The sequence below is a fragment of the Carlito syrichta genome, unplaced genomic scaffold (assembly GCF_000164805.1).
Source record: "Carlito syrichta isolate Samal-C Ts95f unplaced genomic scaffold, Tarsius_syrichta-2.0.1 Scaffold313052, whole genome shotgun sequence".
Lineage (NCBI taxonomy): Eukaryota > Metazoa > Chordata > Mammalia > Primates > Tarsiidae > Carlito > Carlito syrichta.
In genome coordinates, this window is record NW_007257148.1 from 221,469 (window position 1) to 283,230 (window position 61,762).

A 61,762-nucleotide genomic window follows, 5' to 3' on the forward strand; every position below is an offset into this window, starting at 1 on the left:
GCCCCTGAGCCTCCAGGGTCCCTGCCCTAAACCACATATTACTGTCCCTTGTGTCCATGTTTGTTTTCTTCACTTACATTGTTTGAATGTAATAATTAAAAATATATTCACCATCTTGTGATTTTACTTTAAATGACATTAAATAATTGGTCAGGCCAGGTGCAGTGGCTCACACCTATAATCCCAGCACTTTGGGAGGCCATGGTGGGAGGATTGCTTGAGCCCAGGAGTTGGAGACCAGCCTGGGCAACATAGCAAGACCTCATCTCTACAAACAAATAAAAATAAAAAAACCGGGCGTAGTAGTGTATGCCTATAGTCCCAGCTACAAGGGAAACTGAGGTGGAAAGATCAGGTGAGCCCAGGAAGTTGAGGTTGTAGTGAGCTGTGATTGTGCCACTGCACTGTAGCCCGGGCACAGAGTGAGACCCCGACTCAAACAAACAAGCAAACAAACAAACAAATAAATAGTCAAAGACATTTTATTTAGGACAGCTCTTAAATTAGTCATGTGAAGGCTGCGTGCAGTGGCTCATGCTTGCTTATAGTACCAACACTTTGGGAGGCTGAAGAGAGAGGATCATCTGAGGCCAGAAGTTCAAGTCCAGCCTGGGCAACATAGAGAGATCCCTTCTCTACCAAAAAAAAAAGAAAAGAAAAGAAAAGAAAAATTAGCCAGACATAGTGGCATATGCCTGTAGTCCCAGCTATCGGGAGGCTGAGATGGGAAGATAACTTGAGCTCAGAACTTCAAGACTGCAATGAGCCATGATCACACCACTGCACTTCAGCCTGGTTGACAGAGCAAGGCTTGATCTTGAAATAAAAGACTCATGATGTAATGTAATATAATATGCCAAGGAGCATATTAAGAGTTGATGCAGAATGCAGGGACTTATAGATCATGTTAAGAAGATGCAACTTCAGTGAAAAGCATTCAGTTTCCATCTTAGGAGTCAAGTTGTCACATTTGTGCCCTGGAAAGATCCCTCTCTTTGCAATGAGGGCTTGTATGAGAGGGGATGGGATATGAAGAGCCATCAGTACTTGCCCTGATCATCAGGGCAAGAAATGAAGGTCTGAATTCAGACCAGGGCAATGGAAATGGATAGAGGGGCAGATGCAAATCAAAGATTAAGGGTCACTGGCTAGTTTCAGGGAACGGAGGCAAGGCGGGAACCATGTACGTCTCCCAGGACTCTGCGTGGATCACGGGTCAGCTGGAGACATAGTTCATCAGGATGGATCTTGAGAAAATGGAATTTTACAATAATGGATACAGTTTCCTAAGAAGAAAAACATTTGAATCTTTTTCACTTTTCCATTTTAGTTTTTCTTTAGTCCTCACTGTTTTCTTTTGGTCTAAGCCATTTTCATCTGATCAGATATGGCATGCTTTTTTGGAGAAGCAATTCCAGCAGTTTTAATACTTCCAGCTTTAATTTATGGAAAGTCTGACATTCATGCCTCTCTGGATCATTTAAGTAGGCAGCATCTTTGTGCAATTTCCTGGACCTGTGGGGTTTGCCCAAGTACTTGCAAATGCACATTGTTCAAGGTGATAAATGACTTTACCAGAAAATTGATGGTCAAATTGTTGAAACCCTCTTGTGATTCCAGGCTGCGCTGGCCGGAGGTACCACCATGATCATTGACTTTGCCATTCCTCAGAAAGGGAACTCCCTCATCGAGGCCTTCCAGACCTGGCGAGACTGGGCCGATCCCAAAGTCTGCTGTGACTACAGCCTTCACGTGGCAGTGACGTGGTGGAGTGACCAGGTAAAGTACCTGGGTTCCAATTTTTTCCACTTGTCCCTTTATCCTCATTCTGAATAAGAGCAAGAGACTAGTGACATCGGTGGCTTCCTGGATGACTGTAGGACAGAATTGATGGGAAGATTTCACTGCATATTCTTGTACCTTTTGAGTTTTGAATCCTGTGAAGTATTACTAATTCAAAAAACTAATACAAAGACGATAGGATAAATATTTTATACTCATTCACAACCACTTCTAGTATTTAATCCATGAATCATAAATTCTTTAAATGTAATGTTAAAGGGAGTATCTTTTTTACCTCAGTGTCAACATCCCCAGAATCTTTTAAACAGTATCTTCCCATATGAGAACTTTAATTAGAAATATTTAATTTCTGGGGGAAAAAAATCAAGAAAATTCTAAATTCAGAATGCTCCACAACAAAATACTTCTATTTCCACTCCTCTTGAGAGAGGAAGGGCCTGTTTCCAGAGTCTTCTCCCAGCTGTATCCTAACAGGGTGGTCTTCCCACACAGCTCTGCTCATGTTACCACCTGGTCAGACTGTTGCATAATAGAGCTTAAAGCAACCTTGCACATCCACGACTTACCCAGACCTTGGCAGAAATGAATTAATTTAGATAGAAGAGACAGTTTAGAGAAATGTTTTAAAATATTGATTTCTCCTCATATAAATTTGTGTGTGAACTTTAGAAGAAACTTTTGCTTGGGATGGGACTTAATTCAGAAATCTTTTTACAAAGTATTCGCCAGGAAGACATTATTTGAGTAACTTATACTCTCACCTCCCCACCCAAACTTGGACTTTAGATACCAAGTTAATATAAAACAAGGAATCAGTCTTTAACAGATCGTTCAGCAAACATAATAGTAGGGTTTATAGTCCACAGCTCAAGCTAATTTTTCTCCAAAAATGTCCTTCTAAGTAATGCATCTGAACGCTTATGTGTTTTAGAACTATCCCTTTCTTCCCTCCCCTCTCCCTCCTTTTCTCCTGCTCTTCCTCCTCCCTTCTTTTCTTTCTTCCTCCTTTCTCTTATAAGATGGAGCAAAGGTGATGGTATTGGTCCTTACTGGTGCTTCTCACACCTTTAATATACAAATGGTCACCTGATAAATATTGCTAAAGTACAAATTCTCTTCAGTAGGTTTATTAGTTTGCTAGGGCTGCTGTAACCCTAGCAAACAGAATATACCCCAAACAGAATGACTTAAACAACAGACATTGATTTTCTCCCAGTTCTGGAGGCCAAAAATCTTAGATCACAATGTCAGCAGGGTTAGTGTCTTCTAAGGGCTCTGAGGGAGAACCTGTTCCATGTCTTTCTCTTAACTTCTGCTAGTTTGCTAACAATCATTGGTGTCCCTTATCTTGTAGATGATCACCTCAGTCTTTGCCTTCCTCGTCATATGATGTTCTCCCTGTGTGCCTGCCTGTGTTCCAATTTCCCCTTTTTATAAGGACGCCAATTATAGTGGACTACAGCCTGCACAAATTAGCTCATCTTAACTCATTACATCTGCAACGATGCTATTTCCAAATAAAGGTGTTAGGACTTCAACATATGGATTTGGGGGACACAAAAGCCTAGCCATAACAATAGATCGGGGGCAGTAGGGCCTGGGACTCTGCATTTCAAGCAACCAGGTGATGTTGTGGCTGCTGGTTGAAGTACCACACCTTTGGAGGAGCAGGGCTTAAGCTATTTTGCTTGCAAGTGGCATAATGAGACTTCTCCTTGGCTGTGGGTGACAGGGATGATGAATGAGGTCACCTTCAGAAAGGGCTCTTCCACTCAGGGACTAAAAGGTATTTCACATAAGCAATGCAGATCGTACTCCCCTTGGGAAGCCCAGTTTGAGAATATGCTAACAACATTTTTTTCCTGTCTATAAACAGAATATACTGATTGTAGAAAAATTGAAACTATAGAGAAAAAAATGAGGCAGACTGTCCCACGTTCTGCTCCTTGCTATTGTCACTTAACTATCTTGGAGCTCCTTTTGTCGCTTGTCTGTTCTCAGCATTTTGATGCTTTTTCCATTGCTACTTCTGTATTAATTAATGAGTGGTTCATTTATTCATTTACTAAATGAATAGCTATTGAGTGGCCACTACATCCCAGGTGCTGTTCTTGGATACAGCAATGGACAAACCTTACCAAGCTCGTCCTCTCATGGGGTTGAAATGGACAATTGACCGAAAAGTAAATATGTAGCTTGTTTGCAACGGAGCACCTCCAAAATAGGGCAGGAAAATTCGCAGGGGAATGAACCATGATAGAAGTGGATAACTTCACAAGTAATATCAGTTTTGAACTTCACTGATTCAACAGAAAACAGTCACAATGCTTTATTTTACACGTTTTAATTAGTACGAAGGTTAACGTTTTTTGCACACATATATTAGTCATTTTTTACTCCATGAATTGTTGGCAGCATTTTTCACCTGGGTTTTTCTTATCAGGTTGACAGAGTTAATATTAACTAAGAGTAATAATCCTATGCTTGTTATACTTTTCATTACTTGTGTGTGTGTTTTAACATCTAAAAGTTAAACAGTTTTATTTTGTCACATCTACTGTTTTTTTCTCTGAAATGTTTAATCCTTAGTAAGACTCTAACTGAACCTGAAGGGACAGTTACTGAGTGAGCTTTGACCTTGACTTGCCCCTTACACTTGGCAACCCTTGAAGGCCCCTGAGCTTCCCACTGGTCGAGTCTCCTGAGATGCCAGCTCCTACCTCCTGGGAGTTGCCAGCGGGTCATGTGCTGGCCACAGTTCCAAAGGGGACCATTGAGCAAGGACCTTCTTAGACGCGCCTGGGTCAACCCATATCTTCTACTTCCTTCCTCTCAGAACTCTTGTGACTTTTCCTTTTGAGCCCACATTCTTACCCCACATTAACTTTCATTCTTGCTGGATCCCTGAATCTAGGCTTCCATTTGCTGTCACATGGCTTTGTCTTCATTTTCTATTATACTTTCCTCAAGTTGGGGGGATACATGCAGAAAATTTTATATCCAAGTACAGAAATGAAATACTTTGGAAAAAGCTATGGACTTTTTCATGATTTAAAAGTACTGTAGGCTGGGCACAGTGGCTTATGCCTGTAATCCCAGCACTTTGGGAGGTTGAGGCAGGAGGATCACTGGAGCACAGGAGTTCGAGACCAGCTTGGGCAACACAATGAGAAGCCCCCCAATCTCTACAAAAAATAAAAAATAAAACAATGGGGCGTGGTGGCATTCGCCTGTAGTCCTAGCCACTCTGGAGACTGACACAAGAGAATGGCTTGAGTCTAGGAGTTCATGGCTGCAGTGAGTGATGATTATGCAACCTGGGTAACGGAGCAAGATCCTGTCTCAAAATAGACAACAAACACATGCATCATGGCAGGAGCAGTTTATCAGATGAAATGAAGTACAACCTGGGAGAGAGATCAAGTTCTTAATTGCATTTCCTGGAGCTAAACTGTTGTCCTTATTTCATTCAGTTCTCTTCTGAAGGCAATATTTTGGAGACTGTTGAGTGTATCACTTAGAGTAATATGTTGTTGTCGCTCCCTTTTAGGTTAAGGAAGAAATGAAAATCCTTGCCCAAGACAAAGGTGTGAACTCTTTCAAGATGTTCATGGCCTATAAAGATGTGTACATGGTGAGAGACCCAGAGCTGTACGCCGCCTTCTCTCAGTGCAAGGAAATTGGAGCAATTGCGCAAGTCCACGCAGAAAATGGAGACTTAATCGCAGAGGTGAGCATTTGCACTCCAAACCTTCTCCAGAAGTGAAAGCAGTTGTAGTTTGAGATGAAGACGATTGGCCCTACATAGATAAAATCATTTGATGCACTGGAAAAACAGAAACCCAGAAATGAATTTTCCATGGCCCAGAAACTCTTGACTCAGTTTGCCTGAGTCCTTGCTCTGGGTTTTATTCATGCTATATGTGCATTTGAGTGAGGATTTCCCCTTTTCCAAACCAGCTCTTAGATCTCAGACGTGTGTTATTATAAACACACCAGTACTCTTCTTTGTGTCCCCAGCACGGCTTTGGTTTGGGTGCTGTGGTGGCGGCTCAGGCTGCTGACTTCGAATGCCCAAATGCAGACAACATCAGCGTAACCTGATGACTTAAAGCAGTGTGTTAGGTAGCTGTTGAAAGATCTGCTCTTTGCAGAAACTGGGTATTAAAATGTGTTCTGGAGGAATCTAGAGGATATTTATTTCTCACGTTAGTCCCATTATTAATGCCTGAAGGGTACACCATCTGCAAGATTTAAAGAACTGTCTCTTACCCTTTATATTAGCTGATTTTTCACTCCCTAGGCTCAGATCCCATTAAAGTGAGGAAGATTGAGACTCAGCGGCCAGAAGGCAGAGGCAAATAATGAAAGAGGGCATGAGTTGTAAAAAAACAAAAAACCAGGCCAGGGTTAAAATGAACTCCACTTCCTAGCTGCGTGACACCGGGCAAGTCATTTTGCCACTCTGAGTCTTAACTTTTTTACCTTTTTTGGCAAGAAGAAATAAAGTGTTGAAGAGGGGAAATAACTGATCCAACACAATTTAGTGGGTTGGGTTGGGAAGCAAGTAAAAATGTAAGACAAATGTAAGAGAATGGGTCACTTCAACAAGAATCTATAGGATTTTATTTTGATGGTCTGAACCAATATTAAGTCTTAAATATGAACATTGCCTTTCAAATAATGTGATTCGAATTAACCTCATGATTTTTTCACCTTTCCAATCAAAATGATTTGGCCAGGTGTGATGGTTCATGCCTATAATACCAGCACTTTGGGAGACCGAGGTGGGAGAATCACTTGAGGCCTAGAGTTCAAGACCAGCCTGAGGAACATAGAACCCCAGCACTAACAAAAAATAAAAATAAAAAAATTAGCTTGGTGTGGTGGCCTGTGACTGTAGTACCAGCTACTTAGGAAGGTGGGGCAAGAGGATCACTTGAGCCATGAGTTCAAGGCTACTGTAAGCTATGATCATGCCACTGCACTCCATCTTGGATGACAAAAGCAGACACCATCTCCAAAAAAAAAAAAATTTGATGGTGATATATGCATACGGAAAAGTAACATATATAATCAGAACAGTAAAACTATTTTTATAAAATACATTCACTGTATACGTATACACCCACAAACACATCCACATACACACATGTATACACACACACACACACACACACACACACACACACACCCCTATACAGAGCTAGAATCTTGGCAATGTTTTTAATTTACAATAAAATAATGGTGTGTTCATCAGTAAATTTTCCTTGCACGTGTGCACATTCCTGCTGTCTTTTTATGTTCCTGCTGTCTTTTTAGGGAGCAAAGAAGATGTTGGCTCTGGGGATAACAGGCCCTGAGGGCCACGAGCTGTGCCGCCCAGAGGCAGTGGAGGCAGAGGCCACGCAGAGAGCCATCACCATAGCCAGCGCTGTCAACTGCCCGCTTTACATCGTGCACGTGATGAGCAGGTCGGCAGCTAAGGTGATAGCGGATGCCAGGAGAGACGGTAATTCCCCAGTGCAACCCCGCCCCTAACCCAGGGTTAGCGAAAGGGGAAGGAGAAATACCTGTATTTTGCTTGTGGAAAAGTTGCACATGAATTTCCACAACTTTTCTCCCTCCTGTCTTCTATTTTTATTTTTTTTATTTTTTTGAGTTGGAGTCTCACTCCATCGCCCAGGCTGGAGGGCAGTGGCACGCTCACAGCCACCCCAGCCTCGACTTGCTGGGCTCCGGTGATCCTTCCACCTCGGCCTTCCAAGTAGCCGGAAATACAGGCGCGCGCTACCGCGCCCGGCTAATTTTTGATTTCTTGTAGAGATGAGGTCTCGCCAACTTGCCCAGGCAGGTCTCGACTTACGGGCTCAGGCCTCAGCCTCCCTAAGTGCTGGAATTACAGGCTGAGCCATTGATCCCAGCCCCTCCCATCTTTTAAGCATCCAGTTTTCTTTCAGCCTTATGTTTGTCTTTTTTTTTTTTGGTTCATCTTCATGCCTGCCTCTCTTCCTTCAAGTTATTTCTTCTCTGACCTTGGGACCTCAAGCCATTTTCTCTAGCCACATGCCCCCACCCTCAATGCTACTGATGGCCAAATGCAAAACTCTGCGGTTAATTTTAAAGAAGCTTCCTCATCTTGTAGGCAGCTCCATGACCCCTCCCACTCCCAGAATCAGGATAGGGCAGGGCTCACAGTTCATGCTTAACACATTTCTTTCTAATTGAATCTGACAGCCGTTTGGGTGTGGAAGCAATTATCCAAATAGTATTGTTTATGATGATTATTTCAAGATTATTTAAAAACAAAGTTATTTTTACCCTAGGCTACCTAACTGCCACAGTTCTCTAGTTCAATCTCATATTTAGTCATTTTACAACTGAAACTCAATCCCCACCACTATACAACATGTCCATATGCTAAAGATGCACTTGTACCCCTAATCTATCTTATTTGTATAGATAAATAAATAGAGAGTATCTCCTATTTTTGATAAGAATTAGGCAGATAAATATTTTCATTCATTTGCCAGTACTGGTAAAGAAAGGATGAAAAACAAATAAAGTGCTTTTTTCCCCCAATGACTTTAAGCTCATAGGTGCTTCTATGATCTCATTTTTAGGAACCCAGATAATCAGAGACAATATTATAATTCATTATTGCTGGGTTTTTGTTTTGTTTTGTTTCGTACTTAAACTGGCTGTATTCTTATAATATTCATTATAAAAACTAAAAAAATGGATTTGGCATGTCTATAATGTATACTAAAATAAATTGCATCAAAATTGCTTCTTGTTGCATGCAGTTTCATTGAGAGTATTGTGCATGTCACATGCACTTTAAAATGTATTCCATCAGAATCTTGTGTTGAGAGTGAGCTTAATTTCACAGAGGAGTTAATAAGGTCTTACTAATCAACCATTTCTGACTGCTCCCCCTCCCACATAACAGAATTTCAGCATAAAAGAAATTTCCCCTTAAAAAAGAAAATACATGTACCGCAGTTTTAAAGTTTTAGGTTTTCCCACCAGATGGTGCTGTTGCCAACTCTATGGAATTGGTTGGTCTGTAATTATTTGCTTTGTAAGTCAGAATATTATTTAAGGAACAGTGAAATCAGCAGACATGGTCTCTTCCAACCCACCATCAAACTGCAAGTTTGATAGCTCTGTCAGGAAGCCGTTTCTTGGTCTTGGGTATTTATTTTGCATTGGGATAGACTTCTATTAGGAGAAGAGTGGACAGTCCAAGAAGGTTTTAGAATACAGATCATAGGCAGAAAACTATTAAACTTGAACACAAACATTTTAATTTTATTTTAAAATTATTTTAAAATTCAATATTATTTCTTGAATATTTCTTGAATTATTTCTTGAATATTTACATGGTCCAAGAGTCAAAATTATATATCAAAAATGTTCCCTGAAGTCTTTCTTCCTTCTCTAGCCCCTTCTTTCCACACAGTATAAGTAATTATTTTAATTAATTTATAGTGTGCCTCGTTACCAAATAAGAATATATTTTTATTGCCCCCTCTTTCCTACACAAAAGGTGGTAAGCCATACACTTTACTTTTTTTTCCACTTGAAAAAAAGTTCCCTCTAGGGCAGCCCACGTTGGGTATAGGAATGTTCCCCATTCTTTGTTAAAGATGCAGAGGATGCCACTGTATTTAAAAACTCAACTAGTTCCCTTGGATGGACATCTGGGTTGTTTCCAACCTTCAGCTGTTACAAATAAACCACAATGCTGGCCTTATGCATATGCCACTGCAGTCTGTGGAAGGTGTATTTGTTTTCTGTTGCTGATGCAACAAATTACCACAAACGGAGTGGCTTCAAGCAACACAAATGTATTATTTTACAGTTCTAGAGGTCAGAAGTATGAAAGGTCCTGCTGGGCTAACATGAAGTGTGACCCTTTCTGAAGGACCTAGGGAAGAATCCCTTTCCTGCCCTTTCCAGCCTCTAGAGGCCGCCCACCCTCCTTGACGCATGACCCCTTCCTCCATCTTCAGGGCCAGTAACCGTGGGTTAAGCCCTTCTCATATCAAATCAGTTTGACCTTTTTTGCCCCTCTCTCACCCTGTAATGAACTTGGATTGCATTGAGCCCACCTGATTAAGTCAAGATCGTCTTTCCATCGCAAGGTCGTTAATTTAATTGTATCTATAAAGTTCCCTGTTCACAGGTTATACGGATCAGGGTGTGGACATCTTTTGGCTCCATCGTTCTACCTACAACAAAGGGCTATCTTCAGGGTAGATTTCTAGACGTGGGACTGTTGGTTCAAAGGGTAAATACCTATGTAATTTTTTAGATATTGCTAAATTCCTTTCCAAAGGGCTTGTAAATAGGCAGTATTTAAAATGTCACCCCAATTTGAGTCAAACATTATAGTAGTACTGGTGAAAATACCCTAGTGCACAATTGCCACACAGGAGACAGAGCTTCAGAATAGTGTGAGAGATTTCCACCCCCTGTATGTGACCAATGAGTGTGACCCAGCAGAGTCCAAAGAGAGCAGGGAGAGGATTAGACATAAACTGTGCCCAACTGTTCATGTGGAAACTCCATCAGCACATCCAAGTGTTGCCGATAGCAAGTTCTGCGACTCGTCACTTGCTAAAGTACACAAGCACGAGATTTAGTACAAGGAAGGTGACTTTGTTACAAAAGCCAGCAAATGACCAGGCCCATGCCTCAAATAAACCATTTAAAAAATTTTAGATCAGGGATAGGGGATTTTTTTCTTTCTTTCTTTCTTTCCTTTTTTTTGCATTGGAGTCTCACTATGTCGCCCAGGTTGGAGTACAGTAGCACACTCATGGCCACCCCAGCGTTGACCTGTTGGGCTCCGGAAATCCTTCCTCCTCAGCTTTCCAAGTAGGCTGAATTACAGCTGTGCGCTACTGTGCCCAGCTAATTTTTTTGATTTATTGTAGAGATGAGGTCCCGTCAAGTTGCCTGGGCTGGTCTCAAACCCAGGGGCTCAGGCAATCCATTGGTCTCGGCCTCCAAAAGCGCTGGGATTACAGGCTGAGCCACCAAGCCCAGATGAGATAGGGGATTTTATTTTATTTTATTTATTTATTTCATAAAGATGTGGGGTACTATTCAGGGATAGGTATACAAACGTTGATTATGCAGGTACCCTTGTTGATGAGGTATGCCCCTCCCTCTCCTAGCAGTTTCCCTCAACTGCCAATCCCACCCCTCCTCCCCTTACAGTTTCCCACTACTGCCAAAACATGGAACCAACCATGTTGCCCATCGAAGCTGAACGGGATAGGGGATTTTAAAGGGAAAGAATGGAATGAGGAGTCTCAGGGAGCAGGAGCAGATCTTGCTTCCATGGTGATCCTGAATTGTCTACCTAGAGAGCTGGCTGATGCCATCCCAGTTGCAGCTAGGTTGTAAACCAATCATCTTCAGGCCATCTCTAAACAATGGAGAATTCTGTCTTGGGGTCTCCACACTCTGTTGTTCCAAAGGCAGCCTCTGGAATAGCCTCTGGAATTTCTCAAGGAAGCACACAATTAGACTAGAAAGAAAAAGAAATCTTTAAAGTGTAGGCTAAGAGAGAATAAGGCTTAAAACCATTTCGCAAAAACTGAAATGGAAATTCTTGGTTTCACAAGGACAGATCCCTGGGGAGGACAGAGGGACAAGAGCTTGTGGACTACACTGACCTTTTACAGAAGATTCATCGACCCTGTCTGTGCTCATTTTTTGTCTAGCATCATTTCTGAACATAAAAGAGCAAGATAGATCGATTCATTGTTATCTTAAATAAGAAATAATTTGGACTTACAGATGTACAATATGAAAGTTTTTCATCTGCAAATACCGTTGCCAGCCTATTCTGACCTCCAGGGCCTTGCTTCTCGCAGTGTGGTCCCTAGAATGTGGCATCCATGTTGCCTGGGAGGGAGCGCCTTAGAAACTCAGGGCCTGGACCCCTTCCAGACCCACTGAATCAGTGTGCACTGATAACTAGAACCCCAGGTGACTCATATGCATATGAAAGTCTAAGAATCACTGCACCAGGAGGCACAAAGGATATGCAGTTATTGATTGGCTCTATTGTGGCAGCCTAGGAATACAGTGCTATTAAACTTGATTTGATTGCTCAGTTGCCAGCCGTGTACCCAGAAGAGTAAGACAATGACGATAACAACTAACATCATTTGTTGGGTGTTTAATGTGTGCCTGGCACGTAGCAGTATTTTAATACATTCCATATCATTTCAGGTTTTATTGCATATTATTTTATCAATGTGTTTTCGTATACATTGTATTTTTTAAATTGTCATAATAATGCTTCACACTCAATTTGATCACTGTTTTGTGACTGATGAAATTGAGGCTTGGGAAAGATTTGTGAATTAAGCCCAAGATCACTTTATTAGTATGAGCTAAACCTGGAATTCCAGTCCAAATCAGTTTGACCCCAAAGTCCAGGGTTTTTTTCTGTTATTCTTCTTTGTTCAAGGACAAATTAATCCAGAGTTAGGGAAAGCTGCATATCAAGTTTACATTTAATTGGTCTTTCAAATTTTAATTGGTTTTGGTTTTCTGGCATTATCTTTTAAAATGTTATTTAAGACCTTGTCATCATTTTGCTATTTTTATTATTATTAAATGAACTAACACATGCCAGGAATGGAAATGATAAAGTATTAAATGGAAAGTAAACATCTACTATCTTTCTCAGCTTATCCTCAGGAGTCAGCGATTTTTAACCATATCTATCTTTAGTTTATGGTGGTTACCTCCAAAATTCTAAATCATATGTTTGTAAGTAGTGATTTATAATTTTTGTCAGTATCATTCAACTCCCAACTATGAAAAATATATAGTTTAGGTCATGTAAACTTAACTTCCCATCCTGAGTCTCGTCAGTAATAATTGTCACTGCAAATGATATATTTGATGTTATGTGTCTAGGTTGTTACTTTTAGTGGTTTCTCTTCTCTACTAAGTTGAAGGAACTTGGAGGTCCTAAATGCCCCTCCCTGCCTCCTCCCGCCAACTGTCAGCTGTGTGGTTATCTTCATGTGGACGGAGTTTACAGCATTTCTGGTTGGCGCTGTAACTATGACTAGGTCTTCTCATGCTTTGTCTATAGGATAAGTCTCAAATTTAAAACTGTCGCAATGTAGGACTATGGAAATACTCTTCTCTGCAGAAACAATTAGTGAAAAGAGAACTTCAGAGAAATTTGTAGCACTAACTTGGAGTGCAAATTATACTATTCAAATTAACTCTTGGAGAAGCAATTTCCAGGTGTCAAGGTCAAATGAGTTTTCTTTTCTTCACTCCAATGAGGCTCAAAAGCATGCCTTATTTTAGTTTGCTACATATTTAGATCTTTATTGTCTTATAAAGTTTCTTGTTTTTCCTGGAATTTTTTCAATTAGCTCTTTTAAAAATAGGTTAAAAAAGAAATGTATGCCTTGTTTTTTAATTTTTATTTTTACAATTAAAAAAAATTTATTTTAGAGTTATGGGGTACAAGTGAGGATTTACTACATAAGTTGCATGCAGATGAAGTTTGGGTTTCTAGCTGGCCCTCTCTCCTCCTGACAATGGACCAGGTACCCAGTGTGTTGCCATGTGCCTCCCCCCCGTCCCCTAGCAGTGTCCAGCATCTGTTGATCCCACCCTTGTGTTAATGTGACCAGTGATCAGGGTCCACTTATGAGTGAAAACATGCAGCATTCAGTTCTTTGTTTCTTTGGTAGTTCACTTAGTATGATGGTCTCCGGCCTCATCCACAGGGCTGCAAAGGCCATGATTTTGTTCTTCTTTATGACTGCATAATATTCCATCGTGTATATGTACCACATTTTAAAAATTCAGTCCCCTTTGGATAGGCATCTGGGTTGGTTCCATGTTTTTGCTATTATGAATAGTGCTGCAGTGAACATATGTGTATAAGTGTCTATTTGGTAGAGCAATTTATGGTCCTCTGGGTATATTCCCAGAAGAGGGATTACTGGATCACATGGAAGCTCAATTTTTAGTTACTTGAGAGATCACCACACTACTTTCCACAAGGGTTGAGTTCTTTACCATATCATGAAGAGCTTCTCGCTTCTTCATCATACTTTTTTTTGAATAGAATCGGCTCTTCTTGCAGGTGCTTTTTGGGAGGAGAATCTCTGACTCTCTGTTTCATTTTTGGTAGTAGCTTGCTTGACTTATTGTAGAGATGTCATTCTAAATTATCCTGAGTTGGATATACTGATTCTTAATTCCTATATCTCCCTTTATCTTGAATTACCTTGAAGATTTAAAGGTAATTCTTTTAGGGAAAAGTATGTAAAAGGGTAAATTTTCTGATTCCTCGTTCTCAGGCTTGTTTGGTAATTTAAGTGGGCATGGAATTCCAGCTCCAGAATTATTTTCTTCTTGATTTATGAAGGTACAGTTTCCATTTCTCCTGGCATCCAGTGTTACTGGTAAATAGGCAAATGCCAAGGTAATTATTGTCACTTCATTACAAACTTTTCATCATCTGTAAGGTTTTTATATTTCCTCTTTATTTTAGAAGTCCAGAAATTTCATTAAGATTGTATTTAGCTGTAGGTCTTTTAAAAACTCATCTACATTTTCAGAGGCCTGTTTCAATCTGAGAACTGAGCTAGATTCTAACATTTGTCTTTGGTTTTTTTACTCCATATTTACTTTCTCTATTTTCTTTCCCTGAAACTCCTTCATTATAATCTTCCATGTCCTTTAAGCTATTTTAATCTTTAAACAAATTTTTTTTGAATTTTTGCTCTACATTTTAGGAAATGCTTTTGTTTCCTTTTTCTGTCTTTTAATACACTTTTGTTTTGGTAAGCGTATTTTTATTTCTAAGAAAAGTTTCTTGTTCCCTGAGTGCTATTTTCCCCGTAGTTGCTTATTCTTTTTTATGATTTTCCTTTAATGGCTTTACTGTCTTTGTGATCTCTTTAAGAATACTAATAAAGTTTGTTTTGTTTTGTTTTGAGTCAGGGTCTTATTTTGTTGCCCAGGCTGGAGTGCAGTTGTGTGATCATGGCTCAGTGCAGCCTCAATCTCCTAGGCTCAGGTGATCCTTCCACCTCAGCCTCCTGAGTAACTGGTACTACAGGCACACACCACCATGCCAGGCTAATTTTTTGATTTTTGGTAGAGATGAAATCTTTCTATGTTGCCTAGGTTGGTTTCGAACACCTGGGCTCAAACAATCCTCCCACCACAGCCTCCCAAAGTTCTGGGATCACAGGTGTGAGCCACTGCACCTGACCCAGAATACTAATAAAGTTTTTTTAAATTATTATTTTATTCTATTCTGTTTCCTGGGTTATCCCTGTTTCTTTCTGAGTCAATTTTTCAAACTTTAAAAATCCTGGTCCTTTTTTTCTTGTGCTGTTGTTTTCTTCAAATGTCTGGCAATCCTTGACTGTCTGATATGTACCACTGGACAGTTCAGTTGGTCAGTGTGGGGGCTGGCATGAATTTCTTTTCTGCTGTGCAGGTCTAGTTCCTGAAGGAGCTGTGTGAATGTAAGTGGGGCATGGTCACCTGGAGGCTTCGCCATGTAGCTTCAACATTATCTTAAGAAGACTTGTTGCCGAGGCAGAGGTGAGGGTGATGCTGAAGGACCTAGATCTTCCTCTCTCCTCCCATTTCCTGCCCTTCCTGCCCCAGGAAGAGAGCTCTTTATGATTCCCTTTACTCCTCCGGTTCCAGCTGTAACTCCTACTAACTTCCCTTTATTAATTGTTGCCATTCCATCTCTCTCAAATCTACCAAAACCTCTGGTCAGCCCTGGCTCCTCTTTCATCATCAGTGCGGCTACAGAATCTCTTCCTTTTGTACATCTTCACCAGGATGTTGATGTGGACTGGGAAGGAAGAGGCAGGGACTGGATGTGAGTCCAACCACCTTCATTCAAAGCCTGAGATTTCCTTTTGCTCATACTTTGATACCTTATTTTAGCATTCAGCATCTGCAATAAAGAGCAAAAACAGGTTGCAGGAAAAAGTACAAAACTTTCAGGTTCAAGCCATGCAAAGCCAAGATGCCTTTGGCAGTTTGCAAGGAAAGTCCTTTATACACTTAAGTCTTTCTATGTTAAGTAACTAGAACTAGAACTAGGTTGGTTACGACCCACCCTTCTTGTGAGAGGCCACTTTTGCAAAACTGAGGCAAGGAAATCTGAAGTTTGTCCCCAAAGCATTACTTTTTTTCCACAGTGCAAGTATAAAGGTGGACAACCAGCTGTCATCACATCTCATGTAGACATTCCAGTTGACCCAGCCCCCGCCCCCTATCACCAGTCATAGTCTAGTCTTTGTCCAAAGAGTACATGTGTCAGTGTATCATTGGCTTCGGTGATTTTTTTTTTTTTATGTTGGTTTGAGTAGCTTTGGTTGTGGGTTATTTATTTATTTATTTATTTTTGAGCCAGAATCTCACGTGTCACCCAGACTGGAGTACACTGGCATGATCACAACTTATCGCAGCCTCGAAATCCTGGGATCAGGGTAGCCCTTCCACCTCAACCTCCCAAGTAGCTGTGACTATAGCTGTGTGCCACCATGCCCGGCTAATTTTTTTATTTTTATTTTGGTAGACTTGAGATCTTGCTGTATTGTCCAGGATGGTCTCCAACTCCTGGTTTCAAGCCATTCTCCCATCTCAGCCTCCCAAAGTGCTTGGATTAGAGGTGTGGGCCTACTCTTGGCCCTTTGGTTTTATACATGTTCTTTTTCTGCCACAGTATTGGCATGTGGGATTATTAATGGTCTTTTAGAAAATATATTGTTCATTTTGCTGCCAAACTTGGCAATAAAACTTTCATGCTCATGAACTCACTACCTTTGTGGTGCTTTGTTTAGAATGGTAGTGATTTCCCTCAGCATCTTAACTTGATCATATGTGTCTATTATAATTTCTGTCCCTTTTATGATTGAAATCCTCAATGCATTTTTATTTATTTTCACTTTTAGTTTCCAGTTAAACCTGTTTTAATTTGTCTTAATAAAGTTTAATTCCATTGTATATTCATGTTCCTGTCTTTAGGACATGTGATTGTCATTTGAACTTATTAATAAAATGCTTTATGTTTTTTTTTTTTTTGGAGTTGGAGTTGGAGTCTCACTCTGTCGCCCAGACTGGAGTGCAGTGGCCGCTCCCGGCCACCGCAGCCTCGACCTGCTGGGCTCCGGTGATCCTTCCGCCTCAGCCTTCCGAGTAGCTGGAACTACAGGCGTGCGCTACCACACCCGGCTCATTTTGATTTATTGTAGAGATGCGGTCTCGCCAAGTTGCCCAGGCGGGTCTCGAACTGGGCAATTCACTCACCTCAGCCTCCCAAAGGCGCGGGATTACAGGCTGAGTCACAGAGCCCGGTTTGCTTTATGTTTTTCATAAACAAGAAAGTAATTGGATTCCAAACATATGCTATGTACTATGCTCTAGGTGTTCGATTTGCAAGGACAGTTAAGACAATTTTAGGTCTTAAGTAGCTCACAGTAAACTGGGCTACATTGTGGTAATATTTTGTTTGTTTATTTGATTGTTGTTTGTTGGATTTGGTTTAGTTTGGTTCTGGTTTTCCTTACAGTAGAAAGCTTTGCTTTCTAGGCATATTGTTGTAAAATAGAAAGACTTATAGCGAGGTTATGGATTTCCTATTTTCCATTTTGTTTAAAGTCTGTCCTCCAAATAGTCCTCTTCTGTTTAAAAGATGAGGAGAAAGGTCCAAATGTGGCTACCCTCTCTCCAAGCAGTCATGTTGAGCATTGCTTGTTAGTGCTGAACAAGAGTCTACACACATAGAGTAAACCGATACTCAGGAACCGGTGCTGTGGAAGGATGAATGTGTAGCTGGGTGGAGGTGAATTTGAGTCTCAGGCTTTCTTTTTTCTTTCTTGCACATGAATATCTGAACACCCCTGTTAGTTCAGACCAAAAAGGGGATGTGAGGTCTGGTGCCAGGCGAAAGATGCAAAGAATTGCACAGAAATTAGAGGGGAAAGTATAGTTTATTGAAAGAGAGAAAGAGAGAGAGAGAGAGAGAGGAGATTCACCTCCCCAGGGTAGAGGAGGGGGCCAAAACTTAGGAAAACATCGTGACCATAGCTCAAAGAACCACATGGCCCGACCAGAGTTTAACAAAAGCAGTGGCCACTGCTGTTTGAGGTTGAATGCCTTTTACATTTTCTCTTTGATGGGGACAGGTTTGGTAAGGTGATTAGGTGGTGGTCTGTTTCACTTAATCAAAAGGGACATATAAGCACTGGAATCACAGGTCTTGACATCAGGTGAAAGATGGCAGGCAGATGGGTTGGTCATGTAACTGTTGCCAAGGTGATGGAATCTGTTTGTGTCATGAAGGTCAAGAAGGGCTGATTAGGTTAACTTGGTTTCTTATGGCTGGAGGCAAATATTTGGAATAGAAAATTAATTAAAACAAAACAAGCTGGGGAGGGGGTTGTGAAACAATTATCAATAGCTACCTCTGAGAAACCAGTTCTGTCCTTGATTAGAGGGCAGTTTAGGTTTGCTAAGAGAACATCACAAAACAAAGCAGTGTCAAAATGGCTGCACTTTAGTTAAGATTATTTCATAAAATCATTCCATTTTGGATTTCACCCTTTCAACCCCATTGTACTTTACATTTAGAACAAGATAATTTATGTTCTATTCAATTGCAAATCAGTTGAAAACTGGTCCTTTTAAAAACACATTTTCAAAACTAGAATTGTGTGGCTTTAAGAACAACATCACCGGGCATGGTGGCTCAACCTGTAATCCCAGCACTTTGAGAAGCTGAGGCAAGAGGATTGCCTGAACCCAGGGGTTCAAGAGCAGCATGGGTAACTTGGTGAGACTTGTCTCTACAATAAGTCACACACACACACACACACACACACACACACACACACACACACCCGGGCATGGTGGCGTGTGTCTATAGTTACAGCTACTTGGAAGGCTGAGGCAGAGGGATCACCAAAAAAAAAGAATACCAACATTTATGGAGTTAGTTTGCTAGGGCTGCTGTAACAAATGCCACAGCCTGAGTGGCTTACACAACAGATACTTATTTTCTCACAGTTTTGGAGTTTAGAAGTCTAAAATCAAGGTGTCAGCAGGGTCAGTTCTTTCTGAGGACTGTGGAGGAAGGATGTGTTCTAGGCTTCTCTCTGTGATTTGTTGATAGTCCTGGGCTTCCTGTGTCTTACCATTATCTTCCCTCTGTATGTGTCTGTGTCCACATGTCTTCTTCCTATAAGAACTTATTGAATTAAGGCCCACCCTAATGACTTTACTTTAACTTCACTACCTCTAGAAAGATACTACTTCCAAAGACAAAATTACATTCTCAAGTGCTGGGGTTTAAGACTTTAACATGTAAATTTTGGCAGTGTACACAATTCGGCCTATGACATGAAGTAATTCCAGGGTCCCAGAAGGATGCTAGGTACTTTCATATATATCAATTAATTTGACCTCACAAAATTGCCGCATTACAGGGACATTGTGATCCCATCTCATAGATGAGGAAAACTGAGACTAAGAGCAATGACTCATCTTGCATAATGTCACCAGCTAAAACATAGCAAAGTCAGGATTTGACCATAAATCTGTATAATCCATTCTACTATGCAGCTTCTATATATATTCCCTCTCAATTATGTTCTTCCTTTGTAAATGTAACATTTTAATAAAAATAGAGTTCAGGAAGTTTTCACTCTATCCGTTTAGCTAGGAAAATTTATTTCTATAAATGTGCTTGGCTTTCTATTTGGTAGCCGTTGCTTTTGCTCCTGGATTCCTATGAGCATCTTGGCATCTTTTGACCTTCTCTGACAGATCTCATGACTCAGTAAAGGGCTACTCGCAGAATCAGACAACGTGTTAACATACACCCTGTCACCTTCATCTACTAAACAGTTGTCTGGTTGGGAGGAGTTTGGATTGGTTTGACATACTTCATTATTTGGACATCTTTTGAATCTCTCAGAGAGCAAACCTCCAGTGGGAGGTTGCATCATACATAAGAACAGTCTTTTTTTTTTTTTTTTTTTTTTTTTTTTGAGTTAAAGGTTGGAGAAAGGAGGAGAGAACATCTACAGGTAGACAAGGTACAACCTATGTGAAACTTGCTAAGACAGTGGGAAGAGATTAATGATGAAGATGTACTTATCTCCAAGAGTTGTTGGGACCGTCTGGTTGCAGTTGTAATCATGGAAGGACCAGACTGAGGACAAATACAGCACTTTTCAGTGTCAACTTGCTAGATGTAGTCAATGAAACTAGCAAGAGAAATTGGAAAATTGCTCAGCCACATCCACGAATAGCCTGTGGTTGACTTAAACATTTAGAAATACATGCTTTTTACCAAGAAATGGTAACATAGTGTAAAAGATAGAATATTACAATACTAGAATGCTAATTCTGGCCGTGCCACCTACTACTAGTGTATCTTTGACAAACTCATGAGTCTTATTGAGCATCAGCTTCTTCATCTGTCAAACCAGTAAGAGGGCTGCTGTGAAGGTCCAATGAGATTGTATGTGAGAGCTTTGCAAACTATAGAGTGCTAGGCATATGTTAGCTATTTTTATTGTTACTTTATTTTTAGCCCCAATCTAACAGAACCCACAATTATGGTGAATTATCCAGCTTGATTATCCAACTTATAGGTTATCCAGGCCCCTTGTTTTCCTTCCTCTGTTTAGTTCTTGTATGTCCTTTATTCTTTTGAAAATGTCTTAGAACCACTGTGAAATGGAAAGAAGATGTAGTTAGGAATTTTTACTTTTTTATTTTAAAGTTTTAAAGGCATATTTATGGATGCTTAATGGGGGGAACAATGACAATAACCTGGTTAACGAAGAGCTTTTATATGCCAAAAAAGTAGCCTGTCACATTTTAAAGACGCTAAGCCCTTCCAAGGAAATTACCTGTCATCTGGTTTCAAAACAGTCCTGGCAGACTCCCGGTAAATGCTGACACTTTTAATTTTTCCTGAGAGCTTTTAAAATTGTAGAACTTTTGGAACCGTATTCCCATATCACCTTGATGGTTCAAGTGATTGGATAGAACATGTGATAAAGATCTTTCCTCTATGATAAAGCACACGGTGAAAATCCTGAGTTGGCAACTTGTAAAGTGGTTGCAGATCAAGTCTCTGAGTTTTCGTTGTCCAAGCGTCTGTAAGAAGTTTGGGACAGAAAGGGCCTTTCATATTTGCGAATAAAATATTGGGTCCATCTTCCTTTCTCTCCAGTAGATACATATCACCTCTTCACTCACTGAAAATGGTTGTTGCTTCTAGATTTAGATTGTTGCCTCTAGATTTAGAAAGAGATGTTAATGGTATTTCTTTCTGTCTGGGAATAGGGCAGCAAGAATCAGGAAGAAAACAGGATCATCTAATACCTGTGCTTCATGGGAGTAAAGATTTTAGTGGTGGATAAGTCCCTGGGGCAGAACTTTTATTGACCACAGTTTGATACTTGGTTACTCAAGAAGTGACTTTTTTCTTGCTCTCATGGTTTTTCAAGTTCCTAGGGTAGTCTGGGGGGAAAATGATCTGTGAAATAAAAGGGTGTCACATTCTAATTGAATATGACTCAGGCAGCTGGTGGCCATCCACTGTCAGTACTCTCTGAGGAAATCAGTTAATCTCAGTTGTGTATCAGGATTTTAACTAAAATTTGACATCTGATTAACCAGAGTGAACTAATTTGGTATGCAAGCATCTCTTTACTGTGCACTCTTTTATGATTGCTTGAATATGATCAGGTTGATGCCAGCAAACCTATTATTCTGACAAATGCTAATCAGAGATTGGATTCTGATTTTAAATGCAAATTCACTATACACTATTAACTTTTCTAACATTGTATGCTGTTTTTTGAAAAACTCATTTGCATGATTTTTTAAAATATGCATTTCTGCTTGTGATTTTCTTATCTGAGTGTTCTTTTATTTAATATAAGTTTTTTTTAGCAGATTTTCTTTCTTTCTTTCTTTCTTTTTTTTTTTTGGAGTTGAAATCTCACTCTGACACCCAGGCTGGAGTGCAGTACAGTAGCATGTTCATGGCCACTGCAGCCTTGACCTGCTGGGTTCAGGGGATCCTTCTGCCTCAGTCTTCCAAGTAGCTGGAACTACAGGTGTGCGCCACCATGCCCGGCTAATTTTTTGATTTATTGTAGAGATGAGCTCTCATCAAGTTGCCCAGGCTGGTCTTGAACCCCTGGACTCAGGCAATCCTTTCATCTTGGTCTCCCAAAGTACTAGGATTACAGGCTTGAGCCACCGCACCCAGTGGAAGTTTTCTTTCTAAAGGCGATAAAAGATTATTAGTCTATTTGCATCAAAGATATACTGATGCAAATACTGATCCATATGACCTATTATATTAATAATTATCTGTCATCAGAATACTATAGCATAAAAGTTAGAACCATTCTGGTCAAAATGCCTAGGTTCATATCCTACCTTCTCTACTCCATATGGATTGTATGTATTGTAACTTAGAGAAGTTCTTGCCTCATAGCTTTGTCCTCATCCTTTAATGGAGATAATAACAGCATTTACCTGGTAGGGTTTTGGAGAAGGTTCCATCAGAATGGCACATGTATCAGCTAGCTTTCTCTAGGTTATGCTGTAGTACCAATGATCTAAAACATGAATGGCTTACAACTACATAAATTTATTATTCATTCATATTTATGGTCATCATGAATTTGTAAATCTTGTCTATTAAAATAAATTATAGTTTGGGGTTCTGCTCAACTACAGTTATTACCCTCTGCTAGGGCAGAGAAGACTAACGTTTATGTGTTTGTTAGATGGTCCTCAAGACAAGATTAAGGTGCTGAATGCTTCTTTTGAACTTTCCAGGGAATGTGGTCTATGGAGAACCCATAGCAGCCAGTCTCGGTACAGATGGAACTCACTACTGGAATAAAGAATGGCACCATGCGGCCCACCATGTCATGGGTCCGCCCCTGCGACCAGACCCTTCAACGCCTGACTTCCTCATGAATCTATTGGCTAAGTAATTTTGCAGACAGCTGGGCAGTAGTTTCAGGTGGAGGAGAGCTTGTCCTACCATCTGTATTGTCCAGTGACCTCCTAGTATTCTCTTTTACTTGACCTCAAAAGCCCTGTACACGCCCTCACCTGCAGAGCAAAAAACATTGACTTAATTATGTGTTAATTACATTTTGTCAAAGCCTCTCCTAGACAGAGAAATCAGATTATTTTTACTGAAATTTTACTCTCCTGATTTTTTCAATCTCGTGTTACACAGAGCCAGGGCTGGCTGTCCATGATCTTTATCTTTAACAGCATATTCTTGAATTTTTTTCTATGCTGATATAACCCAGGAACCAGATTGTTGTGTAGGTAACTCTATTACTTTCTGGGAGAGTTATTTTTCTTGAGAATTTCACCCTTCATAGACATTCTAACACTACCTATTCATAGATACTCAGATTCAAGTGATATTTCACAAAAGATTGTAACTTTCAACTTCTTTCCTCCCTCGTGACTCAACATCCCCGAGATTATTCACAAGTCAAGGCAGGATTCCTGTCCCTGCTGACATCAACATCCGCAGCCAATCTCACCCTCAGTTCAGCCCAGTGTGGCCATGTGTCTTCCAGGCACATGATTTACCATTGTGTTGACTTTGTGGAGTCCTCTGCTCACAAGGAATTTTTGCTTACATGATCCTTAAGGTACCGTCATCAAGTACATATAACTCTCCATTTCTAGATGAGAAACCGAGTCTCAGACAAACTCATAATCACAGAGCCAGTAAGTGGTAAGAGCTAAGCCCAGAACCCAGGTTTTCCAACTCATGATCCTGCATCACACTTCTTGTAAGCGTGTTTTCTCAAAGTACTTCCTGGAATGAAGACAAGAGAGGGAGGACCTATGGACTTTGAAAAGCTACTCATTCTCCACTGCATTTTTCTGACTTTCCATTGAGAATGGTCAGGCAATTAGGAAAGGTTATGGTGGTTTCCTCCTAACGTGTTCTGTCTGCTTACCCTCATCGCTCACATGTTGTTTCCTTTCACAGTGATGATCTAACCACAACAGGGACTGACAACTGTACTTTCAACACCTGCCAGAAAGCTCTCGGGAAGGATGATTTTACTAAGATTCCCAACGGGGTGAATGGTGTTGAAGACCGGATGTCAGTAATATGGGAAAAAGGCGTGGTAGGCTTCACAGGATTCAGTCTTGTTTTGCCTAGTTCTTCAGTCAGGATCTTGCCCATCTTGGGAGCAGAGTGGCACAAACTTTCATAGAGAAGCTTTTTGATTGTTTTTACTAGGGTAGAGACTAGTAAGGCAACATCACACCACTACCACCATCCACCCCTTTAGAAGAGTATCAGAAAAGACATAATTTTCTTCTCTGCGTAGTTCAGTTTATGCAGTGCACCATTTTGCAGAGACATTAGGGGATAAATTAAGATTGGGTGCAAAGAGGGTTAATCTTGAAGTCTCTGAAATGATATAGCCCTTCAGTTACCTGATTTCTCATGCTCTTGAATTCCAGTGCCTAAAGTGTCACTGGTAAAAATACTTGAAATGATAGAAAATACATGAAGGACATTTATGTGTTCAATCTTGTTTCCTTGAAATCTTTGTTGACGTCCCTTTCTAAAGAACTCTTGGATACCATGTTTTTAAAAATGGTGTATGACGTCACATAAGTAAGATTCAAAGTCAAGAAAAAAAGATTTAAAAATTTCCCATGACTGAAATATTTCTTCCTGAGGATGGAGAAGCATCAAATGACTAAATGTCTGTGTCTTAACCCGTCCAGCCAGTTGGCACATGTAGTTGTAAAGGTCAGCAGGGGAGATTTGCCTGGTTAGACCTGAGGTCCCTGTTGTCATGCCCTTCTCACCAGTCTGCCAGGAATCCTTTCTCAGGTGACTCATTAATCATGCCTCCTATTTCAGGAGCCTCTGTCATGACTTTCCCTTTCCACGTACCACCCACTTCTAACTGTAATGAATAATTCACCAAGTCTTGACCATTTTATTTCCAAAAGGCCTCCTTAGTTCTGTCTTCATTGCTATCATTCTATCTGGAGGCTCATATTTTATTTGGAGGTTTGCAGCAGTCTCACAGCTGATGTCCCTGTCTCCAGTGACTCACTTGCTACAATCTATTCTAGACTTCAGTACCAGAGTTCCCATTACAAAGGAAGTTCTACCTTCCTCTCAAAAACCTTCTAATTGTCTCCATTACTTACTGGATGTTAATTAAACAATTCATTTACCCATAAGGATCTTCAAAACATTTCTGTAGCACTATCTTCTACTAATCATCCTCCTTACTCCCTCTCCCTCCATCCTAACTTCAACCATCGCAAGTGACTTCTCTTTCTCCTTGCTTTGATTTTCTTGATAACAATGAATGTCTTCATTACAGCATACTTTTATAATCTGATAGTTCCCATGTATATAAATGGCTTTAAAATGACTGAATGTTTCTTTGTAACATATAGAAAGCTGTTTTATTTTCTGAAGCATTAATATGATTTATTTATGATAATATTTTCAGGACATGGTTCTTTACCATTTTTGACGCGACTCTTTGATATTTAAATAATCCTTAAGGACTCTCTTACCACTATCTATAGGAATAAACTCTGAATAAATTTTTTTTTAAGCTTTAGAGGAGTCTCATCCCTCTGAATTCTGTCCATATTAAAATCTCTTGCAATAGACTATCCATAATTGTTGGTTCATGTAAATTTCAATGGCATGAAATTGAACCTTGTTAGCTGATTTTTTAAATCTTTCTATAAGCATTGTCACCTAATTTAAAAGTGTTGTTACCGACTGGGCTTGGTGGCTCAGCCTGTAATCCCAGCACTTTGGGAAGCCAAGGCGAGTGGATTGCCTGAGCCCTCGGATTCGAGACCAGCCCAGGCAACTTGGCGAGACCTTGTCTCTACAACAAATAAAAAAATTAGCTGGGCATGGTAGTGTACGCCTGTAGTTCTGGCTACTTGGAAGGCTGAGTTGGAAGGATCACCAGAGCCCAGCACGTCGACACTGGGGTGGTGTGTGTGCCACTGTACTCCAGCCTAGGCGACAGAGTGAGACTCCAACTAAAAAAAAAAAAAGTGTTGTCACCTATCTTATCTTAATTCTACAATATTCTATCTAGTGTTTACATTATTATCTCATAAATACTAGGTCTCCGATAAATAAGCCAGATTATAAATGTTGTAGGTGGCAAGCTTTAAATGGAAATTGAAAATACCATTGCCAACATATAGCTGTCATTTGCATCAATCTTGTGGGTTGCCAGGAAGAATGGGAAACATTAGTGGGGGTTTTTTGAGGGAGGAGGAGTTTGAAAAGTCATCTTCAGGTTTTCATATGCTCTGTCATCATCTCCATCATCATTATTATTATTGTTTATAGTCATCAACATCCTCAGATGTGGTTGGTTCCTCAATATAAAAAAAATCATATGCAGTTCTGTTTGGTTTAAGAAACGCAAGTCTTGTATTTTTATTATAGGAGTTTTTTTAGTGTTTGCTCATTAGAACAACTCTTTGAATTATTTTACAGCATAATGGTAAAATGGACGAAAACCGATTTGTGGCCGTTACCAGCACAAATGCAGCCAAAATCTTTAATCTCTATCCAAGAAAAGGAAGAATAGCAGTAGGATCGGATGCTGACATTGTGATTTGGGACCCAGAAGCCACAAGGTAAGTCTAAGTTCTTGTAATCCTTGGCTTTGTCATGGAGAAAAGCACTAACTTGCCAAGAATTTATGCTTTGGTATTAATCAGTCATTTCTTATTAGATTATTTATTTAGCTGTGTTCAGGTATTTTGAGCCTATACACGAGATAAAGGTTTTGATGTGCAAATATTCCTTTGTTTTTCTTGGCATAGAGGTTGCAAAAGTTGTGTTGCATTCTCTGGAAATAGATATGCATATAAAACTGATATGAATTTATCACCTCAGTGCCTGGCAAACACCCAAGTTCACACAGAGGAAAGGTATGGTGCAATGAAGAAAATCAAAGGCTTAGTTTGAAAAGGGTTGAATTGAAAACTTGAGATAATTACAGCCTTTCTAAATCTTTCAGATAGAAAAATTCCAGCACAAAGGATGTCACTTTTAGTTAGCCAAATTTTCCAGTTGAGTTCATCTTGAGCCTATCATTCCCAGTAGACGCCAGCTTTTTGTCTCCAATTTCCATAATTCTTATGTTAATATTGCAGGTCTGGCAAATTCTACCAACTCAGGAAAGCATTCAATAGAAGCTGAAGATCCGTTAATTTTTCTCTGTAGGATGTTAGCACAGACAACAACTGCATCCTAATTTGTGCTTTTCATAAACTTTGCAGTTGTGGTAGAGAAAATCTCATTACATAGTTCAACATTTTGTGTGTATGTACATCTGTGTGTATAAACAGGAATGCGATAGACCCTTCTGCCTTCATTGTGCAGGCATTTCTTCAAAGTCTTTTAGGTGGTTTATTATAGTAAGAAAAAAAATCTTGTGACCGGGTGCAGTGATTCACACCTGCAATCCCAGCACTTTGGGAGGTCAAGGTGGGAGGATTCTTGAACTCAGGAGTTTGAAACCAGCCCCTGGGCAACATAGGGAGACTTCGTCTCTACAAAATATTAGCCAGGCATGGTGGCACATGCCTGTAGTCCCAGCTACTCAGGAGGCTGAGATGCGATGATCACCTGAGACCAGGAGGTCAAGACTGCACTGAGTCATAATTGTGCTACTGCATTCCAGCCTGGGTGACAGAATGAAACCTTGACTCAAAAAACCAAACCAAACCAAACCTATAGTTTCTTGGAGTGATATGTCACAAGGACCCAGCTTCAATCGAAGTGGGCTACCCATGCTCCTGGGCTGCCATTTGAAGCACTAAGTTACCATCTCTATGAGCCTAAAATTAAGCCCCAGAAAATACTTGAGTTTTTTGGTTTTCATTTTTTGTTTCTGTGCTTGCCATTCTCTGGACACTCATTTTGCCCACCCAGGGACCATTTCCCATGGTTGGCAGGCCTTGGTCATGGCAAGTAGCCTTTAATGAAACACTTCAGTATACATCACCTCACTGCTGGTTAGGATCTATGCAATGCTGTGAAGGATGGTTATAAATCTGATTTACATAAATGTCTTAAGATACCAACCAAGCACAACTCGGGGTCTTTGTTATTATGTTAGAGAAATATTGCCCATTGAAGGACTAAAATCTGGCTGTCAAATGATCTAGGTCCATCTCCCTGCATAACAAAGGAAGACAAGTGAAACCAAATGTGGTCAGCTTGTCTACTAGGCTAGAAAAACTGTTTGGGAAGGCAGTAGAAAAAATGCTTGAGTCTGGATTGATCTGTGGATGAACTGAGTATGCAGTATCAGAGTTACAGAACTCTTGATATTTTAAATATCACTGTCCAGAGGATTGCTGCACATTTAGCAGGGACCTTGCCAGGGTCATCTTGGCTGTAATTCAACCAATTTAGGCTGCTTCAAGGGCTGGGACCAAGTAGGTTGTTTGAAGTAACCTGTGGTTTAAGGAAACCTTGGGATTTAGTGAGAAAACCTAGGGAAAAAGGGAGAAAAGTATCTTGTGAAAGAAATATTTGTGAAGAATGATGTTTTTGAAGTATAACATCTGGGAGCGTCATGGTCATGTTAATACTTTGCAATCATTGGCACTTGCACAGCTCTCAGTGGGTTTTGAAAACACTTTGATAGCCAAAATGTGATTTATCAGGTAAGACAAATATGATCACCTTATGGCAATGAGAAAACTACAGCTGTACAAAAGTGTAAGTGGCAGGTTTGATGCAAGAATCCTGATCCAGTGACTTTGACATTATAAACTTGTATGTTTTTCACGATTCAGTACCATACTATCTCCTGGTATCAAAGCAGAGCACTTTATGATATTCTTGATTGGTCATATTCCATTTTTCTTCCAACTTGGTGGACCAGTAACAAAGCTCTTTGGGATTTGATTCCATTTTAGGTTATTCCTTATTCAAGATGTGGGAAAAATGAAAATTCTAATGAAAACTCTATTGAGGGATGTTACTATCCAGTATAATTTCTGGTAATGTGTAGAGTCTTTGGAGGCAGCATTCCCTGTGGTTCTTCTTTTTAACTGGACACCTCAATATCTCCAGCAAGGCCCAGCCTATAGTCCTCACAGGCTCTTTTAATTTCTAAGGGCGACACCAGCTCAGGTGTGAAGCATTGTCTTCCTTAGACAATTGGACAAAGAGAAATGACCTGAACCTAAGATCATGAATAACTCACTTACTTTATTTACCACATATTGCTGCTTGGAGGATATTTATAGGCAGTGATTATGTCTCCTTGAGTCATGTTTTTAGACTATATAAATTTAGACCACTTTCTCACAAGTTTCAGCTACTGATTTTTCCAACATTGTTTTGTCCTTTCTTTCCTATTCACTTTTTCAGAATAACACATAATGATCCAGATGTGTAGTTTTCCAAAAAAGATCTACATATATTACCTGCTCAACTTCTCTCATTTCTAATCTAATAATAACTAACTTAATGTTAAACTAAGAAGCTTTATGCTTTTATGTTCCTGTCTCTTTCTCTCATTGGGTCTTTGCTATTTCTTATAAAACATCTGTGCTTCGCTTTATGCAACAGTGATAACAGAAAATTAATTATTTTATCTTTTAGGAGTAAAGATACGTATTCTGCATTTAATTACTTTTGTACTAAGTCTTTTTTATCTGTGTCCACTTACTGTGTACATTCTGGTGTTAGACACAATGACACATGAAAACTAGCCCAGGCCCCAGGTTCTAATCCCAGTGCCATCAAAGTTCATTTAAAGTCTCTGAAAATCCACTCTCCCGCATGTAAAATGAGATCATTAATAATTGTGCCTACCTCACACGGTTTTTGTTAGAATCAGGTGAGATCATACATGTGCAAATGTTTTGTACACTAGAAATGTGTTACATAAAGACAAGATATGTATTTTTTTCTCTCTCTTTTTTTTTGAGTTGGAGTCTCACTCTGTCACCTAGGCTCCAGTGCAGTGACATGCTCACGATCACCGCAGCCTCAACCTGCTGGGCTCAGGCAATCCTTCTGCCTCAGCCTTCCAAGTAACTGGAACTACAGGCACACGCCACCATGCCCAGCTAATTTTTTGATTTATTGTAGAGATGAGATCTCGCCAAGTTGCCCAGGCTGGTCTTGAACTCGTGGGTTCAGGCAATCCTCTCACCTCAGCCTCCCAAAGTGCTGGGATTATAATCGTGAACCACTGTGCCTGGCCAAGATATGTGTTCTCATGGTTATTTTTTATTTGTCTAGTCTGATCATTGTTATTTTTTGCAGTACTTTTCCATTTTTAGGTGTTGTTAGTTATTTCGTGGTAACATGGGAGGCAGATCCTTTTAAAAAAAACTGAAGGCCTTTTTGTTTTTCTTTTCTTGTTTTACTATATTTTTGAAAAATGAAGACATGTTTTTCAGGGTGTATTACATTGATTTAGCCTCTTTTGGATTTCTCTAACTTAATTGACTTGTTCTGCGTCTTGCTTCTTCAATCCTTTAATCAGAAAATTTTCTCTAAGCCACCATCAGAATATTTTACACTACCATTAATTCATCTTTTTCAGAATGTGGGGAAAAAGAAAGGGGTGTTGAAGAGGAGGCTTCATAGAATCCTGAATCTGGAGGAATGTGTGAACAAGGTGGAAGTGTGTTGATTATGGTTCACATTCAAAGAGAGAGCTCTTTGCAGAAACCGTATGCTGAGTCCTTTTCTGGGTCGACGACAGCGCCAGCTTTCTCTGTTCTTGGCCTTGTTGTTATGAGAAAGTTACTCATCTGAACTGGCTGTTCCCGACCAAAATTTATGATGATGACCTCAACGAGGACCTTTCTGATGCACGACAGTATTTTTAGCCTTTTCTAACTGTGCATCGTTCATGGCTTTCCATTGCCCTCAGTCACTACCCTACTGCTGCCATGCTCTGCTTCTTCTCACCCTGCAGTCTGGATTCTGTGGAATCCTGCACACTCACGTACTATACTGGACCACAGTCGTATTCACTTTCTTCCTCATTCATATTCTTTTTTTTTTTTTGAATCAGAGTCTCACTCTGTCATGCAGGCTGGAGTGCAGTGGCACGCTCATGACCACTACAGCCTTGATCTGCTGGGCTCAGGTGATCTTTCCACTTCCAAGTAGCTGGAACTACAGGCATGCGCCACCACACCCAGCAAATTTTTTGATTTATTGTAGATACGAGGTCTTACCATGTTGCCTAAGCTGGTCTCCAATCCATGTGCTCAAGCAATCCTCTCACCTCTGCCTCCCAAAGTGCTGGGATTACAGGTGTGAGCCACTGTGCCCGGCTCATTCATATTCTTGAGTTTGTGTTCCTCTTTTTTTTTTTTTTTTAATTTCAGTAGCTTTAGGGTGTACAAATAGTTTTTGGTTACATGGTTATATTGTAGCCATGTAACCAAAAACTATTTGTACACCTTTGGTTATATGCAAAGAAGTCTGGGCTTTAAGTGTCCCCACCATCCTCACCTGTGCACATTGTACCTGACAGGTGATTTTCTGCTGGGATTACAGGTGTGAGCCACTGTGCCCGGCTCATTCATATTCTTGAGTTTGTGTTCCTCTTTTTTTTTTTTTTTTAATTTCAGTAGCTTTAGGGTGTACAAATAGTTTTTGGTTACATGGTTATATTGTAGCCATGTAACCAAAAACTATTTGTACACCTTTGGTTATATGCAAAGAAGTCTGGGCTTTAAGTGTCCCCACCATCCTCACCTGTGCACATTGTACCTGACAGGTGATTTTCTGCTGGGATTACAGGTGTGAGCCACTGTGCCCGGCTCATTCATATTCTTGAGTTTGTGTTCCTCTTTTTTTTTTTTTTTTAATTTCAGTAGCTTTAGGGTGTACAAATAGTTTTTGGTTACATGGTTATATTGTAGCCATGTAACCAAAAACTATTTGTACACCTTTGGTTATATGCAAAGAAGTCTGGGCTTTAAGTGTCCCCACCATCCTCACCTGTGCACATTGTACCTGACAGGTGATTTTCTGCTGGGATTACAGGTGTGAGCCACTGTGCCCGGCTCATTCATATTCTTGAGTTTGTGTTCCTCTTTTTTTTTTTTTTTTAATTTCAGTAGCTTTAGGGTGTACAAATAGTTTTTGGTTACATGGTTATATTGTAGCCATGTAACCAAAAACTATTTGTACACCTTTGGTTATATGCAAAGAAGTCTGGGCTTTAAGTGTCCCCACCATCCTCACCTGTGCACATTGTACCTGACAGGTGATTTTCTGCTGGGATTACAGGTGTGAGCCACTGTGCCCGGCTCATTCATATTCTTGAGTTTGTGTTCCTCTTTTTTTTTTTTTTTTAATTTCAGTAGCTTTAGGGTGTACAAATAGTTTTTGGTTACATGGTTATATTGTAGCCATGTAACCAAAAACTATTTGTACACCTTTGGTTATATGCAAAGAAGTCTGGGCTTTAAGTGTCCCCACCATCCTCATTCCACTTTTTAAAACAAATATTTAATTTTAGAATATCTTAGACTTACAGAAAAGTTGCAAAGATAATACTCAGAGTTCCCATATGCTCCACAGCTGTTTGCCACTATTATTATCTTACATTAATGTGGTTCATTTGTCACAATTAATGAGCTCATATTGATACATTATTTATTTATTTTTTTTTAGTTGGAGTCTCACTGTCGCCCAGACTGGAGTGCAGTGGCCGCTCCCAGCCACCACAGCCTCCACCTGCTGGGCTCCAGCGATCCTTCCGCCTCAGCCTTCCGAGTAGCCGGAATTACAGGCGCGCGCTACCACACCCGGCTGATTTATTTTTATTTATTGTAGAGATGAGGTCTCGCCTGCCCAGGCGGGTCTCGAACCCGCGGGCTCAGGCAATCCACTCACCTCAGCCTCCCAAAGGCGCGGGATTACAGGCTGAGCCACCAAACCCGGCCGATACGTTATTATTAACTAGTGTCCATCATTTATCAAATTTCCTTCATTTTTACCTAATTTCTTTTTCCATTTCAGGATCCCATATGACATTTAGTTGTCATGTGTCCTTCAGCTTCCCTGACCTGGGATGGTTTCTCTGATTTTGTTTTTGATCACCCTGACAGTTTTGAGGAATGCTTGGTCAGGTATTTTTTAGAATGGCCCTCTGTTAGGATTTTTTTCAGGTGTTTCTCTCATTATTAGCCTTGGCTATAGGTTTTAGGGAGGAAGACCACAGAAGTAAAGTGCCGTTTTCTTCATGCCATATCAAGGGTACAGGCTGTGAACATGACTAACCACTACTGATGTTGACCCGATCAATTGGCTCAGGTAGTAGTTGCTAGATTTCTTCACCATGCAGCCATTTCTCTCCACTTTCCATATTGTACTTCTTGGGAGGAAGTCACTGTGTGCAGCTCACACTTAAGGAGTGGGAAGTCATGCTCTAGTTTTATGTTTTAACTGATTCTTACATGACCTGGGCCTGGCCCAGTTCAGCAGAGTAGAGCAATAAATGTCGAGCAGGCAAGTGAGAAGAAGGATGCAGCCTTGCACACTGCGCAGAAGGTTGGGGTGACTAAGACATGGCAGAAAAGAAAACTAGAAAGATTGTATTCCACACCAGCTATGGTGAGGGGAAAAGTCAAAATAGCGTTTTCCCACTTCATGCTTTTGCCTTACTGCATGTAATCAATAAATGACGGTTGAAAGAGTGAATAGATACAGATGAATATAAGTAGAACAGGTTTTCCAAGGAAAGGAGGAAGAACTATTTCGCTGGTCTTGTGTGCAAGCGTCCCCTTCATTTTGGAGGTTGGGAGCGATTCATTTATTAAGCAGAGCTCTTTGAGAGAAGAAATGAAACTAAAAGAGCCTTTGTGTGTTTCTTCTTTCATGAATTCACTCTTGATGGAGCACCTGGGAAAGTCAGACACCAAGGACAACCTCCTGCAGGAGCCAAGCCCTGCCTTTAAAAGCTGACAGTTTAGGGAGAGGAAAGAAGCTGTAAAGCTGAATATTCTCAGTCTAAGAAGGAATGTGCTAGGAATACTACAAAAGAGGCAGAAACAAGATGCTTTGGCTTCAGAAAAGAAGGATCATTCTTGTGTTAGAGCAGTCATCAACATGAACCACATGAAAGAGGAGAGTAAATGCAGGATCTGACCCTGAAAGTGGAGACGAAGCAGGGAGGTGAGATAAAGAGAGGCATTAATAGGTGGATATTTAATTGCATGAGAGAGAGAACAGGCTCAGGCTGCAGAAGAGAAGGGGAAGGTGAAGATGTCGTCAGCTGTCTCTAGTTACAATTTTGTTTGTCACAGACAGAAACAATTTTAAATAGAGCAAACTTTATAGAGAAGTGTCATTTTATCAAATGAATAATAAATAGGTATATCTATAGAGGGATTTTTCTTACAAGAAATTTCCTCCTTTTTATTTTAACTTTCTGATTTTAAAATTAAATGCTGCCTGGTAATGTGCAGGCTTGCTGTCTACCACCTCATTTGATGCTGGCCAAATTTTTTCTACGAAATTTCTTTGAACAGTTTTAGCAAAAACAATTGTCAAGCTAACCGGTCATTTTCTTCAATGAAAGCAACATGCATTGCAGGCCTGATGCTGTAGGGGGCGCCTGCAGCCCACTCTGAGCTCGGTTGGCTCCAACCAGGCCTTTGGAGTTGCTGGTTATGCAAGAAGAAGCCTGCCTCTGGAGAATGGATGCATTTGCTAATGATTTTTGGCTTCGCGGTACCTAGATATTTTCGTGTTTTAAATTCTTGTTACTTATTCATGGCATGTAGAAGTAAGAATGCTGCCACACAATCTGTAACCTTAAAAATGGACTGCATTACAGCCACTGGGGAAGATCAGGGGAAAGAAAACAGGGCAGTCATGCTTGGGCTTTTTCTTTTAAACCTGTAAAAAGCCAGAGGATTCCAGAGCAAGAAATTTGACATGTGGTGATAGATGGTGAGAGAGAATTGGGAGTGGGCGTCTGTAGGGAAGGTTTGAACGTCCTGATGAAGGATTACCTAAAACGTTACTAGCCTGTAAAAAGTCCCTGCAAAAATCAGCTGCAATAGCTCTTCTGTGTCATCGCACAATAAAAAAACAAGCTGCATTTACTGTAGAGGGAGCATTCACCTTTTTCAGAAATAAAAGAGTCGGCTGTATTCAGCTTGACGGCTCATTGAGCCGGTGTCTATTGCTTATGACGGATGTATGTGTCCTAACGCTTCACTACGTGGGTCAAAGCTTCCAGTTTAAGGACGTATTCCGATCTAATGTTTGACCCATTTCTGTGGAATATCTTGCTACTTAGAGTTGGAGGAAGAAATCAGGTGTTTGATTTTCATGCAGTGTCAAGATAGAGTCTCGTGGTGTCATGTGGTTGAGACAGAGATCAGCCAAATTGGCTAACTTGTTAAAAATCTTATTAGAGAAAATGGCATGTAAGTTACTTGCAAGCCCATAACAGCGGCAGTAATTCATGTTCTGGCAATTTAAGACCATCATCTGAGCTTCAGTTATTTGGTATTCATTAAATAGCACTTAGTTACCATGGTGACTGTCCCTTTTCAGTATATATGAGCTACAGGGTATCTCATAGAATCTCCAGCACACAATACGCAGCTAACACATTGTGTGCACTAGAACATTTAATAAAGACTTCTGGCTGGACTGTATTCTGCAGAGCAGGCATGTTTTGCTCATAGTTATTTTAGTTTATTATATTTTTTAACTCAATTATAGCAGGCTTTGACCTTGAATACACCATTCCTGAAGGCATTGTGCCATCTTTCCTGCTTAATTTCCTTCCCTTTCTCATTGAAGATAGAGATAAATGAATGTAACTTTATATTCAGTGAAGAGTAATGGCTTGTAGCTTCCGGATGTGCCCATCTGGAGTCTAGAGGGGGCCTTGTGTGTGAAATAATGCCAGGAAGGAAGACTGGGTGGTGGTGATTGTAGACTGTAGGGAGAAGGAAGGAAGGAGGAGTGAGGTGCCCTTTGGCAAAGAGTGACAATCATGACATCTTAGTACAGCTCCATCATCAGTGGCTGCTTCACAGAAGCTGTGAGACACTTTCCCTTGATGTTGCACTCTGTGTGTCATCTGACTAATAGTGTACTGTAGTCCTCCTCCCCCTCAGAGGAAATATGTGCACACATACACTCACCCTGTGATCCTGCTCCTAAAAATTGACCAGCCCTAAGACTCTGCTTTTCATGCCCATTTCTAAGTGTGTTTGTCACTAACATCTCCCCAAGTCCCCACACCCACAACCATCCCAGTGAACACTGTGTGCGAGGAGAGGGTGGGAGACACAGGCCTCATCCTAGTTGCATGAGTGGAAGTGAAGGTGATTAATACCTTGAATTCTCAGTGTTGTCTTGTGCACAAGGTTCACGGGGCAACATGGCATCAGTGCCGCTGCTTAAGGTGGTCCAGGTTGTGCTTTTGTGTAACTAGAGGGGCACCTTTTGCATTATAGTTACCACAATGATGCCGGTTTTTCTAGCATAGGATAGTATAGTCCCTTGGACAATACTGTCTTTTGCTAGTCCACACAAAACCCAACCGGCCATCCGGGGCCCTGGGGGAGCAGTACCATAGTGTAAAGAGAAGAGCTTTAGGGCTACATTTCTACTCTGCCATTTACGAATTGAGTGTGACCTTTGGGAATGTTACTTAATTTTTCTGAATTTCAATTTTGTTATTTGTGAAATGGGCATGATGAGGATATCTATTTCCTAGCACTGTTGTATTTAAGATAGTATATACAAGATACTTGGTAGATAATTAGTGTTCAGTACCACTTGGCATGTAGTAGGTGGTCAGTTAGTAGTGGTAGGTGGTTAGTAGCTGGGCTGTAGGTATTAGTGGAAGTTATTATTAGCTATAATTGTGATCCAGAAGTCCTTGTATAATGACTTAATTCAGATTGGACCAAAATGTAGTAGAATTCTATTTTGTATAAATATTCTGTCTCCCATGTTTCTTGCATAGCTCCCATTTTCACCAAGAAATGACTAAAATTGAGAGGCTTGAAGGGCTTATTTTGCCTAAGATAGCAGGATTAAATTAGAATTTGTAAATGCTCCCAGAGCTGACACCTTTTAAAAATTATTTGCAATGAAATTATTCCAACAAACTACCCAAGATTCATTTTGTGGTCTTTAGAAGACATTTGTGTTTAAAAAAAAAAAATTGAACTGTGCATGAAAGCAGCTGGCTTTGCTGACTACATATGGGCAAAATTTTAGCCACTATTTATTCCAAGTTGTTTATTTAAACGTGTCCTTATACAACTGAACCTTTCAAGTGAACCAGAAATGATTTCTGGGTACTTTACTACTAATAGCTGCAACTTTCTTTTCTAATTATAAGAGAAAAGCAGTTTCAAAAGGAATCATCACAACTCATTCTATCATTGATTATTTGCCTTAGCCGGAGTAAGCACAGTTTATTTTCAACATTAAGACTGGTTAGAACATAAGCACCATGGGAAGTATTATGAAAGGCATAGCTTTCCTTACTAAGCACCTGCTGTATTTTCTTCCTGCCTGACATGCATTATACGTGTTTCTGGCTTTGGCATTTGCCTGTGTTAGTCACAGCAGTATCCCTAGGTTTCAGAAGAGCCCCAGGTACATATAGAAGCTCAGTAATTACTTGTCGAGTGAATAAACCAGATACTCATAGTCTTGGACCAGTGAACAAATGTGTGATTTAAAATTTTTATCTAAACTTTATCTTCTCTTGGAACTGGTTCAAGATCTATGTTTTACATTTTTCCCCTTTGAGTTAAAAAGGAAAGAAAGAATTATCAGCCTTCTGTCTTCTTCCCCAAAGCAACACTTGACCAAGATGCCCTCCAGGGTCAGTAGATAGTTAACATCACCAGACCTGTCCATTATTGTGGCATAAGCTGGCTGGATCATTTTATGGGTCAGACAACTCTGTTTTGGGGTTTCAGACTCATCCCTAATTCTGGCCAGTTATCTTAAAAACATGGGACATTGGTTATTGAGGAAACAGAGGACAGAGCGAAAACAGTACAAAGGAAACATCAGTATCTGAAAAGAGTCCCGGAATCCTTATGTTCCTAATGTACAGCAAAGAGCCATGACTTCCTATAGAAACCTTTGGAGAAACCATCAGTAAAAACATGCTCCTTGCTTTAGAAGAAGATCACAATGGAGATATGTTTGGAGGCATGAGTAATTCAGGGAATTACTGTCTTTTTTAATGGCTTGACCTGAATACCAAGAAACTTAAGATGATTTCTTTATCTTTCTTTCTTTCTTTTCTTTTTTAAGAGTAGAGATTCTCAAAGTATGGTTCCTAGACCAGTAATGTCAGCATCATTTGGGAATTTGTTAGAAATGCAAATTATCAGGCTCTACCCCAGTCCTGCTACTTCAGAAACTCTAGAAATTAGGCCCAGCAATCTGTATTTTAACAAGTCCTCCCAGGGCTGCTAATGCACACTCAAGGTTGAGAAACACTGGTTTAGAGTCATGGAGTTAGATAAGACTTTGGAACTCATGAAGTTCACTTAACTCCCCCAGACAGAATTCTCTATATCCTTGCTTGATTACTGCTGGTTTTAGGGCACTTACTACCAAATCAAACAGTTCAGTTCTTTCTGGGATGGACGTTCTTCCTTGGGTGCATTAAAAATTCCCTCCATATCACTTGAGTCCAGGAGTTTGATGCTGCGGTGAGCCATGATGGAGTCGCCGTACTCTCGTTTGGGCAACAGAGTGAGACCCTGACTCAAAAAATAAAACAAAATTACCTCCTTCTAGCTTCTAACATGCTTGACCTTTGAAATTATATAGAATATATCTATACTCTCATATGACAGCCTTTTCATTCATTCACTCATTCATTCATTCATTCAAATATCTGAAGAAAATTATCGGCTCCCAGTAAGCCTTCCTGTCACCAGTTAAGAATTCCCATACCTCTCAATGTATTCTCAGGCCCATGTTAGCAGAATACCGATGACCCGACCACCCTTCTGCTCACTCTTCTGCTTGTCTACGTCCTATGAACATGTGAGTCCCAGAACCGGACACGTTCCGTTCCTGCCTGTAGTAGAGCAGTAATGTATGAGGCTGATTCATTTTATAACTAAATCCAGAACTTTGCATTCCCTTTATTGCATTTTACTAGGGTACACCTTATGATATCACTGTTTTTATAGGTCAAAAACAATGAAATGGGAGCCATGCCACAAGACTTTAATATCATCACATTTATTCAGTTAGCAATTTAAAAACTTATACACGATGGAATATTATACAGCCATAAAGAAGGACCAACATATGGACTTTGCAGCAACTTGGATGGATTTAAAATTGATCATACTCAGTGATCTATCACAAAAACAAAGAACATACCATATACCAACATACATGAGTACCATATGTTCTCACTCATAAGCGGACCTTGAACAATTATAATACCATAAGAAAGGGATTGGCAGTAGTGGGAAACTGTCTGGGAGATGGGATTGGCAGCTAGGAAAGGGAGGGACACACCTCATCAACGAGGTACCTGCATAATCAACATTTGAATACCTAACTCTGAATCATACCCCACATCTTTATAATAAAAAAAAAAACTTATATGACTCTTCTCTGATGTTTATATTAAGATGACTACGGTTATATAGTAAATGGTTGCCTTTCTATATTATATATCTAAGTCTGCTCCAGGAGATGGTAAATTTACAGTGTCCATATTTTTAAATGCAGTATTGAAAGTAAACAAAATGTACAAAGAATAATGCAGCTAAAGCTCGTATATTAACCTTCCCAGGCCTGTCACCTTTCCTCCTCTCAACAACCATATGGATTTGGCGTCTATCATTCCCATGCTTTTCTTCCTATTTGGACTATAGACAGATGTATTTCCAAGGTTTGCATATATATAGTATATAATATTGTGAAAGATTTTATATATAATTTTTGTGGGTTTTAGCTTTATATGAATTGTATTATATTATATTGTGCAACTTTCTCAACACTATGATTGTTGTTGGATTTATCCATGTTGAAATTTGTAGGTTCGCTTCACTCATTTTCACTGCTGTATAGTATTCTATTTTATGAAAATATACCACAATTTATGATATATTCTTTTGCAGGCGGACGTTTAGATTATTTCCAATTTTTCACTATTTCAAACACTGTATATTTTTGTATATAGGCGCAAGAGTCTTTCTAGGGCATCCATCTGGCCCCTGATTTGTTTATATGAAATAATGTCACATTTTCCCCAGTAGAAATATATAAAATCATTTGATTTTTGTAACTAGATGCAGACATTTCCATTGCCTCTATTAGTTTTGTCTTGTTCTCACATCCATTAATTCCACTATTAAAAACCATATCTTGTGCTCCTGCCCTCCCTGTGCTAAAGACACAGTAAGTAGGTGGAGATAAAATGAGAAGGTATAATCCCATTCCTTACCCCGGTGCTAAGGGCAGGGCCAGTAGAGATGGGGTGGCTCATGCTTTTTGCTCTAGTCATTGTGTTCTGAATTATGATTCTGACTGTCCAGGTATGAGCTCTCCCTGCCAGAATAAGCCCTCCACTCCAAAGATTCTCTGACTGGATCTACCACACCAGAGCCACAGAAACGAAGCTTGTGAGTCCAGCAACCTTGGCAAGGGTGGGCCTGGAGCTGGGATGTGGAAGGGGGAGAAAGTAGTGACAACTCAGGCTCAGGACTCTTTCTTCCCCTGAGGTGGCACAGCCAAATATCCACCCTGTACCCATTTCATTGCTCTAACTGGCAGATGGCGGGTCTCACGAGCACATCTGGGAGGCCCTTGATTGCTCAGAGAGCATGCAGCCCCAGTTAAGGGATTGAAGGCAGACATGATGAACCCATGGAAAATTTCCCTGAGGTCACATAGAATATTGGCGCAATAATCCTACAGAATATTGGCACCCACCCAAGACACGTGCGCACAGACATATAACTGTTTCCTATTCATCAGGACCTCTCGCATTACAGTCACACGTTTTGCACGAACATACACATGGCCCGAGATCTCCTGACTCTCAACACATACAAGCTGAGGTCTGTGACTCCAAGGTCAGTGATTTCTGGCTGTGATCCAGGGAAACAGATCCCATGTTCTGTCCCTGGTCCAAGTAGGGTGTGGATCCCTACAAATCTGCCAATGCTCCTGGATGTGGGTTCCAAGCACATCCAGCCAGGGGCTTCTTGGGACACTAGAGAGTGGTTGACTTCTTAGTTGCAAAAATTTCTTGTGCCTGCAGAACACCTACTCGGCACCCTCCTCTAAAACTGGCCTGTGCAGCCCAGAAAGCACTTGGGAAGGAGCGCCAGAGTGTGTCAGGTTTGTTCTGCTGCGGTACCTGGAGTCACATTAAACCCATTGCCTAATTCCCTTTGTCTAACTTGATTTCTCTTTGTCTGGGAGGCGAATGAATCAACGTTGTTTTTTATGCTGAGATGATGTGACCTGAGGGAAATTTTCTGTGGGTTCATCATGCCTGCCTTCAGTCCCTTAACTGGGGCTGCATGCTCTCTGGGCAATCAAGGGCCTCCCAGACAGGCGTGAGACCCGCCATCTGCCTGGGGCCTACCAGAGTGCCTTTTGGGGGAGGTGTCAAATGGGCTGCACCTTTCAGGGCAGAGCTTGACATTTGTGTTGGGAGTTTCTGCACATTTCTCTGGCCGTCTTCTAATATAGGTAACTTTGTTTAATTTTTTTCCTTTTCTCCCTACCTTTTCTTTGTATCTTTTTCTGTATTTGCAATGCTCTCTGCCTCTCCAAAATTTCTTAAAGGTGGTTTCTTTAAGTTTTTGCTATCTTTTCTTCTTGTCAGCCTCACGCCATCATCCCACCTTGTGATTCTGCCCTGTTCTTCTCACTACAGGAGGAAATGTTCATGCTTAGTTCTTAGTTCTGTCCTACGAGGCATCGAAGGGAAGCTAAGATTTAGGAGGCTGAAGTATAATGAGAAGGCAATTGACCCCCCCACACAAAAGATGGAACACTTATCTATGTGGAAGAACTGCTGAATTCCTCACATGGTGGTGGGTAGGGGGAAGACAGCACTCATCTGTCACCTGAAAACACATATTGATTGTGTGTTCATCATGTATAAGTCATGCATGAGAAACTGCCGAATACTGTGGGAGATGTAAATATAAGGCGTGGCATCTCTCATCAAAGAGGCTGCATTTTGGTTGGACAGATCAGATATAAACATGAGAAAAGATAAGTAACTTTTGGAAGAGAAAACTAATGACTCAGCCCATCAGTAGAAGAGTTGAGGAAGGTCTGTTTTCTTGACTCCTTGACAAATGAGTGGCACAGATAGTTGTCCTGAGTTGAGGTCATCTGTAAAGACTTCACAGAAGACTGGTTTGGGCTTAGGAGAGGGCTTGGAACTAACTGAATCCTTGAAGGTGGCTCTGTGGATAGGTGGACAGAAGGCAATCAAGCTAGCCAGTTGGAGAAGTCAGGGACAAATGAGGGAAATGGGACTGATATGGTCAAGGGGTGATAAGGAGACGGGAGAGTGAGTGGAGTGGTCAGTATGGCAAGGGACTGAAGATGACATTAGTTCTGGCCAGACCACCAAGGGCTTGGAATGTTAGAATAAGTACAGCAGATTTTCTGTGAGGCAGCAGGAACTATCAGATGTCTTTAAGTGAGGGTTTAAGTGGATCTAAATCTGCGCTTCCCCTTATCTGTATGGCACATTACTTGTAGAAATGACATTATTTGTAGGGTACATGGCGGTAAAGGTAAGGGGACTTGGAGATAGGGAGGAAGATATTGCATAACTAACTCATCCTGGTTTGCCCGGACTTTCCCAGTTTCAGCACCTAAGTCCCAGTTTCAGCATCTAAGTGTCAGTCTAAGCTTCAACTGTGACTGTTGATCACCCTAGGAGGATGCTTTTGGTCAAAGGTGATATTCTAGGAGCTCAACCCACACCTGATCACACTGGAGTTTGACAGTTTCAATCTTATGTCCAGGCTCATCAGTTGGGGAAATCTGATTCAATATGATTTTAGGGTGATGAGTGTACAGGGTGGACTGGAGTCAAGGAGGATGTTCAGGAGACTATTGTTGGAGTCTGGCTTGAGAGGATACAAACTCAGACTAGAGGAAGGTGTGGGAATTGATTTAAGAGATTTTTCTTGGGAGGGAAAATCCTCCCCAACGACTTGGTGAAAGATTGGAAATGGAGTGAAGGAGAGGAGTCAGAAATGACTTCAAAACAACTGCAGCTTTGGTCATTTATGACCCAAGCATTTATTGAATGCCAGCTGGATGCAATACATTGTACTCAAAGTTGAGTGAAAAATTTTTTTCCTTAAAGCTGTGGTGCCCAACCTTTTTGGCATCACGGATCGGTTTTGTAGAAGACAATCTTTCCACGGAGCAGGGTTGGAGGGATGGTTTCAGGATGATTCAAGCACATAACATTTTTATGTTGTGTGCTTTATTTCTATTATTATTACATTGTAATATATAATGCAATGAAATAATTATACAAAAAAGAGGCACAGATAGAAGTGGTAAATAAAATAATGGGTAAGCCATGTGTGGATTAAAATAACTGTTGGATGCTGACTTAAAGCCTGCCACCAGATGCAGCTATACAACTGAAGTATATCAGCTTGCTTGCTACTCACTGATAGGGTTTTGATATGAGTCTGCAAGCAATTAATTTATTATGGTCTCTGTGCAGTCAAAACTCACTGCTAATGTTAATTGGTTTTTGTAGCCGTTCCCCAACACTAGCATCACAGCCTCAGCTCCACCTCAGAGCATTAGGCATTAGATTCTCATACGAAGCATGCATCCTAGATCTCTTGCATGTGCTGCTCACACATAGGAGAGGTTTGCGTTCCTATGAGAGTCTAATGTTGCACTGATCTGACAAGAAGTGGAGCTCAGGCAGTAATGAGAGCAGTGGGGAGCAGCTGTAAATTCAGATGTAACTTCTCTCACTCGCCTGCCACTCACCTCCTGCTGTGAGGCCTGGTTCTTAACAGTCCATGAACCCTTACCAGTCCATGGCCTGGGGGTTGGGAACCCCAGCCCTAAAGGAACTTAGGATCTAATTGGACAGATAAGAAATACTCCAAATAACTATAAGTAAAAGATAAGGGCATGTGGCCTAGTGGTTAAGGTACCTGGTGCTGAGACCCAAACTAGCTAACTGGATTCAGTCCCACTTGTGCCAGTCCTAGCTGCATGACACTGGGCAAATCACTCCCCTCTCCAAGGCTCAGTTTTCTCCTTAGTAAAATGTAGATGTGATAATAATTGTACCAACCTCTGGAGGCTGTTGGGAAAAGATAATACCTTCAATATGGCTCATGTAGTAAGACTTTAAGAAACACTAATATCATTATTGTGCAACAAATTATAAAACACTAGGTGTTTAAAAACTAGTAGGGAGCTATTAAAGTAAACAACTTTCATAATGTGGAATTCTAGAAAGATAAAAAGGCTTAGAAAAATCAATAATAGTCCTGAATTCTGGTTTGTTCTGTCAGTCATTGTTGCAACCCTGTTTATTCATATCCTTTTTTTAAAAAAATGGGGTCTCAGCCGGGCTCGGTGGTTCAGCCTGTAATCCCGCCCCTTGGGAGGCTGAGGTAAGTGGATTGCCTGAGCCCACGAGTTTGAGACCTGCCTGGGCAACTTGGCGAGACCACATCTCTACAATAAATCAAAAATTGCCAGGCGTGGTAGCATGCACCTGTAGTTCCAGCTACTTGGAAGGCTGAGGCGGAAGGATTTCCAGAGCCCCAGCAGGTTGAGGCTGTGGTGGCTGGCAGCAATCACTGCACTCCAGTCTGGGTGACAGAGTGAGACTCCAACTCAAACAAATAAAAAATAAAAAAAATTAAAAATGGGGTCTCCCATTCTGTTGCCCATACTGGAGTGTAGTGGCATGATCATGACCTACCACGGCCCTGACCTCCTGGGCTCAGGCAATCCTTCTGCCCCAACCCCCAAGTAGCTGGGACTACAATTATACAGCACCACACTCAGCTTATTTTTGTGTGTTTTTTGTAGACATGAAGTCTCACTGTGTTGCCCAGGCTGGTCTTGAACCCCTGAGTTCAAGCACTTCAGCCTCTAAAATTCCAAAGTGCTGGAATTACAGGTGTGTCCCTGTGCCTGACCGAACATATCCTCTTTTGCATGTTTAACTTGTAATTGACGTGTCGGTGAGGCACAATTGTAACCACAGTTACACTAAACGCTCCTTAGACATTTAATTGCATTGGACCATTAAACATTTTTGAACAATCCAAATATTTGTTAGAGTCCTTTGATTCTAAGGTACTTTGCCTGGCAGCATGGACCTGTGACCCCAAGAGAAGACTTTCTATAAAATTTCTTTAAATTAGGTCACTTATCTGAGTTTCATAGTAATGAGCAACTTGCAATATGTGAATTTTTTGCTATTTTAAAACCAAATTTCTGACTTTTCCATTAGATAGATTACTAAAAGCAAAATTACTGTATCAAAGGGTACATTCTTTTGGTGCAGCACAATCTTTTTGTTTCCTTTTACTGTTGCTATTTTTGCCAGTAAAAATTGTTACCTTTCGGGCAACCCCCTCAGATCCCTCTCACTGTGGGAGCTTTTCTGTCCTCCCAGTAAATCCTACTTTCTCAAAAAAAAAAAAAAAAATATATATATATATATATATATATATATATATACACTTATGTATATTGTCACCTTTCCACTATAAATTGCATGTATCTGAGTGCCAAGGAAGTTGAACATTTTTTTGTGTTTCTTATACTGGTTTTTTTTTTTTATTCTTGTGAAGTAATATCTATTCATTGCCTTTGTTCATGTTTCCTTTGGTAACATAATATTATTTGTGTCTTTATTTAAATGGTCTGTCACATTTCTTGCAAACTCTCCATGGTTTTTTTGAGAAATAACTGCTATAGTTACATAAAAGTGTTTTGCATAAACTGTAAGGCACTATATGCATATCACTAATCCTGAAACATTGACTTGTTCAGTAAGGTATGTTAGAATCATGTTTTTAACAAAGAGGTCTTTGCAAATGCAGAAATAGCATGTTTGGAGTGAAAACTTCATGGGGGCACAGGTTTTTATCTTTGTCTACTGTTGTGCTTCCAGCACCTGGAACAGTGCCTGACATGGAGTAGATGATCAATAAACACATGTTAAATGAATTGGGTATATGATAAACCTATAGATGGATAGGGATTTTCTGCATTCTTTCACCAAAATGACTTTTCTTTTTTGGTCTCAAGCCAGGAGGGATTAAGGTTGTGTATAGTTGGCAGGCTAGAGTTATGAAATAGTGGTCTTAAAATTTTGGACATAGGAAATCTATTTCTTAGAACCTAATTTTCTTTATGGTAGCATTATAAGCCTACATAGTAATTCTCTCTCATTTATTTAAGTAAGAACCTCGACACAAGAAGTGTCTAATGACCCAAGAATGACTTTCAGCAGTGGCAAAAGACGCAAGTTGTTGTTTTGTTTTTAACATACCAGCGTTTCTAATTCCTAAATATGTGGCAAACCTCCTTCTCTTATCTTGCCTTATTTATTGTTTTTCTGGTACCTGTGAGAATGAATTATATGCAAGGTCTAAAAGAAAACCTGATAATATGCCTCCAAATGGATTCATTCTTCAAATGGTTGCCTATTTGGGGGCAAGGCTTTGCATAGAAATTTATGCTGATGTGTATAATCTCCTATACTGCCCTGAATCCCACTACCCACAGGTCCCTGGTACCATCTTTTTCCTAAAGTTTTTCTGTTCTGTTTTTATCCCTAATTATCCTGCCTCACATTATGTTTGTCTTTTAAAGTGCTTTAATATTCTGGAAGAAGATGGGGTAACACTATATATACATGAGCATTTAGCTCCGTTCTTGTGCTCTAGATGGATGACTTACAGAGGGAGGCACTGTCTAGCAGGTAAGCACTCAGTACTGGAGTCACATAGACACTTAGTAGAATCTGAGGCGAGTTACTCAGCTTCCCTGAGCCTCCACTTCTTCATTTATACAATAAATATTTTTAAAACCTGCTTCCATAGGGTTTTAATGAGAACATACAAACAGCTTATAGCATAAGGCTTAATGTGTCAGCATCCAGTAAATGGAAACTGGAGTTGAGTATTTTTATTTAGCAGCATCATATTCATCACAGATGACCTTGGTCATGGCTTCCAGTCACTGAGGTGCCATTAGTAAATGTAAGAAGAGCAAGGGGAAATGTGAAGGGTTAATGTATTTGGACAGCAAAAGACAGAGAGGGACACCTATGAGAAACTACCCCAGAAGTAATATAGCCAGGATATATTAGGATATATTAGGGTTCAGTCAGAGAAGTGGAAACACTTGGATGTGTGTGTGTGTGTGTGTGTGTGTGTGTGTGTGTGTGTGTGTACATATAGATATGTGTGTGTGTGTAAACACACATATCTATGCATGTATAAACACATGTATCTATGTATGTGCATATCTGTGTATATATGCATAGATGTGTGTTTATATACATAGAGGTGCATATACATAGATAGGTATATATATAGCACATAGATATGCACATACATAAACATATGTGACTTCACCTTGTGCAGTTGTGGGGACTGGACTCGGCTTAAGACTGCTGTCTTTATGTCTGACGCTGGAGCTTGAAGAGCAGAGAGAGGCGGTCATGAAGGGAAGATGAAGGTAAGGTGGGAAGGGCAAGGACCAGGTGGAACCACTGGCACAGGCCAGTGCCCCGCACAAACAGCTGGAGACCCATTTGGTACTTGTTCCTCTGCCCTTGGCAGTGTGGTGTAGACAATTGCCCTTGGTCATGGGGCAAAATATACACCTGACTCAGGAGTCAGAACAGCTGAAAGACCCAGGGAAGAATAGAGTGTTGCAGACCTGGAAGTGATGGCTGCTGCATCACTACCAACCTCCATTGTCTAGGCGTGGATGCCATTATCAGTTCAGGTATACTTCCTTTTAAGAAGGAAGACACTGGAGTTCAGAGGGGTTTAAGTCATTTGCCCCAATTCATACAGCTGGAAAGGATACGACTGGGATTCAGAGCAGGACTGGTTGACTATAGTGTCTGGAGTCTAAACCACTGCAAAGTTCTCTGCCTCCCAAAAGTGCAGGCAAGGAAGGGACACTTATGGCTCAGGAATTCAGATGTGGTTTCTGGAGCCAGACTGCCTGGGTTTGTCATCTGGCTCTCTATCAAACACAAGCAGTGAACGTAGGGGGCGTTACTTGACCTTGGTTTTCTTCCATTTCCTAATCTGTCAAATGGGAATGATGATAACAGTCTATCAAAGGCTGCTGTGTCCAGTCAGGGAGTTAATATATGTGAATTATTTGCAGCAGTGCCCAGTGTCTTAAGCACCCCATGAACTTGGCTGCAATTACCCCAGTCTGTGCAAGTCAGCGGATTCATGAGCATCTGGCTGGGGCAGATAGCTCGTCACACTCTCCTGGGTGTCGCTCCCTTCCGCCTCCGTCACAGATGAGTTTGCCCTCAGGCGTGCTCGGTGGTGTAGCTGAGTCAGGTTCAAGGTCTGCATTGCTGCGGCTTTTCAGCCTTGCCACCTTGGACTCTGAGCTTGTTTGAGGTAGACAGAGGCCATGTTACAGTAACTACATTAGCCCCCCACCTTTGTGGCTGACAGCTGATCGTGCTTCCTAGAAGCAGGTGCCTTTTGGTTGGGTCAAGCTTGAAACCACACACCTTGATTGCTAATTGGGGCTCTGAGCCTGGCAGAGCCTCCAAGATGCTCTATTTCAGGAAGGTCGAGGAAACGCTATAGTGTGCCCCGCGACTGAAAGAGATGATCGCTATCACTGAGTTCTCACCAAATAGAAAGCAGATCATTACTATTATTACAGTTCCAAGTGTCTGGCAATCTTCTGAATGAGTGAAAGGTGTAGCGCTCTCATCCTCTGGCAGGGACGGACACGGATGACTGGGTCACCAGGGCAAGAGTGGAGTGGAGTCAGCCTTGGCCTGCTTGTGTTTGATTTCTGGCCCTGCTGACTCAGGGCAAGTTACTAAAGCTCTCTGAATCTCCATTTCCTCATCTGTTAAATGGAAATAATAATGCGAGTTGTTGAGAGAGCAACAAGGCACAAGAAAGGACTCCGAGTAGAGCCTATGCTTCATGGACAGCAACCACACCTGACACTTGGTGGGACAGTCATTGGTGTCCTCCTTTCCCCACAACCTTCTGTTGCTTTTCTTTGTGCTCTTTTTATTATTTATTTAGCTTTTCTTTTCTTTTCTTTTCTTTTTGAGTTGGAGTCTCACTCCACCCCAGGCTGGAGTGCAGTGGCATGCTCACAGTCACCCCAGTGTTGACCTGCTGGGCTCCAGCAATCCATTTGCCTCAGTCTTCCAAGTAGCCAGAGCTATCACACCCAGCTAATTTTTTAAATTTTATTGTAGAGAAGAGGTCTTACCAAGTTGCCCAGACTGTTCTTGAATGCATGGGCTCAGGCAGTCCCCTCACCTCAGTCTCCTAAAGTGCTGGTAAAGTGTTGGGATTACAGGCTTGAGCCACCGCACCCGGCCTCTTTAGTTTTTCTTTACCCCTCTCCCCTTTTTGCTCTTTCTGTCCTTGCCTGCCACTTTTTCTTTCTTGAAACTCGCATTTGCCAAGTTTAGGTCATCCAGTTACTCCCTCAAGAACCATGTGTTGTTATTGTTGCTTTTGTTTGTTTCTTTGTTTGTTTGCCACCGGAAGACCTTTAGAGCAAAGCAAAAGTAGACTATTTTTGTAAAGGGCATAGTGCATTTTTTAGGATTTGTGAGCCATAGAGATTCCATTGCCACCACTCAGCTCTGCCACTGTAGCACAAAAGCAGGCATAGGCAATACTTAAATGAATGAGAATGGCTGTTTTCAATAAAACTTTATTTACAATGCAGGCTGTGGGCCAGATTTGGCCCATGGGCCATAGTTTGCCAACCTGTGGTTTAGAGATCTGAAGATTGCAGTTTCCTCTCATTGAACATCCAAGATCATCTCTTCTTATGGATACCCTGATCTCCAGTTCACACCAAGACACTAAGGAAGCCTTTTCACAACACAGTCATCAGACAGTGAGTCAAAAAGTGATTGGAAAAGTTACTTTGCTGTTCACAACTGTTACTTTGTTTGCTCATTCAAGTTTAGCAGAGTCTAAACAAATTCCATTTAGTCACATTGATCATAAGTGGCTTCATCAATTCAAAATTGATGGTTTTTGAACAGTCAGCACTGGATAAAACTTTCCAGTTGTGGCAGAAATGTATAAGTACAGTGCTGGGACTGAGAACGTTGCATAACTATGGACTGATTGTCTCAGGCCACTTCCAAAAGAGCTTACAGACCCTGCACTGAGGTTAAAAGAATAAAAGAAAGCCTTTTAACTTCAGAGACCCGAGTTCAAGATCTAACCTTACCATGTGCTAGCTGTGTACTTAGCCTGTTTTCCTGTCCATAAAATATGGATAATAATAAGAAACATTGATACTATATGCTTACTGTGAGGATGAAATAAGATAATGCTTTTAATGCCTAGCTCAGGGCAAAGAGCCCATACATATTTATTGTGGTTAGCATAAGAAAATGTTTTTGATGGTTTTGGAGTTTCTGAAGCTCCTTTCTATTGTGACTTAGGAACAGAATTGTGCAGCATTATGTTTCTGTTTTCTTGTCACCTTCTCAAGAGTGTTGAGAACCAGGTCTTGATTCTTAGGCTTGCAGAGCTTGAAGTTCTCTCTTTTAAAGGGGCGAATCTTTGTGGATTTCACATAATTCTTCTGCATTCTGTGTTTCATGGTTATTTGACCTGGCCATAGACTTTTCTTCTCTCTTTTTCTAACATACCTCACTCCCTGGTTGTCAAGAAGTTATTTTCCAGTGTCAAACTACATTTCATCTGCCAGCATTTATGCTTACTAACCCTTTTTATTTCCCTCAGTAGGGATGGAGAGAAAATAGGTCATCTTCTTCCTTTCAAAAAAGAGTAAAGTTTAGAAGGCCCCCAGACATTTCTGTTATCTAACTTCTCTTTTCCATCTCTCTAGTTGAGAGCACTCCTATCTTCCCTTTATATTCCAGACATTCTTTTTTTCTTCCTAAAATATAGAGCTAGAACTGAACAAATGTATTGATTTGTTCAGTACCTGGCCTATTGTGTGCCTTCTGGAAGGATATTGTATGGATTTTATCCAGTGTATTTCTATATGGAAAACTGACATCTTTTCCTGCTCAAGTTGTGCCCATCGATAGTCTGTCAAGCAGTGTCATCTTGCCAAAAGCAAGGCAGCTCCCCAAGAAGGATGACAATAAAAGTATAAGACCAAGTCCACATATCACCCTGAAAGTTATTTCTAACTCTTACCAATATGTCAAGCCAGTAGCTCAGTCTTCCAAAAGTTAATCATCATACCTCACCTATAAGCACTTATCTTTTTAATATTCATAAGGCATACATCCTAGTATTATACTAGCTTGACTGACTCACATTCCATTCCCGTTCCTTAAAGACACTAAATTATTTTTAGTTCCCCACTTTCTAAAAGCGATTGCATAGAACATGCAATATTTATGTTAAGTAGTAATCCAGAAATGTGTTAATAACTTATTTGCAGATAAACAAATACATATATATATAAAATGCCTTTTAATGTACTCAGTACTGTGTGAGTTACAGAGGGTGAAGGACATGCTACCTACATAGAAGGTCAGCTTTGTCGTGTCTGGATCCACTTTATTTAACCACGATCTACACCCCATGGGTGACCTATATCAAACAGCTCCAAGGGCACAATAGCAGAGAGAACTTTATTCCTTTTGAATCAGTATTTGAGAAGCATTTTTATGAAGCTGCATTAAAGTTGTGTCATCCATTGAACACCAATAGAGTTCCAAGTTATTGTCCAATTTAAATTTAATAATGCGACTGAGGCAATTCCCATCTTCTCTTCTGTAGGAGGCAGGAGTAGAAGTCTGAATAGAGGGCAGAAGATTGATGGGTGCAGCAGGCAGCAACTTTGCTTAATAATGACAGTGTACTTGAAGTAGCACCATTTAGCATTTCCAGGGATGTGGCTGCTTTGCTCACCATTTATATAACTTGTCATGTTCCAAGAAATTGACAGAAGAGGTAATTTAAAATAGACAGTTGGAACACACATCAAAAAAAAAAATCTTCCATGGTGATCACATTGAGAATTTTGGCTTAAAGAATTTTTAATAGCATCCTAAATCCTTTGCTGTAAAACAGAAAACAAACCAAGAAACATCAGGGAATATGGAGCGAGCTGCTTCCCTTTTGTTTTCTGGTGGGTGAAGAATGTTCTCATCGACTGAATGTTTTTCAGGTAGTTTCCCATAGACTTTTGAGTGGCAGTGTTATCTAGTGATGAAGAGCCAAAGGCCCAGGTTTGCATCACACTTCATATTTGGATTCCAGCTACATGGACTCACCAGCTGTGTAACATGGGCTGAGGGATTAATCTTTTGTGCCTCATCATCCTCACCTATCCCATGGGAATAATAATGATACCTACCTCATAGGATTGCTGGGAAGACTTTATTATTAACTATTATTGTTTCACGTTGGAAATATAAGGTCATAGAACACAACGTAGAGAGATGATATATATTTCCAAAGATGCCACTAATAATCCTGACATGAAACTGTTAACTTTTTTTGTGCTCATGGCAACCTGGTAATAATCTCTCTGTGCTGTGGACTAAGTGACTGAGTAGGAGCGACTATAACAAAATACCCAAACAAGGCGTTTCTCTGGGGTCAAGAAGACCCACATTGCTGTCTGACATTCTCTTTCTCTCCACGAAGTTCTCTCTGGATGCACATGGTGGCGTTGCCATTTCCTGCAGGCTGTGCTTCGGTGATTTTCTCATCTAGAAGAGCACACGGCTCTTTGATAGAAAGCTATTTGCAAAGGGACAGAATGTTTTTCTGCAGCTGTGATGTGAGTGGTATCAAAGTTACTGGTTAAGTTGGAAAATAGCTTAATGCTATCTTCGGGGCTTTGGCTTCCCTGCCGGCTTCAGTCTTGGAGGTGTGCATAATTGGGACTCAGCAAGACAACCTTGACGCCCCTCTGCAGTGAGACGTGCCTCTTTCATGCAGCCTCAAAGTCAGTTTGACAAAGAGCAGCTTTTTCCTTGGGGCAGAGTGACCAGGAGAACACCCTTTCCGTGAATCTGCTAATGAAGAGTCAAGGGCCCAGGAGCGCCAGCCTCACTCCCTGGACAGACAGGCTTTCATCATTCTGTGTCCGTCCAGAGCAGGCCAACATCCTTGCTATCCAATCAGTAATTACAGAGAATGCATTTCTCTTAATTGCCGCTCCCCTGAGCTGATTTGCATATTGTTAAATATGAACACTATTTGATAATGAATCTTGCAGCTCTTTGGTTTTGCCTACAAATGGAATAAGAACATCATCCTACATTTGCATCTGTTCTGCAGAAATATTTGGTTTAAAATATCTTCTTGGTTCTTTTGGGTCACAGACCTTTTGAACCCTGCCTCATGGACATCTATGGGCTCTTTATTAGGGGAATTGTTTTCCAAAGGACAGGGTCTCTATCCGGTCAGGGTCTTTGGCTGCAACCATAATGAACGTGTGCTTACTTTGGTAAAAACTCTCTCTGGGATTACCACAGGAAGCTTATAGACAGAAGGTATAGTCACTGCTCCTGCTCTGGAAGGATGGAGTCCTGGGCGGACCTGGGCAGCCACTGCGGGAATTGGTCTGCGTTCAGGGAGGCATCTTCCAATTTTAATTCTCTTTGTCACTCTGCCAAATATCCTAATTCTTGGGAAAGAGAGCATAGTTGCCCATCTGTTGGTCAGGGAAGAGTAGGACACCATGTCTAAGAGTCTTGCCAGATTCTCTACAGTGGGAGAAAGGAGTTTCTTAAAGAAAAATTGGGGTGCTAATGCCAGAAGATGAGAGAATGATTGCCAAGGGGCCAGGCTACAGTTCTTACTACTCTGCATGTCTCAGGGTGGAAGTGTGTGTGTGGCCCACTTAAAAGATGAAATATGCCACAAAGATATGAAACACCTCTCCAGATATCTCACAGTGTCATTGAACCTCCAATAATGCTGCATTATTCCATTGACTGAATCTCCCTTTCAGTCAGGGCCTGGGTTTGTGTTCTTGTTTTCTTCCAAAATAGTCTCCCAGCCTTCAAATCTGTGCTCACTCACCAGATAACCTGAAGCTCACCAGATCTGCTGGGGAGGTTTTATGAGTCTGACTTTGTCCTCCACATCTAGACCTGGGCTGCATAAGAGGGAGCCCTTTTGGGCAACTTATGACAACCTGGGAGAAGTTTCATGATAGTGCAGTAAAGGCATGGGAAGAGTTTGAGAAAGACAGGTCTGTTCCCCTGTGCTATATGTCAATGTCCCTAGACAGGAGTCAAGAGACTGTGCTTAACGCTCATTTCTGTCCAGGGCCTCTCACTGGGACAATGCCTGGAGGGCATTGGGGCTTAGATTTCACATTCAAGAAAGGTTAAATCGATACTTTTTTTTTTTTTTTTTTGAGTCGGAGTCTCACTCTGTCACCCAGACTAGAGTGCAGCAGCCGCTCCCGGCCACCGCAGCCTCGACCTGCTGGGCTCCGGCGATCCTTCTGCCTCAGCCTTCCGAGTAGCCGGAATTACAGGCATGCGCTACCACTCCTGGCTGATTTTTTGATGTATTGTAGAGATGAGGTCTCACTGCCGAAATTATCACAGGAGAAGATTTTTCAAAAAGCTCCAGAGATATGCTGTAAAGATAGAAAGAAAAAGAGGTTTCAGGCAGAGTTCTTAGCTGCAATCAAGAGAAATGCCTTCTAGGTAGTTAAACATAAAGAGCCTGTATCAAAGGATTCTGGGTAGTCATACAATGCCTAGGAAGGCAGGAGGACCAGGCTGAGACACTGCACAACCAGGACTGATACCACAGGACAGCAGAGAGCCCTGATGCTGTTTCTGAGCACAGATAACGGTGATCACCTTACTGCAGCAGGCTCAGACCCTACTGCCAGAACCTCTGTCACAACTGACCTTAAACCCAGGCTCTAAATGAATGCAGATTCCTGGGACACCTGCTTCCTGCATCACCAACATGCCATGCAAAGTCTGGTTCTAGGGCACCATTTCATAGGAACCCAGGTTATATGCTTGGGCCCCAGCTGCAAAGGAGGCTGGGAAGACACATTCCTGGCTTCTGCCCTGGGTAGAATTCCTCAAAGGAAGTTTGTTCAAAGGAACTATAGATGTCCTTACAAAGGTGTGTGACTCTTATCTTTCATCTGTTCCGTTAATGGACCACGTCTCCCATACTGCACTACAAAGGTATAGATCTTAAACAACGTTTTATAGTAATTTTATAAATGATGTGGTAATATTGCAATGTATATTGGTGCTTAAAAAACTGTCTGTTAATTAAATATTGAAAACATACCACAATTTTTTTAACCTCCTTATGGTAGGGTTACAAATTGAAGAGTATTCTCAAAAGATGAAAGTGGGTCCTACCCCTCAGAAGGCCATTCAATATTAAACTATGTGAACCTTGGGCAAGCTTTTAAACAGCTCTAGTTCAACATTCTTTTCTGAAAAATGGGAGAATACTACTTAGCTGTGTACTTATTATGGTTGATAATATTGGTATCCTACCTCTCGGTTCATTCACTATTAAATCACATGAACCTTGGGCAAGTTCTTAAACAGCTTTAGTTCAGCATTGTCATCTGGGAAATGGTGTAATACTACTTAGCTGCATACTTATCATGGTTGATAATATTGGTCTTGCCAAGTAGTTCTAGGATTTGATGAATACTTGTTTCATATAAGCTGATAAACTGCAACTCAATATGATAATTATAACCATTTTACGGATCTACTTATTACTCACTAACTTGTACAGCCTGCCAGAAATGTCAGGTACCCAGCAGAACTTCTGTCCTGAGTGTTTGCCTCCCATTTAATTTAATGTTCTATTTCCAAAACACAGACATGTCTCAGAAGACAGGGAAAGTAGGAAGTAAAACTGATCTGACTAAGGAGGAGGAAAATCATGCAATCCACTTATTTGATCGCTGCATAAGTATTGATAAAGCATGTACTATATATTGCAAATAAAACAACGTGGTCTGTGTCTTAAAGTGTGCACCAAGCAGGAAGGGGCGGCTTCCTTGTCAAGAGATCATCACTATACCCTTGCAGTTGGATAATGCTAAACAACAGAGGAAAATGCTCACCCTGTGGGGTCAAGGTCAGCTTCTTGGGGCCAGGATTCTTGAGTGGAAGTTCTGGGGAAGGGCGAGGGACAGAAGTGAGGAGGGCATTCAGGGTAAAGAGAACTTTAGGATTCGGAAATGTGAAAACACCTAAGATTGGAGAATTACAGCTTCAGCTGGAAGGTAAAAGTTGGGTGACAAAGGACACCCTGTCCGACACCTTCTACTGGGGACGTGGAAGCACATTCTTTTTGCCGCTGGTGGTCATGCCTCAGATTTGCATTTCGTGTTAATTTGACTTCATTTGCATAATGCCTTCTTATAAAGAATCTCTTAGATGTTGTCTAATTGTCCTCTTTCTCTTGCTAACTCCAAGGCTGAGAAAGTCGAGGTAATGTCCTTTATTTGGCATGAGACAGATAAATCTGATCTGATATTTTGCTGTGTCAACCTCATTTTAAGATCACAATGTAAGTCATAGAAACAGTATCACAAGAACTCTGAAGATACTTTGAATTCACTATATTTATTTTTCTTAGCCCACAAACTTTAATTTGAATATTTCTTTTGCATTTGTCCACATGCATTGGTGTTTTCCTTATAGACATTGTGTACATATTATATAGCCTGTTTTTTCCATTTAATAGTATATAATTATAAGGAATTTTTGCTTCCCTAGAGTATTCTTAATTCCAGTCTTTCATAAATGCCTAACATTCTATTGAATAGTCATTGGAAAATTATTATGCTTCAGTTTTTTAATAGTTTAGGCAATATTGCAACAGCAGTTTCTATGTATAGAGCGTATTTCTTCTGTTAGATTATTTTCCTAAGGGCTTCAGTAACTCTTTATTTAGAATTTTCCCTCCAATTCCTCTACTTCAAAGAACCATTTCAGCATAAATTTTTAATTCATTTTACTCTGTCCATATAGCATCCTTACTAATGCATCAGTTCAAACATCTTTATGTAGCATTCTGTAATACAAGTTCAATTATTCTTGTCATCAATATGACTGTGATATGTAGGGATGCAGCAGCCCAGGTTATGAAAACATTTGACAGAGAGATTGTGATGGCCAGAAAAAGTCACTTTAATCTGAAGTTCTGAAGCCCATTTATATTGTTTCCTAGATTTATTTTCTCTGAGTTTGTATCTTTCATCACCAACTTATAATTCATCATAATTCATTCCATACTTAGTATCCCTTTAAATATTTTCTTCAGGCTCCTGTTTAGTGACATGGGTGCCATTTATCAATACCCTGCCCTCCTCCTTAGTGTTTGATATTATTGTTGTTGCGTTTGTATCTATCTCAGGCTCCTCTAAACGTTTCTTTTTATCAGTAAGTTGATTCCTAAGGTCATGGAAGGCTCTTTTGTTTTTTTAAGCATACACTGGAAATATGATCCAGCAATTTCACTCCTGGGTATTTATGCTAGAGAAGTACACATGCAAAACATGTACCTGAATATTTATTACACCTCTATTCACAATCATCAAACACTGGAAACAACTCAAAGGTCCTGCAGTGGATAAATGGATAACACACTGAGGCATAGTTATTCAGTGGAATACTACTCAGCAATCAAAAAGAATGAGCTATTGATACACACAACAACTTGGATGAATCGCAAAGGAATTATGTAGAACAAAAGAAATCAGTCTCAAAAGTTTACCTGCTCTATGACTATACTTATATGATGATCTCTAAAAGAGAAAATGATTATGATGGAGACCAGAATAACAGCTGACAAGAGGTGGGGTGGGAGTGGGTGTTACCACAAAGGGATAGTATGCGTTTGGGAGTGTTAGAACTGTTCCTTGTCCTAATTGTGGTGACGGTAACATGAATCGATGTGTCAAAATTCACAGAACTGTACACCAAGTCATTTTGATGGTAAATTTTAAAAATATAAAAAGATCCCATCAGACTAGTCATATGTCCATTGACATATAACTTAACTTTTCTAAATCTCAATGTATTTTGCTGTAAAATATGGAAAATACCTTGTACCCTGAAGAGGTGTTCTAAAGATGAAGTAAGACATATAAACTATCTACCTGACATACTGGATGCTCCTCTTTTTACCTTTTCATAGGGGATAATTCTCATGGGGAGCAGATTCTTTTTTAATATGTCATCAACGAGCTTTTTTTTTTTTTAACAGCAATTTGGCTCTTGGGGAACAGCCTGGAGCCATTGAGGGTTTCGAGCAAGAAAATGACATGATCTGATTTTCATTTCTAAACGATCATTTGAATGGCTTTGTGGAGAGTGGTAAGGAATACAGGAGAATAAGAGCTGAAATAAAGAAGGCAATAAAGAGGTGTTGGGATTGTCCAAGTGGGAGATGACAGTATGGACTAATGGGAGCCAAGGAGAGGAATGGAAGTGGGCAGACCTCCTGGGATTTATTTTGAGAGGAGGGAGAACCAACAAGCTTGATAATTATTTTGAGGGGCCAGGAGAAGTAGACAATACATCATTTATGAAGATTAGAAACTCAAGGGAGGAACAAGCTCAAGTGGGTGGAATGTGGTCAGCAGTGAAATCAAGAATTCTGTTGGGGCGTGTTAGGATTGGAAACCAAATGAGCAGTTGGATATGGAATTTGGAAGAGTGAACCAGGCCGGTGTTATCCTGTCCCTTGCTAGAACTGCAGCACACGACAGCCAGAGGTCCTAGCTCAGCCATCCAGGACTGGAAGAGCCTTTGGCTGCCCTTTTGTAGATTCCACCTTGAGGATTTTAGTAGAGTACTTCTCTTTAACCCATTCCCAAGAGGACTGTAGAAACTTCTACCAGAATTCAGTTATGCTCCTATTATTCACTGCTGCCAGATTTTTCTTTTCTTTTCCATTTAAATTTTAAGAAGAGGAGGCACCAAGCATTTCCAAATACCCAGCCTGGAAGTCATCAATCATATTATGTAAGATTGAAAAGTATTAACAAACTATTGAGAGTGAGGATGAATATGCAAGTGCTTGACGTAGAGTATGCTGAGAGATTATATTTCTCTCATCCTCAAATTTTCAGTTTTGCCACAGATAAGGGAAAGAAATTCCAGATATAGTTTTCCTTGATAACTACCAATTTCCCTTTGATAACCATCAAATAGTGATGACTTCTGGGAAGGCAGGATGGAAATGGGATTTGGGAAGGGGTATTGAGGCAGCCTCTGCCTCATCTGCAAACAGTCAAAATTCTGTAGAGCTAGATGTGGAATGAGTGTGTTCATCAAACGCTTCTGTGTTTAAAATATTTTATAATTTAAAAGTGAAAAATGTATCCATTAACACAAAAATAAAAGTTAATCTAAAAATCTACACATGAAAGACAATGTCCTAAGTCTACCTATTCCATCCTCGTCAATCACCTTAAAGAGTGATCTCGGGTTTTTTCTCTCAGAAAATGTAATTACTTTGTAATGAAATGTTAATGTTATGTTCTATTCTTGAAGCCACTTGTTACAGTGATGGAGCTGTGGCTTAATAGAGTTGCTAAATTTTCTTCTAAGTCATTCTTCTTTTAATATTTTATAGTCATCAAATAAATGAGCTGGTGGTGATCTGGAGCTTTTGTTTTGATTGTACAAACACAGGACGATCTCAGCAAAAACTCATCATCAGGCCGTTAACTTCAACATCTTCGAGGGCATGGTTTGCCATGGGGTGCCCCTTGTGACTATTTCGAGAGGCAAAGTGGTGTATGAAGCTGGAGTGTTCAATGTCAAGGCAGGAGATGGGAAGTTTATTCCACGAAAACCATTTGCTGAATATATTTACAAACGAATCAAGCAGCGAGACCAGGTGAGTGCTGCAGTGGGCCACTGCCGCAGGCTGGATGGTCACCCGCTTCTTGGTGCTCAGCTGGGTGGTGGTGGTGGTGGTGGTGGTGGTGGTGGTGGTGGTGGTGGTGGTGGTGGTGGTGGTGGTGTCGTCGTCGTCACATCACACTTTGTTTAACAGATTCCTGGGACGTCAGGATTGGGATATGAAAAGCTATAGATACCAATTTTTAAGAAAGACTCATTACTGGATAGATGCATTTCCCCTTGCAGACCAGGGTGGAGTGGTGGAGTTTTGGTGCACAGGTTTTGTTGGGGGAAACACCTGTGAGAGAAAATGGGCGGGAGCTGGAAAAGACTGGGAGAGTCCTCAGACTGCGATTTAGAGTCTGAATCGAGTGAAGAAGAAGAGAAAATCGGGCAGAAGCATCTTAGACCATCACGCAGTCTAGGAAATGTTGACCAAAGCTCCAGCTTCTAGAGTCTCAGGTCGCCCAGCTACAGGCCAAGTTCAATGATTGGCTGGGAGCCACTATGGGAGGTGGAGCTTCTGGGCAAAAGCAGCGATGGAGCTGGAGCTCAGAGCTTGGTGGTGGCCCCTTGAAACTTTGCGCTCCCTTTAGTTGAAGGTCTGCAAGGTGCTATTCTCATGACTGCCAGAGCAACAGTGTAGTTTGGGGATTAGAAAGATCTAAATATGAAATCTGCTTTGCTCCTCCATTTCCTAGCTGTATGGCCTAGAGTAGTTGTCTCTATCATCCATGGACTGTTTCCTCATCTGGAAAACGGCAACAATGTCTCCTCCCTTACCAACTCTGACACCCAAATGAGATTTTAAAATGTAAGGCACAGGGTAGGAGGCCAATAAATCTAAGTTCTGTCTCTTTGCTTTCCCCTTTTGATGACCAAATCTGTAATAAAGACCCCTAAGCCTTTGTAATAACTCTGTTATTATAAAAGAGGTATTTGTTCTTTATCTATTTTGGACTTTCACATGTTTTGTTTAGTTCACACAGAGTTTTAAGTCGTTTTAAAAATTCACTACACTAAGCATAATAAAATATTGGGCAATTTTAGATTTTAAAAGATCTAGCTTTCTACACTTTGGAGTCAGGGAAAGTAACCCTGTGCTCTCAACTCCACATAGCTAGACTAGGCCAGAGCTGGACCTGGTCCCTCACTAGGATGCACTTTCTGGTTTTCACCTGGCAGCTTTCCTTCATGACTGCTCCTTGCCTGGCTATATAGACGTTAGAGTTTAGAAGTCTTGAGTTAGTTCTGAGGCTGCTCTCTCTTCTTTCCACTTTTCAAGTGTATGTCTCCTTTTCCAGAGTTCTCTGGCTTAAAGAAAAAAAAAAAGATTTTGTTTGGATCTTGTAGTCTCTTTGATTTCTCCTCTAATGTGTAGTGAAAAATTTTACTTGTGAATTCTCAGGGTCCATTAAGCAAGATTCATCAATGTTTAATACTTCCTAAGGCTTTGGTTAGGTAGACAAGTGCTCTAGCATTCTTTAAATTCTCATAAATGCTACAATATACTGTATATCAGTCAAAAATAGATGATGTTTAAGGTTAGAGTAAATTTCACCAAGAGTTAATTTACAAATGTTGGTATTGACAAGTGACAACTAGGTTGGGACTATAAGAATCCTTGGTGTTGCCGGGCTCGGTGGCTCAGCCTGTAATCCCACGCCTTTGGGAGGCTGAGGTGAGTGGATTGCCTGAGCCCG

At 40.6% G+C, this 61,762-nt stretch overlaps 1 protein-coding gene across 1 annotated transcript; it reads left to right on the plus strand.

Moving 5' to 3' along the window:
• Nucleotides 1-1,387: 1,387 nt before the first annotated feature.
• Nucleotides 1,388-60,054, plus strand: DPYS (dihydropyrimidinase; the record flags this gene model as incomplete). Its single annotated transcript, XM_021718610.1, has 8 exons — nt 1,388-1,522; nt 1,621-1,779; nt 5,354-5,533; nt 7,126-7,315; nt 22,711-22,867; nt 23,900-24,041; nt 26,423-26,565; nt 59,847-60,054. Coding segments are annotated over exons 1-8 (1,314 nt in total), but the record flags the coding sequence as incomplete, so codon positions are not given.
• Between the last annotated feature and the right edge of the window lie 1,708 nt (nt 60,055-61,762).